General features: G+C 47.8%; 1 pseudogene; it reads left to right on the top strand.

The window, feature by feature from the left end:
• Nucleotides 1–59506: 59506 nt before the first annotated feature.
• LOC134897887 (5S ribosomal RNA) lies at nt 59507–59625 on the top strand (annotated as a pseudogene).
• Nucleotides 59626–72089: the final 12464 nt, after the last annotated feature.

Raw genomic sequence — 72089 nt, 5'->3', positions numbered from 1 at the left:
TGGTGGCTTCTTACGAAGCAATTCCCTTCGGCAGGTTCCATGCCAGAATCTTTCAGTGGGACCTGTTGGACCAGTGGTCCGGATCGCATCTTCAGATGCATCGCTTGATAACCCTGTCTCCAATAACCAGGGTGTCGCTACTGTGGTGGCTGCAGAGTGCCCATCTTCTAGAGGGCCGCAGGTTCGGCATACAGGACTGGGTCCTGGTGACCACGGATGCCAGCCTTCGAGGCTGGGGGGCAGTCACACGGAAGAAACTTCCAAGGACTATGGTCGAGTCAGGAGACTTCCCTTCACATAAATATTCTGGAACTAAGGGCCATCTACAATGCCCTAAGTCAAGCAAAATCCCTGCTCCTACACCAGCTGGGGCTGATCCAGTCAGACAACATCACGGCAGTCGCCCATGTAAATCGACAGGGCGACACAAGAAGCAGGATGGCGATGGCGGAAGCCACAAGAATTCTCCGATGGGCGGAGAATCATGTACTAGCACTGTCAGCAGTGTTCATTCCAGGAGTGGACCACTGGGAAGCAGACTTCCTCAGCAGACACGACCTCCACCCGGGAGAGTGGGGACTTCATTCAGAAGTCTTCCAGATGCTGGTAAACCGTTGGGAAAAACCACAGGTGGACATGATGGCGTCCCGCCTCAACAAAAAGTTAAAAAGATATTGCGCCAGGTCAAGGGACCCTCAGGGCGATAGCTGTGGACGCTCTAGTGACACCGTGGATGTACCAGTCGGTTTATGTGTTCCCTCCTCTTCCTCTCATACCAAAGGTATTGAGAATAATAAGAAAGCGAGGAGTAAACACCATTCTCGTGGTTCTGGATTGGCCAAGACGAGCGTGGTACCCGGAACTTCAAGAGATGCTCTCAGAGGACCCGTGGCCTCTACCGCTCAGACAGGACCTGCTACAACAGGGGCCCTGTCTGTTCCAAGACTTACCGCGGCTGCGTTTGACGGCATGGCGGTTGAACACCGGATCCTAAAGGAAAAGGGTATTCCGGAAGAAGTCATTCCTACGCTTATTAAGGCCAGGAAAGATGTTACGGCAAAGCATTATCACCGCATATGGCGGAAATATGTTGCATGGTGCGAGGCCAAAAAGGCCCCAACAGAGGAATTTCAACTAGGTCGATTTCTGCATTTCCTGCAAGCAGGAGTGAATATGGGCCTAAAACTAGGCTCCATTAAAGTACAGATCTCGGCTCTGTCGATTTTCTTTCAAAAAGAACTAGCTTCAGTACCTGAAGTTCAGACATTTGTGAAAGGAGTGCTGCATATTCAGCCCCCATTTGTGCCTCCTGTGGCACCTTGGGATCTCAACGTGATGTTGAGTTTCTTAAAATCACATTGGTTTGAGCCACTAAAAACCGTGGATCTGAAATATCTCACGTGGAAAGTGGTCATGTTATTGGCCTTGGCTTCAGCCAGGCGAGTGTCAGAATTGGCGGCTTTATCATGTAAAAGCCCTTATCTGATTTTCCATATGGATAGGGCAGAATTGAGGACTCGTCCCCAGTTTCTCCCTAAGGTGGTGTCAGCGTTTCACCTGAACCAGCCTATTGTGGTGCCTGCGGCTACTAAGGATTTGGAGGACTCCAAGTTGCTAGACGTTGTCAGGGCCCTGAAAATATCAGGACGGCTGGAGTCAGAAAATCTGACTCGCTGTTTATCCTGTATGCACCCAACAAGCTGGGTGCTCCTGCTTCTAAGCAGTCTATTGCTCGCTGGATTTGTAGTACAATTCAGCTTGCACATTCTGTGGCAGGCATGCCACAGCCAAAATCTGTAAATGCCCATTCCACAAGGAAGGTGGGCTCATCTTGGGCGGCTGCCCGAGGCGTCTCGGTTTTACAACTTTGCCGAGCAGCTACTTGGTCAGGGGCAAACACATTTGCAAAATTCTACAAATTTGATACCCTGGCTGAGGAGGACCTGGAGTTCTCTCATTCGGTGCTACAGAGTCATCCGCACTCTCCCGCCCGTTTGGGAGCTTTGGTATAATCCCCATGGTCCTTACGGAGTTCCCAGCATCCACTAGGACGTTAGAGAAAATAAGAATTTACTCACCGGTAATTCTATTTCTCGTAGTCCGTAGTGGATGCGGATTGTCTGCAATACTTGTAAATAGTTATTGTTAACTAAAGGGTTATTGTTGAGCCATCTGTTGAGAGGCTCAGTTGTTTTTCATACTGTCAAACTGGATATAGTATCACGAGTTGTACGGTGTGATTGGTGTGGCTGGTAAGAGTCTTACCCGGGATTCTAAATCCTTCCTTATTATGTCTGCTCGTCCGGGCACGGTGTCCTAACTGAGGCTTGGAGGAGGGTCATAGTGGGAGGAGCCAGTGCACACTAGGTAGTCCTAAATCTTTCTAGAGTGCCCAGCCTCCTTCGGAGCCCGCTATTCCCCATGGTCCTTACGGAGTTCCCAGCATCCACTACGGACTACGAGAAATAGAATTACCGGTGAGTAAATTCTTATTTTCTCGTAGTCCGTAGAGGATACTGGGCGCCCGCCCAGTGATTCGTGTTTCCTGCACAGTTACTTGGTTAAATATTGGTTCAGCTGTTGCTGTTCATGTTTCTTGTTTGGTTAGCTTGGCTTTCCTTTGGTTATGTATGTGCTGGTTCGAATCTCACCACTGTCTGTGTATATCCTTCTCTCGAAGTATGTCTCCTCGGGCACAGTTTCTAGACTGAGTCTGGTAGGAGGGGCATAGAGGGAGGAGCCAGCCCACACTATTAAACTCTTAAAGTGCCCATGGCTCCTAGTGGACCTGTCTATACCCATAGTACTAAATGGAACCCCAGTATCCTCTACAGACTACGAGAAAAGGATTTACTGGTAGGTAATTAAAATCCTATTTTACCGATTATTGGGAAACGGTTATGAGGGAGTTACCAGGTATTAGAAACATTGCCTCTAATTCAGGCCTGGCCAAACTGGCTCTCCAGCTGATGTGAAGCTACATGTCTCGGCATGCCCTGCCACAGTTTTGCTATTAGGGAATGCTAAAATTGTGGCAGTGCATGCTGGGATGTGTTTAGTAACAGCTGGGGCACCAGAGTGAGGGAAGCCACAGTATTTGTCTATAGGCTTCCCAATTTATTAGCTAGTATATTGGACCTGCCATATACTGGGTCACCTCAATCTCTTCCCCATTCCGCCCTCAACTGTCTGGTCTGAACCCCTCTTTGTTCTGATGAACCCCTGCACTTACAGCCCTGTCTTGACTAGAGATGAGCGGATTCGGTTTTACTCGGTTCTCAAAACCGAATCTTATTGGCTATCCAAAACACGTGACATCCGTGAGCCAATAAGATTCGGTTTTGAGAACCGAGTAAAACCGAATCCGCTCATCTCTAGTCTTGACCTCTCCCCCGGCTCCTGTACTTACCCTGTTTGCTGGTGCTGCTGTATGTCTATCCTGACAGGCCTTGCACAATTATTACATAGATTGTCTGGAAAGTAAGATGACCATCAAGAAAATAGCAGTAAGGGACGATCAATTGCTGCAGCCTGATTCAGACAAACTGCTTTTCTGTGGCAATTGGTTTTAATGTAGTATTATGCACCTAGGCCAGAGGTTCCCAAACTGAGTGCCGTGGCTCCCTGGGGTGCCTCGGGACCCTTGCAGGGGTGCCCTGGGTTGGTGGTCCAGGATCAATTCAAATTATTCATGGTCAACATAATAGGCAAACCCAGTGCTGGTGGCTGCCAGTCATAAAATATGTGGCCAAACAGAAGCAAATCTTGTCCCTCACCACACAACTGACTCTAAGGATGACATATAAACGCGATCTACTTAATGTAATATTTATTTCTAAATTTCTCATTAAGAAATTTTTGGCCTAGGGGTGCCGTGAAAAAAATTCTGATATTCTAGGGCGCCGTGATTCAAGAAAGTTTGGAAACCACTGACCTAGGCCATGGTAATAACTGCTGTTTATAAGTCTATGAATGATTGGTGATAGTGGAATAGCTTTAGGCTTGCATATGATACAAACAGTACTGCCATGTACTGTAAGTCACTTCTTAAATACTGGCTTACAGTTTGAGTGCTGCATTGGTGAACTCAAAGGTACAGAAATCAGTATGCTGGTAAATAATTGGATTGAAGTGTTAAATTGAAAAGTACATTTTTTTGTTTGTTTTTTTCAAAATCAGCACCTTAGCACTGCTCTATTTAATATGCATACACCTTTTGTCAGTGCAAACATTTAAATGTTCAGATCAAAGACTCTTGAGATGTCAGTGTGTCCATTCTGTTGGCAGGTTATTTCCCCAATTGCATTTCATGGTTAAGTGTCCCATACACTAGAACAATCTCATGCCACTACGGGACGATCTTCTACAACAGGGTCCTTTTCTTTATCCAGACTTACGCAGGCTACGTTTGACGGCGTGGCGGTTGAGAAGGCCATCTTGAAAAAGAAGGGGATTCCTCGTACGGTTATACCCACTATGCTTCGGGCTAGAAAGTCAGTCACATCGTCTCACTACTACCGTATTTGGAAGGCATATGTAGCCTGGTGTGAACGTCGAGAGTTTTCTCCTTCAGTTTTTCACTTAGCCCGCCTTCTCAGTTTTTTTGAAGGCTGGTTTCTCGGCAGGCTTAAGACTGGGTTCACTAAAGGTGCAGGTCTCTGCTCTTTCGGTTTTCTTCCAGAAGAAGTTAGCCTTGCCGGAAGTTCAGACTTTCTTTCAGGGGGTTCTACGAATACAGCCTCCCTTTCGCCCTCCGACAGCGCCATGGGACCTCAATCTGATCCTCTCTTTTGTGCAATCTTCGTTGTTTGAGCCTCTGGAGTCAGTGGAGATGAAATATCTCACCTGGAAGGTGGTTCTTCTCCTGGCTCTCGCTTCGGCCAGACGGGTGTCAGAACTTGGGTCTCTCTCTTGTCGACCTCCTTACCTGGTATTTCTCTAACGTCCTAGTGGATGCTGGGGACTCCGTCAGGACCATGGGGAATAGCGGCTCCGCAGGAGACAGGGCACAAAAGCAAGCTTTTAGGATCACATGGTGTGTACTGGCTCCTCCCCCTATGACCCTCCTCCAAGCCTCAGTTAGGTTTTTGTGCCCGTCCGAGAGGGTGCAATCTAGGTGGCTCTCCTAAAGAGCTGTTTAGAAAAGTTTTTTTTTTTTTTTAGGTTTCAATCTCAGTGATTCCTGCTGGCAACAGGATCACTGCATCGAGGGACTTAGGGGAGAGATTTCCAACTCACCTGCGTGCAGGATGGATTGGAGTCTTAGGCTACTGGACACTTAGCTCCAGAGGGAGTCGGAACACAGGTCAGCCTGGGGTTCGTCCCGGAGCCGCGCCGCCGATCCCCCTTACAGACGCTGAAGAGACGGCAGAACGGAGGTCCGGAAAACAGGCGGCAGAAGACTCCACAGTCTTCATGAAGGTAGCGCACAGCACTGCAGCTGTGCGCCATTGTTGTCACACGGCTCACTGACTCAGTCACGGAGGGTGCAGGGCGCTGCTGGGGGCGCCCTGGGCAGCAATATAATTACCTTTAGTGGCAAAATAAATACATCACATATAGCCATTAAGGCTATATGTATGTATTTTAACCCAGGCCAGTTTATTAAAAACCGGGAGAAAAAGCCCACCGGAAAAGGGGCGGAGCTTATTCTCCTCAGCACTCAGCGCCATTTTCCTGCTCAGCTCCGCTGGTGAGGAAGGCTCCCAGGACTCTCCCCTGCACTGCACTACAGAAACAGGGTAACAAAGAGAAGGGGGGCATAAATTGGCGATATTTATATATTAAGAGCGCATATATAGTAAACAACACCTTCTAGGGTTGTTTATATACATTTATAGCGCTTTTGGTGTGTGCTGGAAAACTCTCCCTCTGTCTCCCCAAAGGGCTAGTGGGTCCTGTCCTCTATCAGAGCATTCCCTATGTGTGTGCTGTATGTCGGTACGTGTGTGTCGACATGTATGAGGAAAATATTGGTGAGGAGGCGGAGCAAATTGCCTGTAATGGTGATGTCACTCTCTAGGGAGTCGACACCGGAATGGATGGCTTATTTATGGAAATTACGTGACAATGTCAACACGCTGCAAGCCGGTTGACGACATGAGAGGGCCGGCGAACAAATTAGTATCTGTCCAGGCGTCTCAAACACCGTCAGGGGCTGTAAAATGCCCATTTACCTCAGTCGGTCGACACAGACCCAGACACGGACACTGATTTCAGTGTCGACGGTGAAGAAACAAACGTATTTTCTTTTAGGGCCACACGTTAAGGGCAATGAAGGAGGTGTTACATATTTCTGATACTCCAAGTACCACAAAAAAGGGTATTATGTGTGAGGTGAAAAAACTACCTGTAGTTTTTCCTGAATCAGATCAATTAAATGAAGTGTGTGATGATGCGTGGGTTTCCCCCGATAGAAAATTATTGTCGGTATACCCTTTCCCGCCAGAAGTTAAGGCGCGGTGGGAAACACCCCTCAGGGTGGATAAGGCGCTCACACGCTTATCAGAACAAGTGGCGGTACCATCTACGGATAGGGCCGTACTTAAGGAGCCAGCTGATAGGAGGCTGAAAAATATCCTAAAAAGTATACACACACATGCTGGTGTTATACTGCGACCAGCGATCGCCTCAGCCTGGATGTGCAGAGCTGAGGTGGCTTGGTCGGATTCCCTGACTAAAAATATTGATACCTTTGACAGGGACAGTATTTTATTGACTATAGAGCATTTAAAGGATGCATTTCTATATATGCGAGATGCGCAGAGGGATATTTGCACTCTGGCATCAAGAGTAAATGCGATGTCCATATCTGCAAGAAGATGTTTATGGACACGACAGTGGTCAGGTGATGCAGATTCCAAACGGCACAAAGATGTATTGCCGTATAAAGGGGAGGAGTTATTTGGGGTCGGTCCATGGGACCTGGTGGCCAGGGCAACTGCTGGAAAATCCACCGTTTTTTACCCTAAGTCACATCTCTGCAGAAAAAGACACCGTCTTTTCAGCCTCAGTCCTTTCGTCCCTATAAGAGTCATATCTGCCCAGGGATAGAGGAAAGGGAAGAAGACTGCAGCAGGCAGCCCATTCCCAGGAACAGAAGCCCTCCACCGCTTCTACCAAGTTCTCAGCATGACGCTGGGACCGTACAGGACCCCTGGATCCTACAAGTAGTATCCAAGGGGTACAGATTGGAATGTCGAGAGGTTTCCCCCCTCGCAGGTTCCTGTAGTCTGCTGTACCAATGTCTCCCTCCGACAGGGAGGCAGTATTGAAAACAATTCACAAGCTGTATTCCCAGCAGGTGATAATAAAATTACCCCTCCGACAACAAGGAAAGGGGTATTACTCCACACTATATGGTGGTACTGAAGGCTAGGTGAGACCTATTCTAAATCTGAAAAATTTGAACACTTACAAGGGTTCAAATCCAGATAGAGTCACTCAGAGCAGTGATAGCAAAGAACAAGGGGACTATATGGTGTCCCGGGACATCAGGGATGCTTACCTCCATGTCCCAAAATTTGCCTTTTCTCACCAAGGGTACCTCAAGTTCGTGGTACAGAACTGTCACTATCAGTTTCAAGACGATGCCGTTGGATTGTCCAAGGCACCCCGGGGTCCTTACCAAGGTAATGACCGAAAGGAGGATTCGTCTTCAAAGAAAATGGACGACCTCCTGATAAGAACAAGGTCCAGAGAACAGTTGGAGGTCGGAGTAGCACTATCTCAAGTAGTTCTACGACAGCACGGGTGGATTCTAAATATTCCAAAACCGCAGTTGTTCCGACGACACGTCTGCTGGTCCTAGGGATGATTTTGGACACAGTCCAGGAAAAGGTGTTTCTCCCAGAGGAGAAAGCCAGGGAGTTATCCGAGCTAATCGGGATCCTCCTAAAACCAGGAAAAGTGTCAGTGCATCATTGCACAAGAGTCCTGGTAAAAAATGGTGGCTTATTACGAAGCGCTTCCATTCGGCAGATTTCACGCAAGAACTCTTCAGTGGGATCTGCTGGACAAATGGTCCGGATCGCATCTTCAGATGCATCAGCGGATAACCCTATATCCAAGGACAAGGGTGTCTCTCCTGTGGTGATTACAGAGTGCTCATCTTCTAGAGGGCCGCAGATTCGGCATTCAGGATTGGATGCTCGTGACCACGGAGGCCAGCCTGAGAGGCTGGGGAGCAGTCACACAAGGAGTGTGATCAAGTCTGGAGAATTCTCTCCACATAAATATACTGGAGCTAAGAGCAAATTTATAATGCTCTAAGCTTAGCAAGACCTCTGCTTCAAGGTCAGCCGGTATTGATCCAGTGGGATAACATCACGGCAGTCGCCCACGTAAACAGAAAGGGCGGCACAAGAAGCAGGAGGGCAGTGGCAAAACTGCAAGGATTTTTCGCTAGGCGGAAAATCATGTGATAGCACTGTCAGCAGTGTTCATTCCGGGAGTGGACGACTGGGAAGCAGACTTCCTCAGCAGGCACGACCTCCACCCGGGAGAGTGGGAACTTCATCGGGAAGTTTTCCGCATGATTGGGAACCGTTGGGAAAGACCAAAGGTGGACATGATGGCGTCCCGCCCGAACAAAAAATGGGACAGGTATTGCGCCAGGTCACGAGACCTTCAGGCGATAGCTGTGGACGTCCTGGTAACACCGTGGGTGTAACAGTCGGTGTATGTGTTCCCTCCTCTGCTTCTCATAACCAAGGTATTGAGAATTAAAAGACATAGAGGAGTAAGAACTATACTCGTGGCTCCGGATTGGCCAAGAGGGACTTGGTAACCGGAACTTCAAGAGATGCTCACAGAGGACTAATGGCCTCGGGAGCTAAGAAGGGATTTGCTTTCAGCAAGTACCATGTCTGTTCCAAGAGGAACCGTGGCATCGGCCTTTAAGAAAGGACCTGCTCCAGCAGGGACCTTGTCTGTTCCAAGACTTACCGCGACTGCGTTTGACGGCATGGCGGTTTGAACGCCGGATCCTAAGGGAAAAGGCATTCCGGAAGAGGTCATACCTACCCTGGTCAAAGCCAGGAAGGAGGTGACCGCACAACGTTATCACCACATGTGGTAAAAATATGTTGCGTGGGTGAGGCCAGGAAGGCCCCACGAAAAAATTTCAACTAGGTCGATTTCTGCACTTCCTGCAAACAGGAGTGTCTATGAGCCTCAAATTGGGGTCCATTAAGGTTCAAGTTTCGGCCCTATAGATTTTCTTCCAAAAAGAATTGGCTTCAGTTCCTGAAGTCCAGACGTTTGTCAAGGGAGTATTGCATATACAGCCCTTGTGTGCCTCCAGTGGCACCGTGGGATCTCAACGTAGTGTTGGGATTCCTCAAATCATATTGGTTTGAACCACTCAAATCTGTGGATTTGAAATATCTCACATGGAAAGTGACCATGCTGTTGGCCCTGGCCTCGGCCAGGCGATTGTCAAAATTGGCGGCTTTGTCTTACAAAAGCCCATATTTGATTTTCCATTCGGACAGGGCAGAACTGCGGACTCGTCCCCAGTTTCTTCCTAAGGTGGTGTCAGCGTTTCACCTGAAACAACCTATTGTGGTGCCTGCGGCTACTAGGGACTTGGAGGACTCCAAGTTGCTAGACGTTGTCAGGGCCCTGAAAATATATATATATATATATATATATATATATATATATATATATATATATATATATATATATATATATATATATATATATATATATATATAATTCCAGGACGGCTGGAGTCAGAAAGTCTGACTTGCTGTTTATATTGTAGGCACCCAAAAAGCTGGGTGCTCCTGCTTCTAAGCAGACTATTGCTCGTTGGATTTGTAGTACAATTCAGCTTGCACATTCTGTGGCAGGCCTGCCACAGCCAAAATATGTAAATGCCCATTCCACAAGGAAGGTGGGCTCATCTTGGGCGGCTGCCCGAGGGGTCTCGGCTTTACAACTTTGCCGAGCAGCTACTTGGTCAGGGGCAAACACGTTTGCTAAATTCTACAAATTTGATACCCTGGCTGAGGAGGACCTGGAGTTCTCTCATTCGGTGCTGCAGAGTCATCCGCACTCTCCCGCCCGTTTGGGAGCTTTGGTATAATCCCCATGGTCCTGACGGAGTCCCCAGCATCCACTAGGACGTTAGAGAAAATAAGATTTTACTTACCGATAAATCTATTTCTCATAGTCCGTAGTGGATGCTGGGCGCCCATCCCAAGTGCGGATTGTCTGCATTACTTGTACATAGTTATTGTTACAAAAAAATCGGGTTATTATTGTTGTGAGCCATCTTTTTTAGAGGCTACTTCATTGTTATCATACTGTTAACTGGGTTCAAATCACAAGTTGTACGGTGTGATTGGTGTGGCTGGTATGAGTCTTACCCGGGATTCAAGATCCTTCCTTATTGTGTACGCTCGTCCGGGCACAGTACCTAACTGAGGCTTGGAGGAGGGTCATAGGGGGAGGAGCCAGTACACACCATGTGATCCTAAAAGCTTGCTTTTGTGCCCTGTCTCCTGCGGAGCCGCTATTCCCCATGGTCCTGACGGAGTCCCCAGCATCCACTACGGACTATGAGAAATAGATTTATCGGTAAGTAAAATCTTATTTTCATGCTGATAGGGCCGAGCTCCGTACTCGCATGTCTTTTTTGCCTAAGATGGTGTCCGATTTTCACATCAATCAGCCACTTGTGGTTCCGGCCCTCTCGGTGGACTCTCCGGATTCGAGATCATTGGACGTGGATAGGACTTTGGCTATTCGGAAGTTCGACTCCTTATTTGTTCTATACGATGCTGCATGCCGTGGTTGGCTGGCTTCTAAGCAGACTTTGTCTCTATGGATTCAGCTGACCATCAGACAAGCTTATTTGGCAGCTTCTCGGGAACCTCCGTCTTCAATTTTAGCGCACTCTACGCGTTCTGTGGGACCTTCGTGGGCGGCTGCCCGTAGGGTATCCATGACTACTTTGTCGGGCAGCTACTTGGTCGGGCCGACATACGTTTGTCAAATTCTACAGATTTGACACTTTTGCGGCCTCTGCATCACAGTTTGGCCGAGTGGTTTTACAGGACTCTCAGCGTTCTCCCGCCCATCTTGGGAGCTCTGTGACGTCCCCATTGTAACTGCGCTCCAGTGTCCTCTAGTGGATGAAGGACAAATCAGGATTTTGGTACTTACCGATAAATCCCTTTCTCCGATTCCACAGGGGACACTGGATGCCCACCCAGTGCAGTTTCCTCCTTTTTCGCTTAACTGTTCGCAGATCACTATGTGACTGCTTGTTTGGTTCAGGTTAACCTTTTGTTAGGTTAGGTTCCAAGTTGGTTTTGTGTTCTCCTGGTTTTACATGGCGGCGTTAACCTCCTCTACTTTAACGTTAGTTTATTCCAGCTCTCCTCAGGCACAGTTTTACGTAGACTGGCTTGGAGGGGGATATAGTAGGGGAGGAGCTAGCCACAGTGTTTGAGTTTTAAAGTGCCAGCTCCCAGTTACTGCCTACTATCTCCCCATTGTAACTGCGCTCCAGTGTCCCCTGTGGAATCTGAGAAAGGGATTTATCGGTAAGTACCAAAATCCTGATATCTGCATTGTCATAGTGACTGTGTGCGCCTGCATCTGCTGTATGTAATTCACTTTTAGTGTATCGCAGCTATAGTTATCACCTGTATTCTGTACCCTTGGGGGCTAGGTGTGTCAAGGTCAAACATATAATGCGGCGCTGTATATACTGTTAAGTTATTTTACTGCGCTCTTCAGTCACCTCATACTGCATTTATTTGTTCTGTATTTACTGTTGCATAAATAAGGGAGTGTTTTGCAGGTATTGTATTTGCCTGGCTATATTGTACGGTTACGCTCTACAGCTACATTTCCTATGTCAGCCACAAAGGGTGGGAAATCGGATGGCACTCCTGCATCATGCAATGCTTATGCCAAGGATCTACCTGAGGGGGAAGTTTTAACTGATGGTCTGTGTACTGGGTGTCGTACATCTCTCAGTCAGCCTGTAGCCAATCAGGAGCCACCTTGGGCAGTGTTCTCAAGTATGCTGAATACGCTTGTGACACGTCTTACGCCCCCTCTGAGACCTCCTGTGCCTTTGCAGCCACATATTGTCCCTGTAATTAATCCGCCCTGGGCGGACACTCTGTCTACCCAGATACAACAATTTATATAAATATTTGGTGAGATAAAAGTCTACCCCACGTCCCTATGGGGTCATCTAAGCGGGCCGCTTCCTCACAATCCACTAATATTTCAGATAATTCTGATGAGGATGGGGAATATACTGATCTATCAGACACTGATATAGTTGCTTCTGACAAGGAACCTACAACTCTGGTTGATGTCCCTGACCTAGTGGAGGCTATTAAGCTGATTCTGAAAATTTATGTTGTGGTAGATCCCACTACGACGTCTAAGAAACCTGATAAGTTCAAACGTCAGAAGGTTGCTAAAGTAGTCTTACCACATTCTGACCATTTAATCGACATACGTCAGGAATCCTGGGCTTTTCCAGGAAAGAAATTCTCCCTGTCTAAGAAGATGCTAGCTTGTTATCTTATCCCTGCAGAGTTGAGTAACAAGTGGGAAAATCCACCGCCGGTGGACTCTCATGTCGCCCGTCTTGTGTCATCTACTCTGCCTGTCACCACTGTCACCTCACTGAAGGAACCGACGGATAAGCGTGTGGTGGGATGCCTGAAGTCTATTTACTCCCTTACCGGTGCTGTACATAGACCCACTATAGCAGCCTCCTGGGCTGCAAAAGGAATTTAAAGTATTTGGTTTAGGCATTAGAGAAAGAGCTACCTCTTAAGATATTTTTGACACTGTCAGACAATATCTGTCTCTTAATACCACCGTCTCCCACTATATTCAGCAGGAGTCCTCTGAGGCAGGTGTAACGGCGGCCAAGGCGTCTACTACGTCTATACCGGCTCGCCGAATTCTGTGGTTGAGGTCCTGGAAGGTGAACCTGGACTCCAAAAAGACCTTGGAGGTGCTCCTTTTAAGGGAGACATCCTATTTGGGGGAAGATCTGAACAGGATTGTGGCTGACTTGGCGACTGCTAAGACTACGTTTCTCCCAAGTACTAATCCTTCTGCACCGAAGGCTAAGAGTACCACTTTTCATTCCTTTCGACCTCCAGGAAAAGCAAAGGGTCAGGCGTACCCAAGACAGGCTCGTGCTTCCAAAACCACTAAGCCCAAACCTAAACAATCCTGGGCTGCCCGTCAGCCTGCTTCCAAACAAGACAAGCCTGCTGCATGACGGGCCGGGCCTTCCTCTAGGGCAGTGGTTCTCAAACTCTGTCCTCAGGACCCCACACATTGCATGTTTTGCAGGTTACCCAGCAAGTGCACAGGTGTATTAATTACTCACTGACACATTTTAAAAGGTCCACAGGTGGAGCTAATTATTTCACTTGCGATTCTGTGAGGAGACCTGCAAAACATGCACCGTGTGGGGTCCTGAGGACCGAGTTTGTGAACCTGTGCTCTAGGGGATCCCGGGGTGGGAGGCCGGCTTCTGCAATTCGCCCAGGTCTGGTTAAGGACCACTTCAGACGCCTGGGTGCGGGAAGTTGTCGCTCACGGGTACACTGTCTCTTTCAAGAGATGTCCCCCTCGCCAGTTCTGCACGACTGTTATTCCTTCGGATTCATTGAAAGCGCAAGCTCTACATCTGGTTGTGCGATCCCTCCTGGGCACAGGAGTGGTAGTGCCGGTACCTCTGTCCCAGAGAGGCAGGGGATACTATTCGACCGTGTTTCTAGTCCCAAAACCCAATGGGTCCTTCCGACCTATACTCAACCTCAAATCATTGAACAAATTTGTGAGTGTGTCCAAATTCCGTATGGAAACTCTGCGCTCTATTGTACTAGCCATGGAACCCGAAGACTATATGGTATACCTGGACATACAGGATGCTTACATGCATATACGTATTGCCATATCGCATCGGCAATATCTGCGGTTTGCTATTGTCAACCTACATTATCAATTCCAGGCCCTGCCATTTGGACTGGCCACGGCCCCTCGGATCTTCACCAAGGTAGGTCATGGCCGTGCTGACTGCCCTTCTCCGCCGTCAGGAAATCAGGATCCTGCCATATCTGAACGACTTGCTGATCCTGGCGAACTCCCAAGATGTTCTCCTCAGTCATCTGGAACTGACGGTCCAATTCCTACTAGCCCACGGGTGACTTATCAACTGGAAAAAGTCCTCGCTGGTCCCTGCTCGGAGCATGGTGCACCTGGGGGCACTGGTGGACACAGACAGCCAAAGACTGTTTCTGTCTCCGGAGAAAGTCCTGAAACTTCAGAACAGTATCAGATACTTCCTTTCTCGCCCAAAAGTGTCGATACACTCGGCGATGCAAGTTCTAGGCCTCATGGTGTCTGCTTTCGACATGGTAAGGTACGCTCAATTTCATTCCCACCCTCTGCAAAGGTTAATCCTTTCCAAGTGGGACTGCCTGCCTCATTGGGTCAGGTCTCACATGATCTCCTTGACTCCGGAGGTTGGTCTGTCACTGAGCTGGTGGCTACAGGGCCAACAGTTGAGCAGGGGCCATCCCTTCTGGATCCCCAACTGGGTCCTACTGACTACGGACGATAGTCTGCGGGGTTGTGGTTCGGTGCTGGAGGAATCTCTCCTCCTGATAAACACTCTAGAAATGCGGGCAGTGTTCAATGCTTTGACGCTTGCCCTACCTCTGATACAGAAGAGGCCTGTTCAAGTACAATCAGACAATGCCACCACAGTGGCATACATAAATTATCAAGGCTGCATGGCAATGATGGAAGTTCACGCCGGAGAGTGGGATCTTCATCCGGAAGTCTTTCAACTCCTAGTGGACAAGTGGGGCCTACCAGATGTAGACCTGATGGCGTCTCGACACAATCACAAGGTTCCGGCCTTCGGATCAAGGACAAGGGATCCTCAAGCAGCGTTCGTGGACGCACTGGAAATTCCATGGAACTTTCAGCTGCCCTACGTGTTCCCTCCAGTGTCACTCCTGCCCAGGGTACTATGGAAGTTCAAGCAAGAAAGCGGAACACTACTTCTAGTCGCTCCAGCGTGGCGCAGAAGGCATTGGTTCTCAGACCTGCAGGGTCTATCGATCGAGCGCCCTCTTCTACTTAAACGACTGGACCGCCTTGTTCAGGTCCCATGTGTCGACCTGGCCAGACTGGCTTTGACTGCGTGGCTCTTGAAGCTTCACTCCTGATGGCCAAAGGATTCTCTAAGCCGGTTATCCAAACCATGCTAAAGGCCCGTAAACCGGCTTCTGCACGGATTTATTACAGGGTCTGGAATTCTTACTTCAGCTGGTGTGCTGCTGAGAATTATGATGCATACAAATTCAGAACTTCCAGACTTTTGGCTTTTTTGCCACAAGGCCTAGACTTAGGACTTTGGCTTCCCTCAAGGTTCATATTTCTGCCTTGTTGGTGTGGTTTCAGAGAGATTGCGTCTATTCCTGACGTTCATACTTTCACTCAGGGCGTTTTACGGATTCCGCCTCCCTATGTCCCTCCTGTGCCTCCATGGGATCTGTCTGTTTTCTTGAATGCCCTACAAGAGTCTCCAATTGAACCCCCTTGAGCCTGTGGACCTTAAATGTATTACACTTAAGGTTGTGTTTCTGCTGGCTATTACCTCTGCTATGTGGGTGCCGGACGTAGGCGCTTTTGTCCTGTCGTCCGCCCTTTTCTGATTTTTCACTGCGATCGGGCAGTTCTTAGAACTCATCCCAGTTCTCTCCCTAAGGTGGTGTCAACTTTCCATCTTAACCAAGAGATTGTGGTTCCGGTTTGTCCTCCATAGAGCGGTCTTTGGATGTGGTACGGGCTTTCCGTATTTACGTGGAGAGGACTGCCTCTATCAGGAGGTCAGATACCCTTTTTGTACTTTTTGGTTTTCACAAACGTGGCTGGCCTCCGAATAAGCAAACCTTGGCCAGATGGATTCAAATGGTGATTGCACAAGCATATGCACAGCCTGGTCTTCCAGCTCCTGCTGCTATCAAATCTACTCAACGACAGGAGAAGGGACCAGCGGCTAATGCCATACAAACCCAAAGAAGCTAAGTGTGGCAGGGTGGTCCTGTGGAACCCAGGTACCTCTCCGAAAGAGATTTAATTATGGTAAGTCTACCATAAATCTCCTTTTCTGCAACAGAGTACACTGTGTTCCACAGGGAATACATCAGGAATGTCCTAAAGCAAATCCTCATGAGAGGGGATGCACCACAGCCCATTCTACTTGTTCTGTTGAACCTTCTTGGGCGGCCCGCCGAGGCACGTCCGCTGAACAATTGTGCAAGGCGGCTACGTGGTCCTCAGTGAACACGTTCATTAGGTTCTATGCCTTTGATACTTCCGCCTCCCAGGATGCTTCCTTTGGCTGCCGGGTTCTTGTGCCCGCTATGGTGCATCCCCTCCCATGAGGATTTGCTTTAGGACATTCCTGATGTATTCCCTGTGGAACACGGTGTACTCTGTTGCAGAAAAGGAGATTTATGGTAGACTTACCATAGTTAAATCTCTTTCGGAGAGGTACCTGGGTTCCACAGGACCACCCTGCCACACTTAGCTTCTTTGGGTTTGTATGGCATTAGCCGCTGGTCCCTTCTCCTGTCGTGAGAATGTGGTTCTATATGATTAAGATCTGCCTTCACTTTTACCTGCATCTGCATTGGACTGGATAACGAAACTGAGCTTCAGTGTCCAGAGGCGGGGTTATAGAGGCCATGCAATGCATCCTGGGAACAGTCAAAGCTTTAGCCTGTTGGAGCCTCTGGATCAAGATCCAACTCTACACCCTGATGTATTCCCTGTGGAACCCAGTGTACCTCGCAGAAAGATTTAACTATGGTAAGTCTACCATAAATCTTTTTTTTTTTTTTTTCATCCAGTAGAGGGAGCTCTTGTACCCAGCTACTGTGGAGACCAGACATCTGTGGCGTTCCAAAAGTCAATAGTACAGTTAAATTGAGCAAACTGCAGTTTCAGCAAGCAGTAGTTGCTTCAGTTTTACGCCATAGTATAATTAAAGTAAGAGGTAAAATATAATAAAGCAAAATGCCAGATCCCCCTCCAAAAGAAAACCATGTGAAGTAAATGGCTGTTGTCAAACACCAGTTATTGTCTTTGTGTCTGTTTTAATAACCGTTCCTAACTAATTCTTTGTTTGGAAGATGGTAATGACAAGCATGATCATTTATGGCAAGAAGTGTGTAGTTGCAGCTATGTAATAGGTTTAGAATAGTCCTTTTTCAGGCTGCTCAGATACTGAAAGGAGAAATGTATGAATATTTCAAGTGAAAATTGGGTCAGTAAGTATAGGAGCTTCTAGCAGATACTGTAGTTCTGATACCTGAACTTTATGGTTTATTGTAGCCAACAAAAAAATCTACTAATTTTGCCATATAAGACGTACAGTATTTTTATGTATCATGGTTATTTATATGCAACTGTTGTCTGCATATACATTTTTAAGGTGTATGCCAATTTCCCAGTCCTTGGAATTGCCCTGTGTCTGGCTTTGCCTGTTCACCAATCTACATGAAAAACAACGTAGTTGAAAGTGTCACTTGAAAGCACAGCCTCCTAACCATTTGGGGTTGCCCTTGTATTACAAATGTACTAAAATACTGCTTCATTTGGTCTCCGTTGCATCAAGATCGAAAATGTGTGTTGCATTGACTGGTGTGACCTTTATGATGTCCGAAAAGCACCTTTTGGCCTGCAGTTTTGAGACCTTTGGTGTCCTTCCAATTGGATATTGCCAGGGGTGTAATAGCCATAGCAGCTGGCTTGTATAAATACATATACAGCTCTGAATATAGCAACTAGTATAAGTTCTAATTTCTTGCCCTAAAAACACTGATGAGTGAAGAATTTCTATTTGTATGTAGGAGCTAATGGTCACTGCTATGTGCAGAAACGCCTAAAGAGCACAGTTGCCTAAGCCAATAAGAATAACTGCACAAACTGTACACATGCTGAAGGAGTATTGTGAGGGTTAGAGAAGAGGGGTTAAGGCCTTTATACTTGTGTACCTAAACATTGCCATAGTAGTGAAGCAGGCCATGGAATATTATTGGTTTAGAGAGTGTCAAATATAAACACTGTTTCAATTTCCTATCATGTTATCAGAACATACCACCAACTAGCTCTAAACTGGCCAGATTTGGGGGTTTATTCATGAAGCAGTGAAGAGTGAGTCAGTGGAGAAGTTGTCCATGGCAACCAATCAGCTGCTCTGTATAATTTTATAGTATGCAAATTATAAATGTTACTTCAATGCTGATTGGTTGCAATGGGCAACTTTTCCACTGGCTCACTTCTCCCCACTTTTCACTGCTTTACGAATGGACCTCTGGATGGTCCGTGTCAATTCTGGGAAAGCTGGGGTTGTATGCCACTACTGGGTGCACCTTCAAAGCCATGTGTATATCGGCAGGTGTCAGCAACTTTAAAGGAGTGTTTATCATCCATAAGAGATACTGAGGACCTTAGTACAATGGGGTATAGAAGGGGTCCAAAGGAGCCGGTGCACTTTAAATTTCTTCCACAGGGTGTGCTGGTATCTCCCCTCTATACCCTCCCCTAAAGCTCAGTTTAGAAAAATGTGCCCTCAGGAGAAGATGCACACTCTGCTCCAAAGAGTTTTTCTTCAGTTTAGTTTCCATTTGTTATTTTCAGGTTAGCTGTTTGGGCAACAGCTTGCCTGCACCGAGGGACACTGGCGGGGGACAGACACCGGCCTTGTTTAGAGGTGCTGAGTGTGATCCACGCCCAGTACAGAGCCTGAAGTTCGGCAGAGTAGTGAGTGACAACCGGGGACCCAGCTAGGGGTGGGGGGACGGGACCGGTTCCTATGTGCGGCATGAACACGGGGCGGGCATACGGACGACCCTGGTGGTGATCCCATAGCCACACACACACCCCTGCGTAGACTGGCAGCGATAGTGAAAATAGGTGGTTGTACCTTATTTTCTCTTATGTCCTAGAGGATGCTGGAGTTCCATTTAGTATCATGGGGTATAGACTGGTCCCTTGGGAGCCATGGGCACTTTAAGAGTTTAATAGTGTGGGCTGGCTCCTCCTATGCCCCTCCTACCAGACTCTTTAGAAAATGTGCCCGGTGGAGCCGGTCACAGCTAGGGGAGCTCCTAGGAGTTTCTCTGACGTCCTAAGTGGATGCTGGGACTCTGTAAGGACCATGGGGAATAGCGGCTCCGCAGGAGACTGGGCACAACTAAAGAAAGCTTTAGGACTACCTGGTGTGCACTGGCTCCTCCCTCTATGACCCTCCTCCAGACCTCAGTTAGAATTTTGTGCCCGGCTGAGCTGGATGCACACTAGGGGCTCTCCTGAGCTCCTAGAAAAAGAAAGTTTATTTTAGGTTTTTTATTTTCAGTGAGATCTGCTGGCAACAGACTCACTGCTATGAGGGACTAAGGGGAGAGAAGCGAACCTACCTGCTTGCAGCTAGCTTGGGCTTCTAAGGCTACTGGACACCATTAGCTCCAGAGGGACCGAACACAGGGCCCGACCATGATCGTCCGTTCCCGGAGCCGCGCCGCCGCCCCCCTTACAGAGCCAGAAGCAAGAAGAGTCCTGGAAATCGCGCCCCAGAAGACTTCGGTCTTCAAACAAGGTAGCGCACAGCACTGCAGCTGTGCGCCATTGCTTCCCATGCACACCTCACACTCCGGTCACTGATGGGTGCAGGGCGCTGGGGGGGCGCCCTGGGCTGCAATATTAAGTACCTTGGCTGGCAAATAAACACATAATATAGTCATAGAGACTATATATGTGTAAAATACCCCTGCCAGATATACATAGAAAAAAGCGGGAGAAGTCAGCCGAAAAAGGGGCGGGGCTATCTCCCTCAGTTCACTGGCGCCATTTTCCCTCACAGCTCCGCTGGAAGGATCGCTCCCAGGCTCTCCCCTGCAGTTTCCAGACTACATAGGGTAAAAAAGAGAGGGGGGGGGGCACTACATTTAGGCGCAATATTGTGTATACAAGCAGCTATTGGGAAAAATCACTCAGTTATAGTGTTAATCCCTGTGTTATATAGCGCTGTTGGTGCGTGCTGGCATACTCTCTCTCTGTCTCCCCAAAGGGCTTTGTGGGGTCCTGTCCTCAGTCAGAGCATTCCCTGTGTGTGTGCGCGGTGTGTCGGTACGGCTGTGTCGACATGTTTGATGAGGAGGCTTATGTGGAGGCGGAGCAAGTGCCGATAAATGTGATGTCACCCCCTGCGGGGCCGACCCCTGAGTGGATGGACTTGTGGAAGGAATTACGTGAAAGTGTCAACTCCTTACATAAAAGGTTTGACGACATATCAGATGTGGGACAGCCGGCTTCTCAGCTTGTGCCTGCCCAGCTGTCTCAAAAGCCATCAGGGGCTCTAAAACGCCCGCTACCTCAGATGGCAGACACAGATGTCGACACGGATACTGAATCCAGTGTCGACGACGATGATACAAATGTACATTCCAATAGGGCCACACGTTACATAAATGATGAAAAATGTGTTGCACATTTCTGATATTACCCCAGGAACCACAAAAAGGGTATTATGTTTGGGGAGAAAAAACTACCAGTGGTTTTTCCCCCATCTGAGGAATTAAATGAGGTGTGTGTAGAAGCGTGGGCTTCCCCCGATAAGAAACTGGTAATTTCTAAAAGGTTACTAATGGCGTACCCTTTCCCGCCAGAGGATAGGTCACGTTGGGAAACATCCCCTAGGGTGGATAAAGCGCTCACACGTCTGTCAAAAAAGGTGGCACTACCGTCTCCGGACACGGCCGCCCTAAAGGAGCCTGCTGATAGGAAGCAGGAGGCTATCCTGAAGTCTGTATATACACACTCAGGTATTATACGGAGACCAGCTATTGCTTCAGCATGGATGTGCAGTGCTGCAGCTGCGTGGTCAGATTCCCTGTCAGAAAATATTGGTACCCTAGACGGGGACACTGTATTGCTATCCATAGAGCATATAAAAGACGCAGTCTTATACATGAGAGATGCACAGAGGGATATTTGCCGGCTGGCATCTAAAATAAGTGCAATGTCCATTTCTGCCAGGAGAGGATTATGGACTCGGCAGTGGACGGGTGATGCAGATTCTAAAAGGCACATGGAAGTTTTGCCTTATAAGGGTGAGGAGTTGTTCGGGGATGGTCTCTCGGACCTCGTTTCCACAGCAACAGCTGGGAAGTCAGCATTTTTACCCCATGTTCCCTCACAGCCAAAGAAAGCACCATATTAGCAGGTACAGTCCTTTCGGCCCCATAAAGGCAAGCGGGTTAAAGGCGCGTCCTTTCTGCCCAGAGGCAGAGGTAGAGGGAAAAAGCTGCAGCATACAGCCAGTTCCCAGGAGCAAAAGTCCTCCCCCGCTTCCTCCAAGTCCACCGCATGACGCTGGGGCTCCACAGGCGGAGCCAGGTACGGTGGGGGCCCGTCTCAAAAACTTCAGCAATCAGTGGGCTCGCTCACGGGTGGATCCTTGGATCCTTCAAGTAGTATCTCAGGGGTACAAGCTGGAATTTGAGACGTCTCCCCCCCCCCGCCGTTTCCTCAAATCTGCCTTGCCAACAACTCACTGCAGGGAGGCAGTGCTAGAGGCAATTCACAAGCTGTATTCCCAGCAGGTGATAGTCAAGGTGCCCCTCCTTCAACAAGGACGGGGTTACTATTCCACAATGTTTGTGGTACCGAAACCGGACGGTTCGGTGAGACCCATTTTAAATTTGAAATCCTTGAACACATATATAAAAAAATTCAAGTTCAAGATGGAATCGCTCAGGGCGGTTATTTCAAGCCTGGACGAGGGGGATTACATGGTATCACTGGACATCAAGGATGCTTACCTGCATGTCCCCATTTACCATCACCAGGAGTACCTCAGATTTGTGGTACAGGATTGTCATTACCAATTCCAGACGTTGCCGTTTGGTCTGTCCACGGCACCGAGGGTATTTACCAAGGTAATGGCCGAAATGATGATACTCCTTCGAAAAAAGGGAGTTTTAATTATCCCGTACTTGGACGATCTCCTGATAAAGGCGAGGTCCAGGGAGCAGTTGTTGGTCGGGGTAGCACTATCTCGGGAGGTGCTACAACAGCACGGTTGGATTCTAAATATTCCAAACTCACAGCTGGTCCCTACGACACGTCTACTGTTCCTGGGGATGGTTCTGGACACAGAACAGAAAAAAGTGTTTCTCCCGGAGGAGAAAGCCAAGGAGCTGTCATCTCTAGTCAGAGGCCTCCTGAAACCAAAACAGGTGTCGGTGCATCACTGCACGCGAGTCCTGGGAAAAATGGTAGCTTCCTACGAAGCAATTCCATTCGGCAGGTTCCATGCAAGGATTTTTCAGTGGGACCTGTTGGACAAGTGGTCCGGATCGTATCTTCAGATGCATCGGCTGATAACCCTGTCTCCAAGGACCAGGGTGTCTCTGCTGTGGTGGCTGCAAAGTGCTCATCTTCAAGAGGGCCGCAGATTCGGCAAACAGGACTGGGTCCTGGTGACCACGGATGCCAGCCTTCGAGGCTGGGGGGCAGTCACACAGGGAAGAAACTTCCAAGGACTATGGTCAAGTCAGGAGACTTCCCTACACATAAATATTCTGGAACTGAGGGCCATTTACAATGCCCTAAGTCAGGCAAAACCCCTGCTTTAAAACCAGCCGGTACTGATCCAGTCAGACAACATCACGGCAGTCGCCCATGTAAACAGACAGGGCGGCACAAGAAGCAGGACGGCGATGGCAGAAGCCACAAGGATTCTCCGATGGGCGGAAAATCACGTGTTAGCACTGTCAGCAGTGTTCATTCCGGGAGTGGACAACTGGGAAGCAGACTTCCTCAGCAGGCACGACCTCCACCCGGGAGAGTGGGGACTTCATCCAGAAGTCTTCCAACTGATTGTAAACCGTTGGGAAAGGCCACAGGTGGACATGATGGCGTCCTGCCTAAACAAAAAGCTAGAAAGATATTGCGCCAGGTCAAGAGACCCTCAGGCGATAGCTGTGGACGCTCTAGTGACACCGTGGGTGTACCGGTCGGTTTATGTGTTCCCTCCTCTTCCTCTCATACCCAAGGTACTGAGGTTAATAAGGAGTAGAGGAGTAAGAACTATACTCATTGTTCCGGATTGGCCAAGAAGAGCTTGGTACCCGGAACTTCAAGAAATGATCTCAGAGGACCCATGGCCTCTGCCGCTCAGACAGGACCTGCTGCAGCAGGGGCCCTGTCTGTTCCAAGACGTACCGCGGCTGCGTTTGACGGCATGGCGGTTGAACACCGGATCCTGAAGGAAAAGGGCATTCCGGAGGAAGTCATTCCTACGCTGATTAAAGCTAGGAAAGAAGTGACCGCAAACCATTATCACCGCATTTGGCGAAAATATGTTGCGTGGTGTGAGGCCAGGAAGGCCCCAACGGAGGAATTTCAGCTGGGTTGTTTTCTGCACTTCCTACAGTCAGGGGTGACTATGGGCCTAAAATTGGGTTCCAGTAAGGTCCAGATTTCGGCTCTATCGATTTTCTTCCAGAGAGAACTGGCTTCACTACCTGAAGTTCAGACTTTTGTTAAGGGAGTGCTGCATATTCAGCCCCCTTTTGTGCCTCCAGTGGCACCTTGGGATCTCAACATGGTGTTGGATTTCCTAAAGTCACATTGGTTTGAGCCACTTAAAACCGTGGAATTAAAATATCTCACGTGGAAAGTGGTCATTCTGTTGGCCTTGGCTTCGGCCAGGCATGTGTCAGAATTGGCGGCTTTGTCATGTAAAAGCCCTTATCTGATTTTCCATATGGATAGGGCAGAATTGAGGACTCGTCCCCAGTTTCTCCCTAAGGTGGTATCAGCCTTTCATTTGAACCAACCTATCGTGGTGCCTGCGGCTACTAAAGACTTGGAGGCTTCCAAGTTGTTGGACGTAGTCAGGGCCCTGAGAATTTATGTTTCCAGTACAGCTAGTGTCAGGAAAACTGAGTCGTTTATCCTGTATGCACCCAACAAGCTGGGTGCTCCTGCTTCAAAGCAGACTATTGCTCGCTGGATCTGTAGTACGATTCAGCTTGCACATTCTGCGGCTGGATTGCCGCATCCTAAATCAGTGAAAGCCCATTCCACGAGGAAGGTGGGCTCTTCTTGGGCGGCTGCCCGAGGGGTCTCGGCTCTACAACTTTGCCGAGCAGCTACTTGGTCGGGGTCAAACACATTTGCTAAATTCTACAAGTTTGACACCCTGGCTGAGGAGGACCTAGAGTTTGCCCATTCGGTGCTGCAGAGTCATCCGCACTCTCCCGCCCGTTTGGGAGCTTTGGTATAATCCCCATGGTCCTTACGGAGTCCCAGCATCCACTTAGGACGTCAGAGAAAATAAGATTTTACTCACCGGTAAATCAATTTCTCGTAGTCCGTAGTGGATGCTGGGCGCCCATCCCAAGTGCGGATTGTCTGCAATACTTGTATATAGTTATTGTTTAACTAAAGGGTTATTGTTGAGCCATCTGTTGAGAGGCTCAGTTATTGTTCATACTGTTAACTGGGTATAGTATCACGAGTTATACGGTGTGATTGGTGTGGCTGGTATGAGTCTTACCCGGGATTCAAAATCCTTCCTTATTGTGTCAGCTCTTCCGGGCACAGTATCCTAACTGAGGTCTGGAGGAGGGTCATAGAGGGAGGAGCCAGTGCACACCAGGTAGTCCTAAAGCTTTCTTTAGTTGTGCCCAGTCTCCTGCGGAGCCGCTATTCCTCATGGTCCTTACGGAGTCCCAGCATCCACTACGAACTACGAGAAATGGATTTACCGGTGAGTAAAATCGTATTTTTTCTAGTTTTATTGTTTTTTAAAAGTTAGGGGGGGGGGGGGGGGTAGTATCCAACCCTAGAGGTTTATGGCTCCTATCTCCGCTGACAGGACACTGAGCTCCTGAGGGTGATGATTGCAAGCCCACGAGGCAACCGCTTACTCCCGCAGCACGGCCGCCACCCCCTAACAGCCAGACGATGGAGTGGTGAGTATGACGCCGGCGCCCCGGTAAGAGGGTCACCGGCAGGAATGGCGGCACAAGGGTGGGAGCGCAGCTCTGACAGGCTGCGCTCCGGAGGGCTCAGAGGTACACTGTATGGCGCTGTGAGGGGCGTCCTGAGCCAGCGCAAGCACCCTGCACTGGTTCCAGAAGGCTACCAGGGACTTATCCAACTGTTAGCTTCAAATTAAAGATTCCCTATTACAGGGGGCGGGGCTTCTCCTCAGAGCAGGATCCAGCAATCACAAGTGCCATTTTCTCTAACAGGGAGCACTGTCATATAGATATAAATATAAATATATATATATATATATATATATATATATAATGGAGGGTGCAGGTGTGAGTAAAATGTTACAATTCCATTTATTATAAAACAAAGCTCACATCTCCGCTTCAGAAGACAAGCGTAATTTACCATGCGGCAGCATGGTCCATTGACGAAACGCGTTGGGCGTGGTTTGTGGAGCGATAGACGCGCTGACGTCACCTGGTCTGGTCCCTGTGCAATTGACGGGCTGTGCTGGCGGCTTTCGCGGCTTGCTGTTTGAGACAGTGCGGGACGGAGTTATCCTGAGGCTTGGCTGCCGCATGGTGAATTACGCTTGTCTTCTGAAGCTGAGATGTATGTGAGCTTTGTTTTATAATAAATGGAATTGTAACATTTTACTCACCATTCTTTCATTTACATGTATATTGGATCCAGTGGCTCTGGTCCTAAAGCGGAGGAGGCGGCAGCATACATCCAACAACAGGACACAGACTGCTATTTGTGAACTAATATATGAGTTTAAAGTGGGTTGTAATGTGCAGCTTTTTTATTTGTATGTGTGTGTGTATGTATATATATATATATATATATATATATATATATATATATATATTTCTCTGACGTCCTAGTGGATGCTGGGAACTCCGTAAGGACCATGGGGAATAGCGGCTCCGCAGGAGACTGGGCACAATTAAAGAAAGCTTTAGGACTACCTGGTGTGCACTGGCTCCTCCCCCTATGACCCTCCTCCAAGCCTCAGTTAGATTTTTGTGCCCGGCCGAGATGGGTGCAATCTAGGGGGCTCTCCTGAGCTTCTTAGAAAAAAGTTAGTTTTTGTTTTTTTATTTTCAGTGAGACCTGCTGGCAACAGGCTCACTGCATCGAGGGACTAAGGGGAGAAGAAGCGAACCTGCCTGCTTGCAGCCAGCTTGGGCTTCTTAGGCTACTGGACACCATTAGCTCCAGAGGGACCGAACACAGGCCCAGCCTCGGAGTCCGGTCCCAGAGCCGCACCGCCGGCCCCCTTACAGAGCCAGAAGCAAGAAGAGGTCCGGAAAATCGGCAGCAGAAGACTTCAGTCTTCACCAAGGTAGCGCACAGCACTGCAGCTGTGCGCCATTGCTCCTCATGCACACCTCACACTGCGGTCACTGACGGGTGCAGGGCGCTGGGGGGGGGGGCGCCCTGAGCAGCAATATTAACACCTTGGCTGGCAAAAATACATCACATATAACCCCCAGGGCTATATGGATGTACATTAACCCCTGCCAGAATCCATAAAAATGCGGGAGAAAAGTCAGCGAAAAAGGGGCGGAGCTATCTCCCTCTGCACACTGGCGCCATTTTTCCCTCACAGCTCCGTTGGAGGGAAGCTCCCTGGCTCTCCCCTGCAGTAACTACACTACAGAAAGGGTTAAAAAAGAGAGGGGGGGGCACAAATTAGGCGCAGTATACAATATATGCAGCTATAAGGGAAAACACTTTTTTATAGGTGCTATCCCTGTGATATATAGCGCCCTGGTGTGTGCTGGCATACTCTCCCTCTGTCTCCCCAAAGGGCTTTGTGGGGTCCTGTCCTCTATCAGAGCATTCCCTGTGTGTCGGTACGGCTGTGTCGACATGTATGTGGAGGATAATGGAGGCGGAGCGAATGCCTGTAAATATGTTGTCACCCCCTGCGGGGTCGACACCGGTGTGGTTGAATTTATGGAAGGATTACGTGAAAGTGTCAACTCCTTACATAAAAGGTCGACGACACAGAACAGCCGGCTACTCAGCTTGTGCCTGTTCCAGCGTCTCAAATGTCATGGGGGGCTCTAAAAACGCCCGCTACCTCAGATAGCAGACACAGATGTCGACATGGATGCCGACTCCAGTGTCGACGACGATGAGACTATTGTACCCTCCAAATAGGTCCACCCGTTACATGATTGAGGCAACGAAAAATGTATTACACATTTATGATTATACCCCAGATACCACATGAAAAGGGTATTGTGTTTGGTGAGAGAAAACTATTAGTAGTTTTTCCTGCATCTGAGAAATTAAATGAGGTGTGTGAGGAAGCGTGGTCTTCTCCCGATAAGAAATTGATAATTTCACAACGGTTATTGGCAGCGTACCCTTTCCCGCCAGAGGATAGGTCACGCGGTGAAACACCCCATAGGGTAGATACAGCGTTTACACGCTTATCAGAAAAGGTGGCACTACCGTCTCCGGATACGGCCGTCCTGAAGGAACCTGCTGATAGAAAGCAGGAGGTTACCCTATAAGATATAGTCACACACTAGGGCATTATATTGCGACCAGCCGTTGCTTCGGCATGGATGTGCAGTGCTCCCGCTGCATGGTCAGATTCCCTGTCGGAAAATAACTATGGATAGGGACAATATTTTGCTGACAATAGAGCATATAAAAGACGTGGTCTTATACATGCGTGATGCACAGAGGGATAATTGCCGACTGGCATCAAAAATAAGCGCTAGGTCCATTGCCGCCAGACGGGGGTTATGGACTCGGCAATGGTCAGGCGATGCCGACTCGAATCGACACATGGAAGTTTGCCCTATAAGGGGGTAAAACTGTTTGGGGATGGTCCGTCAGACTTCGTTTCCACAGCTACTGCTGGGAAATCGACTTTCTTGCCACAGGTTACCCCACAACAATAGAAAGCACCGTATCATCAAGTACAGTCCTTTCGGCCCCAGAAAAGCAAGAGGGCTAGAGGCTCATCCTTTCTGCCGAGAGGCAAAGGTAGAGGAAAAAGCAACAGCTAGTTCCCAAGAGCAGAAGTCCTCCCCTGCGTTCCGGTAAGCCCACAGCATAACGCTGGGGCTGCTTAGGCGGACCCGGGTACGGTGGGGGCCCGTCTCAGAAATTTCAGCGCCCAGTGGGCTCTCTCACATGGATCCCTGGGTCCTTCAGGTAATTTCTCAGGGGTACAGGCTGGAGTTCGAGATGTTCGCCCCCCCGCCGTTTCATAAAATCTGCCTTACCGGCACCTCCCTCTGCCAGGGAGGCGGTGTTGGTGACTATTCAAAAATATAATCACAACAAGTGATTGTCAAGGTGCCCCCCCTTCAGCAAGGAAGGGGTTACTATACCACAATGGTCGTGGTACCGAAACAGAACGGTTCGGTGAGACCCATCTTAAAATTAAAATGCTTGAATTTTTTATATCAGAAGATTCATGTTCAAGATGGAATCGCTCAGGGCGGTTATTACGAGCCTGGACGAGGGGGATTACAAGGTCTCCCTGGACATCAAGGATGCGTACCTGCATGTCCCCATTTACCCTCCTCACCAGGAGTACCTCAGATGTGTGGTACAGGACTGTCACTATCAGTTTCAGATGCTGCCGTTGGAGTTGCCCACGGCTCCGAAGGTCTTTACCAAGGTAATGATCGAAATGATACTCCTTCGCAAGAAGGAAGTTTTTATTATCCCGTATTTGGACGATCTCCTGATAAAGGCGAGGTCCAAAGAACAGTTGGTAATAGGGGTAGCACTCTCTCGGGAAGTGCTACAACAGCACGGCTGGATTCTCAATTTTCCAAAGTCACAGCTGGTCCCGACGACACGTCTTCTGTTCCTGGGAATGATTCTGGACATAGACCAGAAAAGAGTGTTTCTTCCAGTGGAAAAAGCCGAGGAGTTGTCATCTCTAGTCAGAGACATCCTGAAACCAGGACAAGTGTCGGCACATCAATGCACACGAGTCCTGGGAAAAATGGTAGCTTCGTACGAAGCATAATTCCATTCGGAAGGTTCCACACAAGGACGTTCCAGTGGGGCCTGTGGGACAAATGGTCCGGGTCCCATCTACAGATACAACAGCGGATAACCCTGTCAGCAAGAAACAGGGTGTCGCTGCTGTGGTGGCTGCAGAGGGCTCATCTACTAGAGGGCCGCAGATTCGGAATACAGGACGGGGTCCTGGTGACCACGGATGCCAGCCTTCGGGGCTGGGGTGCAGTCACACAGGGAAGAAATTTCCAAGGAAATTTCGCCTCACATTAATATCCGGGAGCTGAGGGCTTTTTACAATGCCCTAAGTCAAGCAAGGCCCCTGCTTCAGAACCAGCCGGTACTGATCCAATCAGACAACATCACGGCGGTCGCCCATGTAAACAAACAGGGCGGCACAGGAAGCTGGATGGCGATGGCAGAAGCCACAAGGATTCTCCGATGGGCGACCTACACCCGGGAGAATGGGGACTTCATCCAGAAGTTTTCCAAATGCGGAAAAACCGTTGGGTATGACCACGGGTGGACATGATGGCGTCCCGCCTCAACAAAAGTTGAAAAGATATTGCGTCAGGTCAAGGGACCCTCAGGCGATCGCTGGGGACGCTCTAGTGACACCGTGGGTGTACCAGTCGGTTTATGTGTTTCCTCCTCTGCCTCTCATTCCCAAGGTACTGAGAATCATATGAAAGCGAGGAGTGGAAACTATACTCGTGGTTCCGGATTGGCCACGAAGACCTGGGTACCCGGAACTTTAAGAGATGCTTGCAGAGGACCCTTGGCCTCTGCCGCTCGGACAAGACCTGCTGCAGCAGGGATCCTGTCTGTTCCAAGACTTACCGCGGCTACGTTGGACGGCATGGCGGTTGAACACCGGATCCTAATGGGCATTCCGGAGGAAGTCATCCCTACCCTGCTCAAAGCCAGGAAGGATGTCACCGCAAAACGTTATCACCGCATTGGGCGAAAATATGTTGCGTGGTGTGAGGCCAAGAAGGTCCCGACGAAGGAATGTCAGCTGGGTCGATTCCTACAATTCCTGCAAGCAGGAGTGACGTTGGGCCTCAAATTGGGGTCCATCAAGGTCCAGATTTCGGCTCTGTCGATTTTCTTCCAGAAAGAACGGGCTTCACTGCCTGTAGTTCAGACTTTTTATCAAAGGAGTTCTGCATATTCAGCCTCCTTTTGTGCCCAGTGGCACCTTGGGATCTCAATGTGGTTTTGGAATTCCTGAAATCACATTGGTTCGAACCACTTAAGACTGTGGATTTAAAATATCTCACGTGGAAAGTGGTCATGCTGTTGGCCCTGGCTTCGGCCAGGTGAGTTTCAGAATTGGCGGCTTTGTCTTGTAAAAGCCCTTCTCTGATTTTCCATATGGATAGGGCAGAATTGAGGACTCGTCCTCAGTTTCTTCCGAAGGTGGTCTCAGTTTTTCACTTGAACCAACCTATTGTGGTGCCTGCGGCTACTAGGGACTTGGAGGATTCCAAGTTGCTGGACGTAGTCAGGGCCCTGAAAATTTACGTTTCCAGGACGGCTGGAGTCGGAAAGTCTGACTCGCTGTTTATCCTGTATGCACCCAACAAGCTGGGTGCTCCAGCTTCTAAGCAGTCTATTGCGCGCTGGATGTGTAGCACTATTCAGCTGGCGCATTCTGCGGTGGGATTACCGCAGCTTAAATCTGTTAAAGCCCATCCCACAAGGAAGGTGGGCTCATCTTGGGCGGCTGCCCGAGGGGTCTCGGCTTTACAACTTTGCCGAGCTGTTACTTGGTCAGGGGCAAACACGTTTGCAAAATTCTACAAATTTGATACCCTGGCTGAGGAGGACCTGGAGTTCTCTCATTCGGTGCTGCAGAGTCATCCGCACTCTCCCGCCCGTTTGGGAGCTTTGGTATAATCCCCATGGTCCTTACGGAGTTCCCAGCATCCACTAGGACGTCAGAGAATTTACTTACCGATAATTCTATTTCTCGTAGTCCGAAGTGGATGCTGGGCGCCCATCCCAAGTGCGGATTGTCTGCAATACTTGTACATAGTTATTGTTAACTAAAACGGGTTATTGTTGTGAGCCATCTATTCAGAGGCTCCTCTATTATCATGCTGTTAACTGGGTTTCATATCACAAGTTGTACGGTGTGGCTGGTATGAGTCTTACCCGGGATTCAAAATCCTTCCTTATTGTGTACGCTCGTCCGGGCTCAGTATCCTAACTGAGGCTTGGAGGAGGGTCATAGGGGGAGGAGCCAGTGCACACCAGGTAGTCCTAAAGCTTTCTTTAATTGTGCCCAGTCTCCTGCGGAGCCGCTATTCCCTATGGTCCTTACGGAGTTCCCAGCATCCACTACGGACTACGAGAAATAGAATTATCGGTAAGTAAATTCTTATTATATATATATATATATATATATATATATATGTGTGTGTGTGTGTATATATATATATATATATATATATATATATATATATATATATATATATATATATATATATATATACATACACACACACACACTGCTCAAAAAAATAAAGGGAACACTAAAATAACACATCCTAGATCTGAATGAATGAAATATTCTTAAGTACTTTGTTCTTTACATAGTTGAATGTGCTGACAACAAAATCGCACAAAAATTATCAATGGAAATCAAATTTATTAACCCATGGAGGTCTGGATTTGGAGTTGCACTCAAAATGAAAGTGGAAAGACACACTACAGGCTGATCCAACTTTGATATAATGTCCTTAAAACAAGTCAAAATGAGGCTCAATAGTGTGTGTGGCCTCCACGTGCCTATATGACCTCCCTACAACGCCTGGGCATGCTCCTGATGAGGTGGCAGATGGTCTCCCGAGGGATCTCTTCCCAGACCTGGACTAAAGCATCCGCTAAGTCCTGGATAGTCTGTGGTGCAATGTGGCGTTGGTGGATGGAGCGAGACATGATGTTCCAGATGTGCTCAATTGGATTCAGGTCTGGGAAACGGGCGGGCCAGTCCATAGCATCAATGCCTTCGTCTTGCAGGAACTGCTGACACACTCCAGCCACATGAGGTCTAGCATTGTCTTGCATTAGGAGGAACCCAGGGCCAACCGCACCAGCATATGGTCTCACAAGGGGTCTGAGGATCTCATCTCTGTACCTAATGGCAGTCAGGCTACCTCTGGTGAGCACATGGAGGGCTGTGCAGCCCCCCAAAGAAATGCCACCCTACACCATTACTGACCCACTGCCAAACCGGTCATGCTGGAGGATGTTGCAGGCAGCAGAACGTTCTCCTTGGTGTCACGTCTGTCACATGTGCTCAATGAGACCCTGCTTTCATCTGTGAAGAGCACAGGGCGCCTGTGGCGAATTTGCTAATCTTGGTGTTCTCTGGCAAATGCCAAACGTCCTGTACGGTGTTGGGCTGTAAACACAACCCCCACCTGTGGACGTCGGGCCCTCATACCACCCTCATGGAGTCTGTTTCTGATTGTTTAAGTAGACACATGCACATTTGTGGCTTGCTGGAGGTCATTTTGCAGGGCTCTGGCAGTGCTCCTCCTGTTCCTCCTTGCACAAAGGTGGAGGTAGCGGTCCTGCTGGGTTGTTACCCTCCTATGGCCTCCTCCACGTCTCCTGATGTACTGGCCTGCCTCCATGCTCTGGACTCTACGCTAACAGACACAGCAAACCATCTTGCCACAGCTCGCATTGATGTGCCATCCTGGATGAGCTGCATTACCTGAGCCACTTGTGTGGGTTGTAGACTCCGTCTCATGCTACCACTAGAGTGAAAACACCACCAGCTTTCAAAAGTGACCAAAACATCAGCCAGAGAGCATAGGAGCTGAGAAGTGGTCTGTGGTCACCACCTGCAGAACCACTCCTTTATTGGGGGTGTCTTGCTAATTGCCTATAATTTCCACCTGTTGTCTATTCCATTTGCACAACAGTATGTGAAATTGATTGTCAATCAGTGTTGCTTCCTAAGTGGACAGTTTGATTTCACAGAAGTGTGATTGACTTGGAGCTATATTGTGTTGTTTAAGTGTTCCCTTTATTTTTTTGAGCAGTGTGTGTGTGTGTGTGTGTGTGTGTGTGTGTGTGTGTGTGTGTGTGTGTGTATATATATTATTATTATTAAGTGTAAACAGCGGCACTCACCGCTTGTAGAAACGGGTAAATAAACAGCCACAATCCGTATAGCAAATCAACGTTTCAATCAAAGATTGTCGTCAGGATTACAAGTTTATACAATAAAGTTCTCACCTTATATCCCCCACCGCTAGTGAATGATTCGTCCACCCGCCAGGACGCCAAACGGGACGCCAACACGTGACGCCATCACGTCCAAACAACACCCATCACCATAGCAACCAATGGGCGCGGACTCATGCCGCTGCGGCCGCTCGCCCCCATGTCATAGCCGCACCCATCACCATAGTGACAACAATAAACAGAATGGACAATACGCTTGATACAAGATCATCTATACAGCAAAACATTTTTGTTTTTAGTGATCAGATCAACTGTGAGTCATATTTACCAATAATACATGCATATACTAGACTCCTACCAGATAGTAATAATCAACATAAGCAGCATAAACAAGAAAATTATCATAAGCAGCATATACAAGACAATTATCAGTAATCACAAAGATTCATCAGCCTAGAAAACATATAGATTAATTTATGAATCTAAAGCTAAAATAAGCCATACTATATGCTCCCGAGTGGGCAAATCAATAAACCTTAGTAGATTAATCATATATTAAAAGTTAACATTAGAAACCAGACAGGGGAAGCATCTCATTCAGTCCACGAGGGGCCAGGACATCTAACCTGTGAATCCACCTAGCCTCACATCTCAGAAGCGCTGCGCCTCTATCACCTCCTCTAAGTGATAGAGGAATGTGGTCTATCATGCGGTATTTAATACTGGCTATACCTGTATTATGTTTCAATTCAACCCAATGCTGGCGACTGGTTGATCACTCATCCCAGTGGCCGAAGCTTGTCTAATGGCCGAGCGGTGTGCCGTCATCCTTTCTTTAAATTTTCTAATGGTTTTCTCAATATAAACAAGCCGACATGGGCATATGATCTGATATATTATATAGGTACTCTCACAGGTGAGACGATGTCGAATTTTGATCTTAGTACCTAAGTGAGGATGGCAAAATGTGTCACCACTGATTAAATATTTACATGTGGTGCAAGGACACTTATAACAACCAACTCTACCTTGTGCCAGAAAAATTTTTGACGGTGGTTTCCCCTTACCTGACATCTGATTTAACCAGAATATCCCTAAGAATACTTGGTCTTGTATAACAAGGCATCAAATCCACATTATTTAATCTCATGTTCTACAGAAAACATAAAGATATTAACATATTATGCTAATATCTTTGTTTTCTGTAGAACATGAGATTTTCTTTAAGGACCCCGAAATTGCGTCAGATATCTTGTTTTATACAAGGTTCATTGATGATTTGTTATTTTTCTCTAACGTCCTAGTGGATGCTGGGGACTCCGTCAGGACCATGGGGATTAGCGGCTCCGCAGGAGACAGGGCACAAAAATAAAGCTTTAGGATCAGGTGGTGTGCACTGGCTCCTCCCCCTATGACCCTCCTCCAAGCCTCAGTTAGGTTTTTGTGCCCGTCCGAGCAGGGTGCAATCTAGGTGGCTCTCCTAAAGAGCTGCTTAGAAAAAGTTTTTAGGTTTTTTTATTTTCAGTGAGTCCTGCTGGCAACAGGCTCACTGCATCGAGGGACTTAGGGGAGAGAAGTCAACTCACCTGCGTGCAGGATGGATTGGCTTCTTAGGCTACTGGACACCATTAGCTCCAGAGGGATCGAACACAGGCCCAGCCATGGAGTCCGGTCCCGGAGCCGCGCCGCCGACCCCCCTTGCAGATGCCGAAGATGGAAGAGGTCCAGAAGCAGGCGGCAGAAGACTTTTCAGTCTTCCTGAGGTAGCGCACAGCACTGCAGCTGTGCGCCATTGTTGTCAGCACACTTCACACAGCGGTCACGGAGGGTGCAGGGCGCTGGGGGGGCGCCCTGGGCAGCAATGTATAATACCTTTTTATGGCTAAAAAATACATCACATATAGCCCTTGAGGCTATATGGATGTATTTAACCCCTGCCAGATCTCACAAACTCCGGAGAAGAGCCCGCCGAAATAGGGGGCGGGGCTTATTCTCCTCAGCACACAGCGCCATTTTCCTGCTCAGCTCCGCTGTGAGGAAGGCTCCCAGGACTCTCCCCTGCACTGCACTACAGAAACAGGGTAAAACAGAGAGGGGGGGCACTTTTTTTGGCGATATTACTATATTTAAGCTGCTATAAGGATACAACACTTATATAGGGTTGTTCCCATATATATTATAGCGCTTGGGTGTGTGCTGGCAAACTCTCCCTCTGTCTCCCCAAAGGGCTAGTGGGGTCCTGTCTTCAATAGAGCATTCCCTGTGTGTCTGCTGTGTGTCGGTACGTGTGTGTCGACATGTATGAGGACGATGTTGGTGTGGAGGCAGAGCAATTGCCGGTAATGGTGATGTCACCCCCCAGGGAGTCGACACCGGAATGGATGGCTTTGTTTATGGAATTACGTGATAATGTCAGCACATTACAAAAATCAGTTGACGACATGAGACGGCCGGAAAACCAGTTAGTACCTGCCCAGGCGTCTCAGACACCGTCAGGGGCTGTAAAACGCCCTTTACCTCAGTCGGTCGACACAGACCCAGACACGGACACTGAATCTAGTGTCGACGGTGAAGAAACAAACGTATTTTCCAGTAGGGCCACACGTTATATGATCACGGCAATGAAGGAGGCTTTGCATATCTCTGATACTACAAGTACCACAAAAAGGGGTATTATGTGGGGGGTGAAAAAACTACCTGTAGTTTTTCCTGAATCAGAGGAATTGAATGATGTATGTGATGAAGCGTGGGTTAACCCAGATAGAAAAGTGCTAATTTCAAAAAAGTTATTGGCATTATACCCTTTCCCGCCAGAGGTTAGGGCGCGCTGGGAAACACCCCCTAAGGTGGATAAGGCGCTCACGCTTATCAAAACAAGTGGCGTTACCGTCTCCTGATACGGCCGCCCTCAAGGATCCAGCTGATAGGAGGCTGGAAACTACCCTAAAAAGTATATACACACATACTGGTGTTATACTGCGACCAGCCATCGCCTCAGCCTGGATGTGCAGTGCTGGGGTGGTCTGGTCGGATTCCCTGACTGAAAATATTGATACCCTGGATAGGGACAGTATTTTACAGACTTTAGAGCAATTAAAGGATGCTTTTCTTTATATGCGAGATGCTCAGAGGGATATTTGCACTCTGGCATCGAGAGTAAGTGCGATGTCCATATCTGCCAGAAGAAGTTTATGGACACGACAGTGGTCAGGTGATGCGGATTCCAAACGGCATATGGAAGTATTGCCGTATAAAGGGGAGGAATTATTTGGCGTCGGTCTATCGGATTTGGTGGCCACGGCAACTGCCGGGAAATCCACCTTTTTACCTCAGACCCCCTCCCAACAGAAAAAGACACCGTCTTTTCAGCCGTAGTCCTTTCGGTCCTATAAGAAGCGGGCAAAAGGACAGTCATATCTGCCCCGAGGCAGAGGAAAGGGTAAGAGAGGGCAGCAAGCAGCTCCTTCCCAGGAACAGAAGCCCTCCGCGGGTTCTGCAAAGCCCTCAGCATGACGCTGGGGCTTTACAAGCGGACTCGGGAACGGTGGGGGGTCGACTCAAGAATTTCAGCGCGCAGTGGGCTTGCTCACAGGTGGACCCCTGGATCCTGCAGGTAGTATCTCAGGGTTACAGGTTGGAATTCGAGAAGTCTCCCCCTCGCCGGTTCCTAAAGTCTGCTTTGCCAACGTCTCCCTCAGACAGGGCGACGGTATTGGAAGCCATTCACAAGCTGTTTTCTCAGCAGGTGATAGTCAAGGTACCCCTCCTACAACAGGAAAAGGGGTATTACTCCACGCTATTTGTGGTACCGAAGCCGGACGGCTCGGTAAGACCTATTCTAAATCTGAAATCTTTGAACCTGTACATACAAAAATTCAAGTTCAAGATGGAATCACTCAGAGCAGTGATAGCGAATCTGGAAGAAGGGGACTTTATGGTGTCCCTGGACATAAAAGATGCTTACCTGCATGTCCCAATTTGCCCTTCACATCAAGGGTACCTCAGGTTCGTGGTGCAAAACTGTCATTATCAGTTTCAGACGCTGCCGTTTGGATTGTCCACGGCACCTCGGGTCTTTACCAAGGTAATGGCCGAAATGATGATTCTTCTGCGAAGAAGAGGCGTATTAATTATCCCTTACTTGGACGATCTCCTGATAAGGGCAAGGTCCAGAGAACAGCTGGAGGACGGAGTAGCACTAACCCAAGTAGTGCTGCAACAACACGGGTGGATTCTGAATTTTCCAAAATCTCAGTTGACCCCGACAACACGTCTGCTGTTCCTGGGAATGATTCTGGACACGGTTCAGAAAAAGGTGTTTCTTCCGGAGGAGAAAGCCAAGGAGTTATCCGAACTTGTCAGGAACCTCCTAAAACCAGGAAAAGTGTCTGTGCATCAATGCACAAGAGTCCTGGGAAAGATGGTGGCTTCTTACGAAGCAATCCCATTCGGCAGATTCCACGCACGAACTTTTCAGTGGGATCTGCTGGACAAATGGTCCGGATCGCATCTGCAGATGCATCAGCGGATAACCTTATCGCCACGGACAAGGGTGTCTCTTCTGTGGTGGTTGCAGAGTGCTCATCTGTTAGAAGGCCGCAGATTCGGCATACAGGACTGGGTCCTGGTGACCACGGATGCCAGTCTGAGAGGCTGGGGAGCGGTCACACAGGGAAGAAACTTCCAGGGAGTATGGTCAAGCCTGGAGATGTCTCTTCACATAAATATACTGGAGCTAAGAGCGATTTACAATGCTCTAAGCCTGGCAAAACCCCTGCTTCAGGGTCAGCCGGTGTTGATCCAGTCGGACAACATCACGGCAGTCGCCCACGTAAACAGACAGGGCGGCACAAGAAGCAGGAGAGCAATGGCAGAAGCTGCAAGGATTCTTCGCTGGGCGGAAGATCATGTGATAGCACTGTCAGCAGTGTTCATTCCGGGAGTGGACAACTGGGAAGCAGACTTCCTCAGCAGACACGATCTACACCCGGGAGAGTGGGGACTTCATCCAGAAGTCTTCCACATGATTGTGAACCGTTGGGAAAAACCAAAGGTGGATATGATGGCGTCTCGCCTCAACAAAAAACTGGACAGGTATTGCGCCAGGTCAAGAGACCCTCAGGCAATAGCTGTGGACGCTCTGGTAACACCGTGGGTGTTCCAGTCAGTGTATGTGTTTCCTCCTCTGCCTCTCATACCCAAAGTACTGAGAATTATACGGCAAAGGGGAGTAAGAACGATACTCGTGGCTCCGGATTGGCCAAGAAGAACTTGGTACCCGGAACTTCAGAAGATGCTCACGGAAAATCCGTGGCCTCTACCTCTAAGACGGGACCTGATTCAGCAGGGACCGTGTCTATTCCAAGACTTACCGCGGCTGCGTTTGACGGCGTGGCGGTTGAACGCCGAATTCTAAGGGAAAAAGGCATTCCAGAAGAGGTCATTCCTACACTGGTTAAAGCCAGGAAGGAGGTGACTGCACAACATTATCACCGCATTTGGAGAAAATATGTTGCGTGGTGTGAGGCCAGGAAGGCCCCCACGGAGGAATTTCAATTGGGTCGATTCCTACATTTCCTGCAAACAGGATTGTCTATGGGCCTCAAGTTGGGGTCCATTAAGGTTCAAATTTCGGCCCTGTCGATTTTCTTCCAGAAAGAATTGGCTTCAGTTCCTGAAGTCCAGACTTTTGTAAAAGGAGTACTACATATACAGCCCCCGGTTGTGCCCCCAGTGGCTCCGTGGGACCTTAATGTAGTTTTGGATTTTCTCAAATCCCATTGGTTTGAGCCACTCAAATCGGCGGATTTGAAATATCTTACATGGAAAGTAACCATGCTACTGGCCCTGGCTTCAGCCAGGAGAGTGTCAGAATTGGCGGCTTTATCGTATAAAAGCCCATATCTGATTTTCCATTCGGACAGGGCAGAACTGCGGACGCGTCCTCATTTTCTGCCTAAGGTGGTGTCAGCGTTTCACCTGAACCAGCCTATTGTGGTGCCTGCGGCTACTAGCGATTTGGAGGATTCCAAGTTGCTGGACGTTGTCAGGGCATTGAAAATATATATTTCAAGGACGGCTGGAGTCAGAAAATCTGACTCGCTGTTTATACTGTATGCACCCAACAAGCTGGGTGCTCCTGCTTCTAAGCAGACGATTGCTCGTTGGATTTGTAGCACAATTCAACTTGCACATTCTGTGGCAGGCCTGCCACAGCCTAAATCTGTCAAGGCCCATTCCACAAGGAAGGTGGGCTCATCCTGGGCGGCTGCCCGAGGGGTCTCAGCATTACAACTCTGCCGAGCAGCTACGTGGTCGGGGGAGAACACGTTTGTAAAATTCTACAAATTTGATACCCTGGCTAAAGAGGACCTGGAGTTCTCTCATTCGGTGCTGCAGAGTCATCCGCACTCTCCCGCCCGTTTGGGAGCTTTGGTATAATCCCCATGGTCCTGACGGAGTCCCCAGCATCCACTAGGACGTTAGAGAAAATAAGATTTTACTTACCGATAAATCTATTTCTCGTAGTCCGTAGTGGATGCTGGGCGCCCATCCCAAGTGCGGATTGTCTGCAATACTTGTACATAGTTATTGTTACAAAAAAATCGGGTTGTTCTTGTTGTGAGCCGTCTGTTCAGAGGCTCCTACGTTGTCATACTGTTAACTGGGTTCAGATCACAAGTTGTACGGTGTGATTGGTGTGGCTGGTATGAGTCTTACCCGGGATTCAAAATCCTTCCTTATTGTGTACGCTCGTCCGGGCACAGTATCCTAACTGAGGCTTGGAGGAGGGTCATAGGGGGAGGAGCCAGTGCACACCACCTGATCCTAAAGCTTTATTTTTGTGCCCTGTCTCCTGCGGAGCCGCTAATCCCCATGGTCCTGACGGAGTCCCCAGCATCCACTACGGACTACGAGAAATAGATTTATCGGTAAGTAAAATCTTATTTTTTGGAGGGGTACTGAGGAGAAATTTAAATCAATCATGGAAGCACATAATAGCTCAAGTAGTCCCGTTAAATTTACTTATAAAATGGATAGAAAAACTATGGATTTTTTGGATGTTAGAATTTCTATTTCTAATGGTGAGATTAGTACTACTGTGTTTACCAAACCTACTGATCGCAACACATTCCTTCATTGGAATAGTTGTTATTCGAAGAGTCTGAGGTATGGCTTGCCATACTCTCAGATGATTAGAATCATGAGAATTAATAATGACATTTCGACGGCTTCGACCCAGATTGATGAGCTGATTGTTAAATTTGTAGCCAGGGGCTACAAATTACAAAATCTACTCCGTGATAAAGAGAAGGTACTATCTATGGATAGAAAGGAACTATTAACAAAAAAAGCAAGAATGGTACAGAACACTAAATTACCTTGGGTCAATCAGTATCACTCACAATCGGAGACGGTTAGTAAAATTACAAAAAACCATTGGCACCTTATTAAATCAGATGAACATCTGAAACTAAATAATGTGGATTTGATGCCTTGTTATACAAGACCAAGTAATCTTAGGGATATTCTGGTTAAATCAGATATCTCAGGTAAGGGGAAACCACCGTCAAAAATTTTTCTGGCACAAGGTAGAGTTGGTTGTTATAAGTGTCCTTGCACCACATGTAAATATTTAATCAGTGGTGACACATTTTGCCATCCTCACTTAGGTACTAAGATCAAAATTCGACATTGTCTCACCTGTGAGAGTACCTATATAATATATCAGATCATATGCCCATGTCAGCTTGTTTATATTGGGAAAACCATTCGAAAATTTAAAGAAAGGATGACGGCACACCGCTCGGCCATTAGACAAGCTTTGGCCACTGGGACGAGTGATCAACCAGTCGCCAGACATTGGGTTGAATTGAAACATAATATAGCCAGCATTAAATACCGCATGATAGACCACATTCCTCTATCACTTAGAGGAGGTGATAGAGGCGCAGCGCTTCTGAGATGTGAGGCTAGGTGGATTCACAGGTTAGATGTCCTGGCCCCTCGTGGACTGAATGAGATGCTTCCCCTGTCTGGTTTCTAATGTTAACTTTTAATATATGATTAATCTACTAAGGTTTATTGATTTGCCCACTCGGGAGCATATAGTATGGCTTATTTTAGCTTTAAATTCATAAATTAATCTATATGTTTTCTAGGCTGATGAATCTTTGTGATTACAGATAATTGTCTTGTATATGCTGCTTATGATAATTTTCTTGTTTATGCTGCTTATGTTGATTATTACTACCTGGTAGGAGTCTAGTATATGCATGTATTATTGGTAAATATGACTCACAGTTGATCTGATCACTAAAAACAAAAATGTTTTGCTGTATAGATGATCTTGTATCAAGCGTATTGTTCATTCTGTTTATTGTTGTCACTATGGTGATGGGTGCGGCTATGACGTGGCGGCGAGCGGCCGCAGCGGCATGAGTCAGCGCCCATTGGTTGCTATGGTGATGGGTGTTGTTTGGACGTGACGGCGGAGAGCCGCTGCGTCACGTGTTGGCGTCCCGTTTGGCGCCCTGGCGAGCGGACTAATCATTCACTAGTGGTGGGGGATATAAGGTGAGAACTTTATTGTATAACTTGTAATCCTGACGACAATCTTTGATTGAAACGTTGATTTGCTATACGGATTGTGGCTGTTTATTTACCCGTTTCTACAAGCTGTGAGTGCCGCTGTTTACACTTCATATTTATTCATTTGTGGCTATGAGGGCACCGGGCGCAGTTATTTAAAATTGTTGGAGTGCCGGACATATTTCTATCTATCTATCTATCTATCTATCTATCTATCTATCTATCTATCTATCTATCTATCTATCTATAATATATATATATATATAATTTCTCTGACGTCCTAGTGGATGCTGGGTACTCCGTAAGGACCATAGGGGAACAGACGGGCTCCGCAGGAGACTGGGCACCCTTAAAAGAAAGATTAGGTACTATATCTGGTGTGCACTGGCTCCTCCCTACTTGCCCCTCCTCCAGACCCCAGTTAGAATCTGTGCCCGGCCAGAGCTGGATGCACCTAGTGGGCTCTCCTGAGCTTACTAGAAAAGAAAGTATTTGTTAGGTTTTTTATTTTCAGTGAGATCTGCTGGCAACAGACAAACTGCTACGAGGGACTGAGGGGAGAGAAGCAAACCTACCTGCTTGCAGCTAGCTCGTGCTTCTGAGGCTACTGGACACCATTAGCTCCAGAGGGATCGAACACAGGGCCCGACCTCGATCGTCCGTTCCCGGAGCCGCGCCGCCGTCCCCCTTGCAGAGCCAGAAGACGGAAGAACTAGGAGAAAATCGGCGGCTGAAGACTCCGGTCTTCAATAAGGTAGCGCACAGCACTGCAGCTGTGCGCCATTGCTCCCACAGCACACCACGCGCTCCGGTCACTGGTGGGTGCAGGGCGCTGGGGAGGGGGCGCCCTGGGCTGCAATATGTATACCTTTTTGGCAAAATGCACATAATACAGTTATAAACTGTATATGTGCCTAATCCCCCGCCATAAATATTATTAAAAAAGCTGGAGAAGCCCGCCGCTGAAGGGGCGGGGCTATCTTCCTCAGCACAGCCAGCGCCATTTTCTCTTCACAGCTCCGCTGGAAGGACGCTCCCCAGGCTCTCCCCTGCAGTATACACTACGAGAAGGGTAAAAAAGAGAAGGGGGGCAAATAAATTTAGGCGCAAAAAGGTGATATAAGCAGCTATTGAGGGAAAATTCACTTTGTGTTAGTGTAAATCCCTCTGTTATATAGCGCTCTGGTGTGTGCTGGCATACTCTCTCTCTGTCTCCCCAAAGGACTTTGTGGGGTCCTGTCCTCAGTCAGAGCATTCCCTGTGTGTGTGTGTGTGTGTGTGTGTGTGCGGTGTGTCGGTACGGCTGTCGACATGTTTGATGAGGACGATTACGTGGAGGCGGAGCAGGAGCCGATAAGTGTGATGTCGCCCCCTGCGGGGCCGACACCAGAGTGGATGGATATGTGGAAGGTATTAACCGACAGTGTCAACTCCTTGCATAAAAGGTTCGATGACGTAACAGCTTTGGGACAGCCGGCTTCTCAGCCCGCGCCTGCCCAGGCGTCTCAGAGGCCATCAGGGGCTCAAAAACGCCCGCTACCTCAGATGGCAGACACAGATGTCGACACGGAGTCTGACTCCAGTGTAGACGAGGATGAGACAAATGTACAATCCACAAGGGCCATCCGATGCATGATTACGGCAATGAAAAATGTGTTGCACATTTCTGACATTAACCCGGTTACCACTAAAAAGGGTATTATGTTTGGGGAGAAAAAGCAGCCAGTGACTTTTCCCCCATCTGATGAGTTAAATGAATTGTGTGAAGAAGCGTGGTGTTCCCCAGATAAGAAATTAGTGATTTCTAAGAGGTTACTAATGGCGTACCCTTTCCCGCCAACGGACAGGTTGCGTTGGGAAACATCCCCTAGGGTGGACAAGGCGCTGACACGCTTCTCAAAAAAGGTGGCACTGCCGTCTCAGGATACGGCCGCCTTAAAGGAGCCTGCAGATAGAAAGCAGGAGGCTATCCTGAAGTCTGTGTATACACACTCAGGTACTATACTGAGACCTAGAAAAATGGGTGTACACTGACAAGAATTGCACAATAAAAACAGACTGAGCAGCCTTGTTACTGCACCGGGAGGGACAAACACATAAATCCCTGTAAAATTTGGAAAATAACAACAATGTGCAGCATACAATGGCGCTGAGACCGTAAGATGTGTCCCTTGTAATGATGTAGGGAAACCAAAGTGGTTTAAAATACAGTGCATTTATTACAATGAAAACATATTGACATGCAGAATTCTCCAGTTTTGTTTAAAGATGGTGAGAGATTGATTACCAACTCATTGCACGAGCACTTTGACAAAGTCACTGTCTCCCAGTCCAAGCTGCACTCATCATGTACTTTATTTGTCCACATGTTTTTAAATAATTTTTTTAACCCATATATTGTTCATGCATGTCAATATGTTTTCATTGTAATAAATGCACTGTATTTTAAACCGCTTTGGTTTCACTCAGTATATCCCTACATCATTACAAGGGACACATCTTACGGTCTCAGCGCCATTGTATGCTGCACATTGTTGTTATTTTCCAAACTATACTGAGACCTGCTATTGCTTCAGCATGGATGTGTAGTGCTGCAGCAGCATGGTCTGATACCCTGTCAGATAACATTGATTCCCTTGACAGGGATACTATTTTGCTAACCATAGAGCATATTAAAGACGTAGTCTTATATATGAGGGATGCACAGAGGGACATTTGCCGGCTGGCATCTAGAATTAATGCAATGTCCATTTCTGCCAGGAGAGTATTATGGACTCGGCAGTGGACAGGTGATGCTGATTCTAATAGGCACATGGAAGTTTTGCCTTATAAAGGTGAGGAGTTGTTTGGGGGCGGTCTCTCGGACCTCGTATCCACAGCAACAGCTGGGAAGTCGACTTTTTTACCTCCGGTTCCCTCACAGCCTAAGAAAGCACCGTATTATCAAGTACAGTCCTATCGGCCTCAGAAAGGCAAGCGGGTCAGAGGCGCGTCCTTTCTGCCCAGAGGCAGGGGTAGAGGGAAAAAGCTGCACCAGACAGCCAGTTCCCAGGAACAAAAATCCTCCCCTGCTTCCACTAAGTCCACCGCATGACGCTGGGGCTCCACAGGTGGAGCCAGGTGCGGTGGGGGCCCGTCTCCGGAACTTCAGCGACCAGTGGGTTCGCTCACAGGTGGATCTCTGGGTTCTATAAGTGGTATCTCAGGGATACAAGCTGGAGTTCGAGGCGTCTCCCCCTAGCCGTTACCTCAAATCAGCCTTGCCAGCTACTCCCAAGGAAAGGGAGGTAGTACTGGCGGCAATTCACAAGCTACCTTCAGCAGGTGATAATCAAAGTTCCCCTCCTTCAACAGGGACGGGGTTACTATTCCACAATCTTTGTGGTACCGAAACCAGATGGTTCGGTGAGACCCATTCTAAATTTGAAATCCTTGAACACTAATATAAGGAAGTTCAAGTTCAAAATGGAATCGCTCAGGGCGGTTATTGCAAGCCTGGAAGAGGGGGATTTTATGGTGTCACTGGACATCAAGGATGCTTACCTACATGTCCCCATTTACCCACCTCACCAGGAGTACCTCAGGTTTGTGGTACAGGACTGCCATTACCAATTCCAGACGTTGCCGTTTGGTCTGTCCACGGCACCGAGGGTATTTACCAAGGTAATGGCCGAAATGATGATACTTCTTCGAAAGAAGGGAGTTATAATTATCCCGTACTTGGACGATCTCCTTATAAAGGCAAGGTCCAAGGAGCAGTTGTTAGTCGGAGTAGCACTATCTCGGGAAGTGCTACAACAGCACGGCTGGATTCTGAATATCCCAAAGTCGCAGCTGGTTCCTACGACGCGTCTGCTGTTCTTGGGCATGATTCTGGATACAGAACAGAAGAAGGTGTTTCTCCCGGAGGAGAAGGCCAAGTAGTTGTCATCTCTGGTCAGAGACCTCCTGAAACCAAAACAGGTGTCTGTGCATCACTGCACGCGAGTCCTGGGAAAGATGGTAGCTTCTTACGAAGCAATTCCCTTCGGCAGGTTCCATGCAAGGATCTTTCAGTGGGATCTGTTAGACAAGTGGTCCGGATCGCATCTTCAGATGCATCGGCCGATCACCCTGTCCCCGAGGGCCAGGGTGTCTCTGCTGTGGTGGCTGCAGAGTGCTCATCTTCTCGAGGGCCGCAGATTCAGCATTCAGGACTGGGTCCTGGTGACCACGGATGCAAGCCTCCGAGGTTGGGGGGCAGTCACTCAGGGAAGAAACTTCCAAGGACAATGGTCGAGTCAGGAGACTTCCCTACACATAAATATTCTGGAACTAAGGGCCATTTACAATGCCCTAAGTCAAGCAGAACCCCTGCTTCAAAACCAGCCGGTGCTGATTCAGTCAGACAACATCACGGCGGTCGCCCATGTAAACCGACAGGGCGGCAAAAGAAGCAGGATGGCGATGGCAGAAGCCACAAGGATTCTCAGATGGGCGGAGAATCACGTGCTAGCACTGTCAGCGGTGTTCATTCCGGGAGTGGACAACTGGGAAGCAGACTTCCTCAGCAGGCACGACCTCCACCTGGGAGAGTGGGGACTTCATCCAGAAGTCTTCCAGCTGATTGTAAATCGTTGGGAAAGGCCACAGGTGGACATGATGGCGTCCCGCCTCAACGAAAAGCTAAAAAGATATTGCGCCAGGTCAAGGGACCCTCAGGCGATAGCTGTGGACGCTCTAGTGACACCGTGGGTGTACCAGTCGGTTTATGTGTTCCCTCCTCTTCCTCTCATACCAAAGGTACTGAGGATAATAAGAAAGAGAGGAGTAAGAACTATACTCATCGTTCCGGATTGGCCAAGAAGAACTTGGTACCCGGAACTACAAGAAATGATCTCAGAGGACCCTTGGCCTCTGCCGCTCCGACAGGACCTGCTACAGCAGGGGCCCTGTCTGTTCCAAGACGTACCGCGGCTGCGTTTGACGGCATGGCGGTTGAACGCCGGATCCTAATGGAAAAGGGCATTCCAGATGAAGTCATTCCTACGCTGATAAAAGCTAGGAAGGATGTGACAGCAAAACATTATCACCGCATATGGCGAAAATATGTTGCTTGGTGTGAGGCCATGAAGGCCCCAACAGAGGTATTTCAGCTGGGTCGATTTCTGCACTTCCTGCAGTCAGGAGTGACTATGGGCCTAAAATTGGGATCCATTAAAGTCCAGATTTCGGCCTTGTCTATTTTCTATCAAAAAGAACTGGCTTCACTGCCTGAAGTTCAGACGTTTGTTAAGGGAGTGCTGCATATTCAGCCCCCTTTTGTGCCTCCAGTGGCACCTTGGGATCTCAACGTAGTGTTGGATTTCCTAAAATCACATTGGTTTGAACCACTTCAGACCGTGGAGTTTAAGTATCTCACGTGGAAGGTAGTCATGCTGTTGGCCTTGGCCTCAGCTAGGCGTGTGTCAGAATTGGCGGCTTTGTCCTGTAAATGCCCTTATCTGATTTTCCATATGGACAGGGCAGAATTGAGGACTCGTCCCCAATTTCTCCCAAAGGTGGTATCAGCGTTTCATTTGAACCAACCTATTGTGGTGCCTGCGGCTACTCGGGACTTGGAGGATTCCAAGTTGCTGGACGTAGTCCGGGCCCTGAAAATCTATGTTTCCAGGACGGCTAGAGTCAGAAAAACTGACTCGCTGTTTATCCTGCATGCACCCAACAAGCTGGGTGCTCCTGCTTCAAAGCAGACTATTGCTCGCTGGATCTGTAGCACGATTCAACTTGCACATTCTGCGGCTGGACTGCCGCATCCTAAATCAGTAAAAGCCCATTCTACGAGGAAGGTGGGCTCTTCTTGGGCGGCTGCCCAAGGGGTCTCGGCTTTACAACTTTGCCGAGCTGCTACTTGGTCGGGATCAAACACTTTTGCAAAATTCTACAAGTTTGATACCCTGGCTGAGGAGGACCTTGAGTTTGCTCATTCGGTGCTGCAGAGTCACCCGCACTCTCCCGTCCGTTTGGGAGCTTTGGTATAATCCCCATGGTCCTTACGGAGTACCCAGCATCCACTAGGACGTCAGAGAAAATAAGAATTTACTCTCCGGTAATTCTATTTCTCGTAGTCCGTAGTGGATGCTGGGAACCTGTCCCAAGTGCGGACTTTCTGCAATACTTGTATATAGTTATTGCTTAACTATAGGGTTATTGTTCTGAGCCATCTGTTGAATGAGGCTCAGTTGTTCATACTGTTAACTGGGTATAGTTATCACAAGTTGTACGGTGTGATTGGTGTGGCTGGTATGAGTCTTACCCTGGATTCCAAATCCTTTCCTAGTAATGTCAGCTCTTCCGGGCACAGTTTCCCTGGCTGGGGTCTGGAGGAGGGGCATGGAGGGAGGAGCCAGTGCACACCAGATATAGTACCTAATCTTTCTTTTAAGGGTGCCCAGTCTCCTGCGGAGCCAGTCTGTTCCCCATGGTCCTTACGGAGTACCCAGCATCCACTACGGACTACGAGAAATAGAATTACCGGTGAGTAAATTCTTATTATACATACTGCTAAAAAAAAATAAAGGGAACACTTAAACAACACAACCTAGATCCGAATGAATAAAATATTCTTATTAAATACTTTGTTCTTTACATAGTTGAATGTGCTGACAACACACAAAAATTATCAATGGAAATCAAATGTATTAACCCATGGAGGTCTGGATTTGGAGTCACCCTCAAAATTAAAGTGGAAAAACACACTACAGGCTGATCCAACTTTGATGTAATGTCCTTAAAACAAGTCAAAATGAGGCTCAGTAGTGTCTGTGGCCTCCTCGTCCCTGTATGACCTCCCTACAATGCCTGGGCATGCTCCTGATGAGGTGGCGGATGGTCTCCTGAGGGATCTCCTCCCAGACCTGGACTAAAGCATCCCCCAACTCCTGGACAGTCTGTGGTGCAACGTGGCATTGGTGGATGGAGCGAGACATGATGTCCCAGATGTGCTCAATTGGATTCAGGTCTGGGGAACGGGCGGGCCAGTCCATAGCATCAATGCCTTCGTCTTGCAAGAACTGCTGACACACTCCAGCCACATGAGGTCTAGCATTGTCTTGCATTAGGAGGAACACAGGGCCAACCGCACCAGCATATGGTCTCACAAGGGGTCTGAGGATCTCATCTCGGTACCTAATGGCAGTCAGGCTACCTCTGGCGAGCACATGGAGGGCTGTGCGGCCCCCCAAAGAAATGCCACCCCACACCATTACTGACCCACTGCCAAACCGGTCATGCTGGAGGATGTTGCAGGCAGCAGAACGTTCTCCTTGGCGTCTCCAGACTCTGTCACGTCTGTCACATGTGCTCAATGAGAACCTGCTTTCATCTGTGAAGAGCACAGGGCACCAGTGGCGAATTTGCTAATCTTGGTGTTCTCTGGCAAATGCCAAACGTCCTGTACGGTGTTGGGCTGTAAGCACAACCCCCACCTGTGGGCGTCGGGCCCTCATACCACCCTCATGGAGTCTGTTTCTGATCATTTGAGTAGACACATGCACATTTGTGGCTTGCTGGAGGTCATTTTGCAGGGCTCTGGCAGTGCTCCTCCTGTTCCTCCTTGCACAAAGGCGGAGGTAGCGGTCCTGCTGCTGGGTTGTTGCCCTCCTACGGCCTCCTCCACGTCTCCTGATGTACTGGCCTGTCTCCTGGTAGCGCCTCCATGCTCTGGACACTACGCTGACAGACACGGCAAACCTTCTTGCCACAGCTCGCATTGATGTGCCATCCTGGATGAGCTGCACTACCTGAGCCACTTGTGTGGGTTGTAGGGAGGTCATACAGGCACGTGGAGGCCACACACACTACTGAGCTTCATTTTGACTTGTTTTAAGGACATTACATCAAAGTTGGATCAGCCTGTAGTGTGTTTTTCCACTTTAATTTTGAGGGTGACTCCAAATCCAGACCTCCATGGGTTAATAAATCTGATTTCCATTGATAATTTTTGTGTGATTTTGTTGTCGGCACATTCAACTATGTAAAGAACAAAGTATTTAACAAGAATATTTCATTCATTCAGATCTAGGATGTGTTATTTTAGTGTTCCCTTCATTTTTTTTTTTTTTTTGAGCTATGTATGTATGTATATATATATGTGTGTGTGTGTGTGTGTGTGTGTGTGTGTATGTATATATATATATATATATATATATATATATATATATATATATATATATATATATATATATATATATATATAAAATGTTATAAATATAAATTGCAGTAATATCTGTAGATTGTAATGATCCATGGTGAAAAAATGTTGTTATGATGAGATTGTGAAAAGATAAAAATTATTTTTATGGTAAAATATAGTGGATTAGATGTGCTATAAATGCTCCAGGGATACTCTGCTTGGCCACACCCCCTGACGAAGTCAACCGTGACGAAACCGGTCGGGACGCTTTTGCCTAGTGCTGGACAAACAGCCGCATACAACGAGCAGCCGAATGAGAGCCGCGGTGGTCTAAACAGCCGAATAAAGAGCCGCTGTGGACTCCCTGTCTGAAAGCACTGCTAGGTGCTATCCGGAAGCATTGCTGTGGGGGCTTGGAGATGGGAGCCGGTATTATTTTACCTTGATGTACGTGAGCTTGTACTCTTTTATTAGTAAAGAATTTCAATTTTTACTCACTATTGCGCCTTCCTCCTTTTGTCTTTTTCATATATATATATATATATATATATATATATATATATGTTTGTCTATCAAGGTGTTCTAAACAAGGGGGGATAGTGAAGTATGTACTAGCTATCCTGTTAAGGTTAAGCTAGTCAGTGTGTTTTTTTTTTTATATCATAAAAGCCTATAAGGGCGCGCTGTGGCTGGCTTCTTGTACTCTGTGAACCTTGAGGCACAACAAAAAGGGAGTACCCTTGATAGTGTTTTGCACCAATTTGGTCCATCATTCCATTTTCGACGTTGAAGTTTAATAGGATATATTAAAAGGAAGCAGACTGACCCACTTTTAACCCACTTTAGTTACACCCAAAGTTTGGAGGTTAATTAGATGTACATATAAGGAGCACATTGTCAGCAATTCCCTGCACTGTTCATATTGATATTTATTGGTGAAGCCAATTAGATATTTTATCCGATTTTGAATATTGTCCATCCCTGTGGTTCTGTCAGGATGGGATATTGAATTTTGCTAATATTGTTATTGGATATTAACCCCTGATGAAGTCCTAACGGACGAAACGCGTTGGGTTTCCACAAATTTGTGAATTGATCATACAGGCGATCTCTAATTGAAGACTTAATACTTCACCTAACAACTGTGAACATCAAATGACTACATAATACAGTATTACAAATGAATGTACTATCCAATGCGCATGTATGTTGCTTTGATTCATGGTATGGTGATTTGCATGACAATATCATAATATGTTGTCCGAATAAATGATATTTTTGTCATATGTATTAGACATTTGTGGTGGTTCAGCTCCCTAGAGAATCCATTTCTTTTTCTATTTTATGTCCAGTACCTCTTCTGACAGGAGGTATTTATCAATGGTTTGAGCTTATTGGTCTTAGCGCAAATAAGGGGTCTTAATGCTCTCTTTCTATATATATATATATATATATATATATATATATATATATATATATATATATATATATATATATATATATATACACTGCTCAAAAAAATAAAGGAACACTAAAATAACACATCTTAGATCTGAATGAATGAAACATTCTTATTAAATACTTTGTTCTTTACATAGTTGAATGTGCTGACAACAAAATCACACACAAATTATCAATGGAAATCAAATTTATTAACCCATGGAGGTCTGGATTTGGAGTCACCCTCAATATTAAAGTGGAAAAACACACTACAGGCTGATCCAACTTTGATGTAATGTCCTTAAAACAAGTCAAAATGAGGCTCAGTAGTGTCTGTGACCTCCACGTGCCTGTATGACCTCCCAACAACCCACACAAGTGGCTCAGGTAGTGCAGCTCATCCATGATGGCACATCAATGCGAGCTGTGGCAAGAAGGTTTGCTGTGTCTGTCAGCGTAGTGTCCAGAGCATGGAGGCGCTACCAGGAGACAGGCCAGTACATCAGGAGATGTGGAGGAGGCCGTAGGAGGGCAACAACCCAGCAGCAGGACCGCTACCTCCGCCTTTGTGCAAGGAGGAACACTGCCAGAGCCCTGCAAAATGACCTCCAGCAAGCCACAAATATGCATGTGTCTACTCAAACGATCAGAAACAGACTCCATGAGGGTGGTATGAGGGCCCGACGTCCACAGGTGGGGGTTGTGCTTACAGCTCAATAACCGTGCAGGACTTTTGGCATTTGCTAGAGAACACCAAGATTGGCAAATTCGCCACTGGCACACTGTGCTCTTCACAGATGAAAGCATGTTCTCACTGAGCACATGTGACAGACGTGACAGAGTCTGGAGACGCCAAGGAGAACGTTCTGCTGCCTGCAACATCCTCCAGCATGACCGGTTTGGCAGTGGGTCAGTAATGGTGTGGGGTGGCATTTCTTTGGGGGGCCGCACAGCCCTCCATGTGCTCGCTAGAGGTAGCCTTACTGCCATTAGGTACCGAGATGAGATCCTCAGACCCCTTGTGAGACCATATGCTGGTGCGGTTGGCCCTGTGTTCCTCCTAATGCAAGACAATGCTAGACCTCATGTGGCTGGAGTGTGTCAGCAGTTCCTGCAAGACGAAGGCATTGATGCTATGGACAGGCCCTCCCGTTCCCCAGACCTGAATCCAATTGAGCACATCTGGGACATCATCCACCAATGCCACGTTGCACCACAGACTGTCCAGGAGTTGGGGGATGCTTTAGTCCAGGTCTGGGAGGAGATCCCTCAGGAGACCATCCGCCACCTCATCAGTAGCATGCCCAGGCATTGTAGGGAGGTCATACAGGCACATGGAGGCCACACACACTACTGAGCCTCATTTTGACTTGTTTTAAGGACATTACATCAAAGTTGGATCAGCCTGTAGTGTGTTTTTCCACTTTAATTTTGAGGGTGACTCCAAATCCAGACCTCCATGGGTTAATAAATTTGATTTCCATTGATAATTTGTGTGTGATTTTGTTGTCAGCACATTCAACTATGTAAAGAACAAAGTATTTAATAAGAATATTTCATTCATTCAGATCTAGGATGTGTTATTTTAGTGTTCCCTTTATTTTGTTGAGCTGTGTGTGTGTGTGTGTGTGTGTGTGTATATATATATATATATATATATATATATATATATATATATATATATATATGTATGTATGTATGTATGTATATATATATATATAATTATTTATTTTTTCTCTATCTAATAAATGCCTTCCCACTGTTTAGGACGTTAAACTCCTCATTCAGGAACACCTGAGTACACCCAGAGATTTTATCAACATCCCTAACGAGTGTCTAAATTGTCAAAAAAGGGGTACAACCTCCATAAAGCCTGATCGCAGATTGAGACTAATCTCTAATATTGTACACTTCTGCAGGTGTGACTCTGAGATCCACTATTGCGTAGATCTCTGGGGATATTGTAACGTTGTCAGAATCCTTACTTGATGAATTGGATTCTATGTGTAGAAGTGATATGTACTTGTTTCTATGTCATATACAGGATTCTACAGGCTTCACGGCTGGACGCCAAGAAGGAGATTGGCCTGCTTAATGCAGGGACCACTGCTCTGGCAGTTTTAACACGCAGGGGACGGGGGCTACACCAATGGACTGCAGATACAGAATCCAAGTAAGGTATGGTGAATCAGCCCTTCAACGGGTGAGGCCCTGTTGGGATGCTCGGGATACGGGAATATCCGAGCCAACTGCGGGTAAGTGGACAAATCTTCCTTCCGCAGCTGCGCAGTCCAGGGAATTAGATCCTACACCTATACTGCAATCCCTTCAAAACCACAATGTTTACACACAAACCCAAGGGTTCCTCCACTTCCTTTAGAGGACAGTGGGGGAATTCCAGAAAAATTGCACCGCCAGGTTCCTAGGAACGGTTTCGGGTCCGGTATTCTCAAAACCTTCGTTTTGACAATGGACCTCACTGCCTGGGGATCAAGCAGGTGGGAGAGAGGCTAAAAAGATTTCAGTAAAACATCTAGGCGATATCCTGCCTAGTCCCCTGGGAAACGCTAGGCTGCCCAGGGGACTAGGCTTACTGGCTTCTCAGGCTGTAAGTACAATACTGCTGGAAGCTATTCTAACATTTGTCAAACACGTCATTATTCCGGTTCCACCTCATATATGTAACCGGGGTTACTATTCAAACATAAAGTCATTGGACCCCTACTGGTGGGTGTTCAATTCAGGAGCGAGTCTGAGAGCGGTGATCTCTGGTTGAGATATAGGAGAATTCCTGCTATCCCGGGATATCAGGGGTGTGTACCTTCACATTCCAATCTGGCCGCCTCTCTAGACCTATCTAATGTTGCACTACAATTATATCACTTCTAGTGCCAAACACTGCACTAGGCTTCTACGCAACCCTGGGGGTGTTCATCAAGGTTATGGCGGCAATTGTGCTCTTACTCCACAGACCAGGAGTGGACATAATTCCATATATGGATGACCTTAACTTCCTCCGGGGAGATGTTGTTACAGAGTATTGCTCTCTAACATCAACTGTCCCGGGAACTTAGGTGGATCCTGAAGCTTTCAATTTCACATTTGGATCCGACAAGGAGGCGTTCCTTCCTGGAGATGATTCTCGACATGGAAGTGCAGAGGGTGTTTCTACCGCTGGAGAAAGCGTTGGTGATCCAATCAATGTTCCGGGATGTCCTGAAGCCAGAGAAGATGGTTGCCTACTATGAGGCTCGACAGTACGGAAGGTTCCTTGCATGTTCCTTTCAACTGGATCTCCTAGTCAATTGATAGGGATCTCTTCACATGCACCAGCAAATACGCCTGTTGCCGAAAGCCAGAATTTCATTCCTCTGGTGGCAGCAAACTTCTCACCTTCTCGACAGGTTGGGGAGCTGTCACCCAAGATGAACACTTCTACGGAAAGTGGTAAATTTTGGAATCCATTCTTCCGATGAACATTCTGGAGCTAAGGGCCGGGTTCAACAGCCTTCTACTAGCGGCACATCTTCAAGATCAGGTCATTCAGGTTCAGTCGGACAACATAACGGCAGTGTCCTACATAAACCGACAGGGTGGAACGAAGAGCAGAGCTGTAATGTCAGAGGTGACAGGAATCCTCCTCTGGGCAGAAAATCATGCGGTGGTGCTGTCAGCAATCTTCATTCCGAGAGTGGATGAATGGGAAGCGGACTTCCTCAGCAGACTTGATCTCTTTCCAGGAGAATGGGGCCTCCATCCGGAGGTATTCGTAGAGGTCACAAGCTGACGGGGTGTACCTCAGATAGGCATATTGGCCTCTCGCCTCAAAAAGAAGCTTCGGAGGTACTGTTCCAGGTCGAGAGACCCACATGTAGTGGGTGTTCCAGTCAGTGTATGTGTTCCCTCCACTTCCACTCATCCCAAGGACTGGCCCAGAAGGGCTTGGTACGCGGATCTTCTGGCCTTACTGCTGGAGGATCCGAGGCCTCTTCCTCTTCGCGAGGACCTTGTGCAACAGGGGTCGTTCACCTATCAAGACTGTCCGCGGCTATGTTTGACGGCATGGAGGTTGAACACCTGATTTCTCTGGCAGGATCCACAGGATAACAATGGGATATGATGGAGCGACAGCGGATTGGCACCAAACGATCACAAGCTTTCAGGCCTCCCAGGATGCAATGGGCCCGTCCATATATCCCCGCCCACTAGCTCAGGCAAATCAGTTTTTTGTTTGGTGCGGCAGGAGTCGGACCATGGTCAGAGGGCTGCTGTTCTATGGCAGCCCTAAAGCCCTAAGCTTTCTTATTTTATTTTTATAGTCTTACTATGTTTTTGAGCAATCTTAACAGCATCTTATATGCATATTGGAAAGAGTCGCTCCAACAACTCTCCGCTGGGTCGCAATAACGCTTACCCATGTGTACAGTGCTGTCTCGGCAGGCGTCTGTGTCGGATATACTAGCAGGTCCAGCAGACGTTACCAGGCTGTGGCCGGAGCACGGGGAAAAGGTAAAGCATCGGTTCCCCGTAGTCGGGGAATTCGGACGCAGACGCACTGTATTGGAAGGAGACTACCAAACAGTAGCTGACACGCCGCCACCACGGGTGCTCCAGCGCTAGGCCTTAGGGATCATAAGGCACCAGGAATAGTATAAGGCTGCGATCCCTAGGGTTGATGTCAGCGGTGGGGAGTCGGATGTTCTCCTGATCGCCCATTCCCCCCAGTTCATGACCAGTTTCCGTGAGTCTCCCGCCATGAACTGTTGCCTCACTTCCGTCTCAGACGCTACCACAAGGGGTCTCGGTCGCAGCATAGGCCGCTGCATCTGTGTTCACTAAGCGCTACTGCGAGGAGACCTGGTCACAATACAGGCGTTTGTATGCACAGTGCGTCTGTGTTCACTAAAAGTTCCCGGAGCGGCGGTGTACACTAGTAACGTCTGGATCCACTCAGCGTTCGCTAACGTATTGATCGATCTTGGAAGTGAGGCGAGTCTCCCTGTATCCCACTCTACTGAGTACGGGTTATACGGCACTAAATTTCTATCTACTTTTGTCAGTATGAATAGTTAAATTTAAGTGCCTATTGCATATATGGGTCTGTGTACATTACTGTGGTTTTCTTCGCATTGCGTCTGAATACGTTAAGATCTGTATAAAACAGAATTCAGTAATATGTTCTCCTACATACTTTAAAATGTGTTTGTGGTTGATTATGTGCTCATATGACTAATATATAACATGTGACTGACTGCTAGTATGATTGCTGACTTTTATACTGTATATGTTTGTCAGTTGGTCTTCTGATCCTCAATGCGGGTGCCTGGGTGAGGGTCAGATTGATATCACTTTAGAATAGGGGTGGGCAACATGCGGCCCGCGGGCCGGATGCGGCCCGTGGACCGATCTTGCCTGGCCCGAAGTCCCCTACCAGTGAGCAATGACAAGCGGCCCGATTGGCTGAGCCGCTTGTCATTGTGCTACACAGCTCCCAGAAGCGGCGCCGCTGAGGAAATGCCGGTCACGTCACAGGGTCACCTGACCGGGATTTCCTCTGTGACGTCGTGCGCGGGGCGGCATGGGGGCGGAGCCACAGCAGGAGTGGACAGCGGGCAGCAGCAGTGACTCCGTGCAGCACAGCGGGCAGCGCGGATCATCTGGCAGCAGGAAACGGGGATCTGGCAGCGGGGATCTGGCAGCGGGCAGTAGATCTGCCACTGAAAAAAAGGTAAAGGGATCTGTGCATAACTTTAAAAGCTGTTATATGGGTCCAGGGGAGTGGGGTAGAGACTGCTCTATGGGTTTAGGGGAGGGGGTGGGAAGGGGAGTCGAGACTGCTATATGGGTCCAGGGGAGGGGAGGAGCTAGTAACTGTGCCCAGGGACAGAGACAGGAGCGGTGAATAACAGCATTACACAGGATGCTGTTTGTTTGTTTTCAGCATTGGTTTTTTTTTGTTTGTTTTTTTATTTATTTTTTTATTACTGGATTAATGTGGTTTTTTTTTTAGACATTTGTATTTTGGCTGTAAAAAAACTACATATGCAACGTACTGTATATTGTGGTGTGTGTTATTATAGTTATATATACAGGTTGAGTATCCCATATCCATATATTCCGAAATACGGAATATTCCGAAATACGGACTTTTTTGAGTGAGAGTGAGATAGTGAAACCTTTGTTTTTTGATGTCTCAATGTACACAAACTTTGTTTAATACACAAAGTTATTAAAAATATTGTATTAAATGACCTTCAGGCTGTGTGTATAAGGTGTATATGAAACATAAATTAATTGTGTGAATGTACACACACTTTGTTTAATGCACAAAGTTATAAAAAATATTGGCTAAAATGACCTTCAGGCTGTGTGTATAAGGTGTATATGTAACATAAATGCATTCTGTGCTTAGATTTAGGTCCCATCACCATGATATCTCACTATGGTATGCAATTATTCCAAAATATGGAAAAATCCCATATCCAAAGTAGCTCTGGTCCCAAGCATTTTGGATAAGGGAGACTCAACCTGTACTATGTTTTTATAGTTCTATACATAACTATGGGCCTAATTCAGACCTGATCGCTAGCAGGCGATTTTTGCACTGCTGCGATCAGTTCGTCACCACCTACAGGGGGAAGGGGAAATCGCTGTGCAGGTTTGTGATCACAAGTGCAGAGAGCTGCACAAACAGAAGTTTGTGCAGTCTCTGAACAGCCCAGGACTTAATCTTCCAGTGCGATGATCGGAGCCTGAGCTGACATCAGAAACCCTCCCTCCAAATGCCTGGTCCCTCCAGCATTTTTTCCGGACACTCCTCTAAAACGATCAGTTGCCACCCACAAACACCCTCTGCCTGTCAATCACCTTGCGATTGCCCGTGCGATCGCTTTGTTCGCACCATCCCGTTGCTGCCCGGCGCTGCGGACCGACGCACCTGTGCATTGCGGTGCATACGCATGCACAGTTCAGACCCGATCGGTATTGTATATACAAGATATTTTGTGTGCGGCCCTCGAATATTCACTGGAAGTGTTAAGCGGCCCCCCAGCTGAAATAATTGCCCACCCCTGCTTTAGAACGATAAAGTGGTTACAGTCACAAATTGTGTAGTACACTGTGAAAGTGCTGATTATTTATCATGTCTAAGAGCGGCAAAAGTGACGAGAGTACACTTATCATAACCCCAATGCTCATATCATGTTGTCTTGCAAAACCTGTGTTATTCTCTCTGATCTGGTACAGGATGGTTTATGTGTAAAATGGTTTGCTTTTCAGCATAATACAAGGCAGATCCCTGATCTACGTCAAGTACAGATAGATTCTCCTTGGGTGGTGATTGCACAGACCTTGTCCAGTATAGCTGAAAGGTTAATTCCTACAGCATCAATACCAGGAATAGGGTTCACTATTAACCCTTACATGCAGCTCTCTACCTACGGTATCCCCAACAGCTTCTCCAATAAAACAAGCTGATAAACCGAGTGTACATAAATCATGAACTGCACAGGCTACACATGATGATTAACAGCGTTTTATACGCATATTGGAAAGAGTCGCTCTACTCTACTTCGGCATACAAAGAACAGGTAGAGGGTATCAGCTCAGTGAATATAGCTGAAATAATGAGAGCAGTAAAGGCCTTTCTGTCCTCAGAGGATCAGCAGAGCCTGTGTTAAAAATAAGGTACCTAGGTTTAAACGTCCCCAAAAAATAGGGCCTCCTCATGGGGGACCCCAGCAGCTGATGGAAATCATGGAAAAGGTTTGGGCTATACCTGATAAGGAATATAGGTTCCAAGTAAATGGGATTCCAAATATCCTTTTCCAGCTGGGGTCTGTTTAAAAATAGGAAGTGCCTCCTAAAGTAAATGTGCATATCATTGATAGTGCGAAAATCTATATGGCCTTTGCCGTCAACATCAAAAGAGGGATGGTGTTCTGAAAACCATATTGTTTCTGTCTGGGGCAGTCATGAGGCCAGCCATGACTTCACCTTGCAATCTACAGCCACACCACACTGGATAGGCCCAATCTCACTAGATCTTGGAAGCTAAGCAGTGTTGGGTCTGGTTAGGTCTTGGATGGGAAACCACCTTGAAATACCAGGTGCTGTAGGTACACTGGGCTGAAGTACTGGAAGACTGGTTTTCAGCGCCTGCAAGGGAGCAAGAATCCCATATAGCTCATATGGACACTAATGTTCTAGGGCATCAGCATTAAAAATAGCTGCTAGTAGAGCAGTTTTATTTACATACATGGAAAGCTGATTCAGAATCAAAAGGTTCTGGAAACTTTGCCTTTTGGCTGGAAGTTTCTGTTTGGGAAGGAGTTAAAAGATATTCTGGAGTCAGGAACAGACTCAAAGAAGGTCACGTTTCCTTACACCTATAACCCCAAACCTAGGGGTCCGGTTCGGCCTTGTCGGTCATAAAGGAATGTAACAGCCCCAATACAATAAATTTGGTAAGGCAAAGAAGCAAAGGCAACCAGAGGGCCAGCTTCCAAACCAGAGGATAAGCCATCAGCATGATGGTGCGTACCTCCTTCTGGGGGACCCCAAGAGGATAGGGGGCCGACTTCAGTTTGCACAGATCTGGTAGCAGTCTGCATACAGATGCCTGGGTGCAAGAAGCAGTATCTCTAGGTTATGCTTTCCCTTCTAGAAGCATCCTCCTCGAAGGTTCTTCTGTTCCAGTCTATCTCGGGTAGAGGCGAAGGACAGGGGTTTGCAAGAAGCAGTTCAGAAATTGCTTTTGTCAAGAATAGTCATTCCAGTAACCCTTGCACAATAGGGACAGGGGTTTTTACTCCAACCGGGTTTGGGCTCGGAAGGATCCTTTCACCTCATTCTCAAAATCCCAAACAGATAAGTTTGGGCACCACTGTTCACATGGAGACGTTGCGCTCATTAGTTTTTTTTTCATGGAGCCATGAGATTACATGGTATCCCTGGATAGTCAGGATGCTTACCTACAGGTTCCTATAGCACTATTTCATCAGTGTTATCTTAAGGTTCACCATCCTCCAGCAACATTTTCAGTTACAGACCTTACCCTTTGGGTTAGTCACAGCCCCCAGAGTATGTACCAAAATTATGATGATTATGGCAGCTTATCTCCGCAAGAAGGGGATAAGAAAATTGCTAAACCTCGACCACCTTTTTTATCCTGGCACAATCACAGGAAAAGCTTCTTTGCCATCTCCAACAGACAGTGACTTGTCTGCAGAGGCACGGGTGGTTCATAAATTGGGCAAAGTCATCTCTGGTTCTGTCACAACGGATGACTCACTGTGGGGCTGTACTGAATTTAAGTCTGCAGAAAACTGATTATCTCAGAACAAGATATCCAAGGTACAGTCAAGTACTCAGGAGTTGTTACACGGTCAAAAAATATCAATCCACGTAGCTATGCGACTGATAGGTTTGATGGTGTCAACAATCAACATGGTGGAGTATGAACAATTCCACTCAAGACCTCGGCAGCGTCGGATTCTAGCCAGATGGAATGGAATACATCAGACAATAAAGAAATAGACAATGGTACTTTCACACAAGGTAAGAAAGTCATCAGCCTGGTGGCTACAAACATCCCATCTAGACAAAGGGAGAACCTTTTGGATATCAGATGGGGGATCCTGACAACAGATGCCAGTCTTCAGTGCTAGGGAGCAGTGCCCGGAAGATTATGGTTCCAGGGACAATACACCACAGTAGAAAGTTGCCTGCCAATAAATCCGTTAGAACTTCGAGCCATATACATGGCAATGGATCAGGCAAAGGACACTCTTCAAGGAAGACCAGTCCAGATCCGCTCGGACAATTTAACGGCAGGGGTGTACTTCAACCATCAGGGAGGAAATGCGCAGCCAAACAGCAATGAGGGAGGTAAGTCACATACAAAAGTGGGCAGAACTCCATCTTCCAGCATTGTCCGCAGTATTCGTTCCGGGAGTCCTAAACTGGGAAGCGGACTTTCTCAGTCGACACGCCATTCAAGCAAGCAAATGGGCTCTACACCCAGAAGTCTTTCAGACTCTGGTAGACAAGTGGGGTTTGCCAGAGATAGATCTCATGGTGTCCCGTCTGAACAACAAAGTGCCCGCATACGGGGCAAGAACAAAGGATCCCGGAGCAATCTTTGTGAACGCCTTGTCGGTGAATTGGTATTTTCATCTGACGTATCTATTTCCTCCGATCATCCTGCTACCAGGGTGGTAAGGAAAATAAAAGAAGCAAAGGGTGCCGTGATTCTAATAGCTCCGGCTTGGCCCAGAAGGCATTGGTACACAGATCTGCAGAGAATGTCGATGGATGCTCCACTTCTGCTCATTCAACATCCAGATCTACTAATGCAGGGTCCTTGTTATCACAGGCATCGGGATCGACTATCGTTGACTGCGTGGCTCCTGAAACCTCTATCCTGATGTCGAGGATTCTCGCTACAGGTAATTCAAACAATGCTCAAAGCAAGGAAACCCTCCTCCGCTCGCATTTATCAACGAATACAGTAGGCCTATATTCATTGGTGCAGTGAAAGAAATATTGACCAGAAATCTTTTCATGTTTCCAGGGTCTTAGAATTCCTTTTAGGCGGGAATGGATAGGGGTTTGAAGGCGGCTTCCTTGAGAGTACAAGTATCAGCATTGACTGTATGGTTCCAAAAGTAAATTTGCCAATTTACAGGATGTGAGTACTTTTTCCAGGGAATGCTGCGCATTCAACCTCCTTTTTTTTCCTCCTACAGTGCCTTGGGACTTAAGTCTAGTCCTCAAAACCCTTCAAGTTGCTCCGTTTGAACCACTTAATAAAGTGGATCTTAAATGGTTGACAGCTAAAATTCTCTTTCTACTGACTATGCATCAGCTAGAAGAGTGTCAGATTTAGAAGCGCTGTCATGTTCTTTTTCTGATTTTTTTTTATTTTTCTTTTCTCTGACGTCCTACTGGATGCTGGGAACTCCGTAAGGACCATGGGACTGGGCACAAAAGATTAGGTACTATCTGGTGTGCACTGGCTCCTCCCTCTATGCCCCTCCTCCAGACCTCAGTTAGAATCTGTGCTTGGCCAGAGCTGGGTGCTCCTAGTGGGCTCTCCTGAGCTTACTAGTAAAGAAAGTATTTATTAGGTTTTTTATTTTCAGTGAGCTTCTGCTGGCAACAGACTCACTGCTACGTGGGACTGAGGGGAGAGAAGCAAACCTACCTGCTTGCAGCTAGTTTGTGCTTCTTAGGCTACTGGACACCATTAGCTCCAGAGGGCTCGAACACAGGCACCTGTCCTCGATCGTCCGTTCCCGAAGCCGCGCCGCCGTCCCCCTTGCAGAGCCAGAAGAACAGAAGCTTGAAGAGATGAAATCGGCGGCTGAAGACTCCTGTCTTCATTAAGGTAGCGCACAGCACCGCAGCTGTGCGCCATTGCTCCCAGCACACTTACACACTCCGGTCACTGTAGGGTGCAGGGCGCTGGGGGGGGGGGGGGGGGGGGCGCCCTGGGCTGCAATTGAAGTACCTTTGGCATAAAACATACATATATACAGTCTAGCACTGTATATATGTAAAACCCCCCGCCATTTCTTTACATGAAAAGCGGGACAGAAGCCCGCCACTGAGGGGGCGGGGCCTTCTTCCTCAGCACACCAGCGCCATTGTCTCTTCACAGCTCCGCTGGAAGCAGCTCCCCAGGCTCTCCCCTGCAGTATCCAGGTACAAGACGGGTTAAAAAGAGAGGGGGGGGCCACATAAATTTAGGCGCAAAAACAATACAAAAAAAGCAGCTATTGGGTAAATCACTTATTAGCAGTGAAAATCCCTGTGTTATATAGCGCTGTGGTGTGTGCTGGCATACTCTCTCTCTGTCTCCCCAAAGGACTTTGTGGGGTCCTGTCCTCAGTCTGATCATTCCCTGTGTGTGTGCGGTGTGTCGGTATGGCTGTGTCGACATGTTTGATGAGGAAGGTTACGTGGAGGCGGAGCAAGGGCAGATAAGTGTGGTATCGCCCCCGTCGGGGCCGACACCTGATTGGATGGATATGTGGAAGGTCTTAAATGACAATGTAAACTCCTTACATAAAAGGTTTGATGACGCTGCAGCCTTGGGACAGCCGGGGTCTCAGCCCGCGCCTGCCCAGGCGACTCAGAAGCCGTCAGGCGCTCATAAACGCCCTCTATCTCAGATGGTTGACACAGATGCCGACACGGAGTCCGACTCCAGTGTCGACGATGATGAGGCACATTTACAGTCTAAAATGACCAAGGCCATCCGATACATGATTATTGCAATGAAAGATGTATTACACATTTCTGAGAGCAACCCGGTTAATACCAAGAGGGTTTATATGTTTGGGGAGAAAAAGCAGCCAGTGACTTTTCCCCCCATCTGATGAATTAAATGAATTGTGTGAAGAAGCGTGGAGTTCCCCTGATAAGAAATTAGTGATTTCTAAGAGGTTACTGATGGCGTACCCTTTCCCGCCAACGGACAGGTTACGTTGGGAAACATCCCCTAGGGTGGACAAGGCGCTGACACGCTTATCTAAAAAGGTGACCCTGCCGTCTCAGGACCTGGCCGCCCTAAAGGAGCCTGCGGATAGAAAGCAGGAAGCTATCCTGAAGTCAGTGTATACACACTCTGGTACTCTACTGAGACCTGCTATTGCTTCAGCCTGGATGTGTAGTGCTGTAGCAGCGTGGACAGATACTCTGTTAGACGACATAGATTCCCTCGACAGAGATACTGTTTTGCTAACCCTGGGCCATATCAAAGACGTCATCTTATATATGCGAGATGCTCAGAGGGACATTTGCCTGCTGGGCTGTAGAATTAATGCTATGTCCATTTCTGCCAGGAGGGTCTTATGGACTCTGCAATGGACAGGAGATGCTGATTCTAAAAAACACATGGAGGTTTTGCCTTATAAGGGTGAGGAATTGTTTGGGGACGGTCTGTCGGACCTCGTGTCTACAGCGACAGCTGGAAAGTCGACTTTCTTGCCTCAGGTTTCCTCACAGCCTAAGAAAGCACCGTATTATCAAATGCAGTCCTTTCGTTCCCAAAAAGGCAAGAGGGTCAGGGGTGCATCCTTTCTTGCCAGAGGCAGGGGTAGAGGTAAGAAGCTGCACCATGCAGCAAGTTCCCAGGAACAAAAGTCCTCCCCTGCTTCTACTAAGTCCACCGCATGACGTTGGGGCTCCACAGGCGGAGCCAGGTGCGGTGGGGGCGCGTCTCCGAAACTTCAGCAGCCAGTGGGTTCGCTCACAGGTGGATCTCTGGGCTATACAAATTGTATCTCAGGGATACAAGCTGGAATTCGAAGCGACTGTCCCCCCCCCCCCCCGCCGTTACCTCAAATCAGCCTTGCCAGCTTCCCCCATGGAAAGGGAGGTAGTGCTGGCGGCAATTCACAAGCTGTACCTCCAGCAAGTGATTCAGGGTCCCCCTCCTTCAACAGGGAAGGGGTAACTATTCCACAATGTTGGTGGTACCGAAACCGGACGGTTCGGTGAGACCCATTCTGAATTTAAAGTCCTTGAACACTTATATAAAGAAATTTAAGTTAAAAATGGAATCGCTCAGACCGGTTATTGCAAGCCTGGAAGAGGGGGATTTTATGGTGTCGCTGGACATCAAAGATGCTTACTTGCATGTCCCCATTTACCCACCTCACCAGGAGTACCTCAGATTTGTGGTACAGGACTGTCATTACCAATTCCAGACGTTGCCGTTTGGCCTGTCCACGGCACCGAGAATATTTACCAAGGTAATGGCCGAAATGATACTCCTTCGGCAGAAGGGAGTTATAATTATCCCGTACTTCGACGATCTCCTCATAAAGGCGAGGTCCAGGGAGCAGTTGTTGATCAGCGTAACACTCTCTCAGGAAGTGTTACTACAGCACGGCTGGATTCTGAATGTTCCAAAGTCGCAGCTGATTCCTACGACGCGTCTGCTTTTCCTGGGCATGATTCTGGACACAGAACAGAAGAAAGTGTTTCTCCCGGTGGAGAAGGCCCAGGAATTAGCATCTCTGGTCAGGGACCTCCTGAAACCAAAACAGGTATCGGTGCATCACTGCACGCGAGTCCTGGGAAAGATGGTAGCTTCATACGAAGCCATTCCCTTCGGCAGGTTCCATGCAAGGATCTTTCAGTGCGATCTGTTGGACAAGTGGTCCGGATCGCATCTTCAGATGCATCGGCTGATCACCCTGTCCCCAAGGGCCAGGGTGTCTCTTCTGTGGTGGCTGCAGAGTGCTCACCTTCTCGAGGGCCGCAGGTTCGGCATACAGGACTGGGTCCTGGTGACCACGGATGCAAGCCTCCGAGGGTGGGGGGCAGTCACTCAGGGAAGAAACTTCCAAGGGCTGTGGTCAAGTCTGGAGACTTCTCTACACATAAATATACTGGAACTAAGGGCCATTTACAACGCCCTGAGTCAAGCAGAGCCCCTGCTTCGAAACCGGCCAGTGCTGATTCAGTCAGACAACATCACGGCGGTCGCCCATGTAAACCGCCAGGGCGGCACAAGAAGTAGGATGGCAATGGCGGAAGCCACAAAGATTCTTCGATGGGCGGAGAATCACGTGCAAGCACTGTCAGCAGTGTTCATTCCGGGAGTGGACAACTGGGAAGCAGACTTCCTCAGCAGACAAGACCTCCACCCGGGAGAGTGGGGACTTCATCAAGAAGTCTTCCAACTGATTGCAAACCGATGGGAACTGCCACAGGTGGACATGATGGCGTCCCGGCTCAACAAAAAGCTAAAAAGATATTGCGCCAGGTCAAGGGACCCTCAGGCGATAGCTGTGGACGCCCTAGTGACACCGTGGGTGTACCAGTCGGTATATGTGTTTCCTCCTCTTCCTCTCATACCAAAAGTACTGAGAATAGTAAGAAAGAGAGGAATAAGAACAATACTCATTGTTCCGGACTGGCCAAGAAGGACTTGGTACCCGGAACTGCAAGAAATGCGCACAGAGGACCCATGGCCTCTGCCTCTCAGACAGGACCTGCTGCAACAAGGGCCCTGTCTGTTCCAAGACTTACCGCGGCTGCGTTTGACGGCATGGCGGTTGAACGCCGGATCCTAGCGGAAAAAGGCATTCCGGATGAAGTTATTCCTACGCTGATAAAGGCTAGGAAAGACGTGACAGCAAAACATTATCACCGTATATGGCGGAAGTATGTTGCTTGGTGTGAGGCCAGGAAGGCCCCTACAGAGGAATTCCACCTGGGTCGTTTCCTGCACTTTCTACAGTCAGGGGTGACTATGGGCCTAAAATTGGGGTCCATAAAGGTCCAGATTTCGGCCCTATCCATATTCTTTCAAAAAGAACTGGCTTCACTGCCTGAGGTTCAGACGTTTGTTAAGGGAGTGCTGCACATTCAGCCCCCTTTTGTGCCACCAGTGGCACCCTGGGATCTTAACGTTGTGTTGGATTTCCTGAAATCCCACTGGTTTGAGCCACTTAAGACCGTGGAACTAAAGTATCTCACGTGGAAAGTGGTCGTGCTGTTGGCCTTAGCATCGGCTAGGCGTGTGTCGGAATTGGCAGCTTTGTCATGTAAAAGCCCATATCTGATCTTCCATATGGACAGGGCAGAATTGAGGACTCGTCCCCAATTTCTCCCAAAGGTGGTGTCATCGTTTCATTTGAACCAACCTATTGTGGTGCCTGCGGCTACTCGGGACTTGGAGGACTCCAAGTTGCTGGAAGTAGTCAGGGCTTTGAAAATATATGTTTCCAGAACGGCTGGAGTCAGGAAGACTGACTCACTGTTTATCTTGCATGCACCCAACAAGCTGGGTGCTCCTGCTTCAAAGCAAACTATTGCTCGCTGGATCTGTAGCACGATTCAGCAGGCTCATTCTGCGGCTGGATTGCCGCATCCAAAATCGGTGAAGGCCCATTCCACAAGGAAGGTGGGCTCTTCTTGGGCGACTGCCCGAGGGGTCTCGGCTTTACAGCTTTGCCGAGCGGCTACTTGGTCGGGTTCAAACACATTTGCAAAGTTCTACAAGTTTGATACCCTGGCTGAGGAGGACCTTGTGTTTGCTCATTCGGTGCTGCAGAGTCATCCGCACTCTCCCGCCCGTTTGGGAGCTTTGGTATAATCCCCATGGTCCTTACGGAGTTCCCAGCATCCACTAGGACGTCAGAGAAAATAAGAATTTACTCACCGGTAATTCTATTTCTCGTAGTTCGTAGTGGATGCTGGGCGCCCGTCCCAAGTGCGGACTTTCTGCAATACATGTATATAGTTATTGCTGAACTAAGGGTTATTGTTATGAGCCATCCGTTGAGTGAGGCTCAGTTGTTGTTCATACTGTTAACTGGGTATAGTTATCACAAGTTGTACGGTGTGATTGGTGTGGCTGGTATGAGTCTTACCCTGGATTCAAATTTCCTTTCCTTGTAATGTCAGCTCTTCCGGGCACAGTTTCCCTAATTGAGGTCTGGAGGAGGGGCATAGAGGGAGGAGCCAGTGCACACCAGATAGTACCTAATCTTTTGTGCCCAGTCTCCTGCGGAGCCCGTCTATTCCCCATGGTCCTTACGGAGTGCCCAGCATCCACTACGGACTAGGAGAAATAGAATTACCGGTGAGTAAATCCTCTTTTTTTTTTTTTTAATCCAGATAAAGCAGTTCTCAGAACTAAGTCTGGGTATCTTCTTATGGTGGGGTCTAAATTCGACCTTAATGAAGAAATTGTAGTCCCGGTATTCTCGGGTATCGGGACTTTCTGCAGGAGATGCGTCGTGGGATGTAGTCCGAGCATTAAGGATCTATGTGGATCGCACCAGTGCCATCAGAAAGACAGATTCTCTCTTGATTTTCTACGGAATTCACGAGAGAGGATGGCCTGCTAATAGACGCTGGCTAGAGGGCTTCGAATTACTATTGCGGAAGCATATTCTCAAGCGGATCTCCCTGTTCCGGCTGATGTCTCTGTTCACTCTACTTGTAAGGTAGGTCATGTGTGTTCTTCTCGCCTGATTATGGCTCTACATGATGCTCCTGCCTAGATGCTTTGGAATCCAACTGATTTGCCTGAGCCAGTGGGCGGGGATATATGGACGGGCCCGTTGCATCCTGGGAGGCCTAAAAGCTTGTGATCGTTTGGTGCCAGTCCGCTGTCACTCCATCATATCCCATTGTTATCCTGTGGAACCTGTGGACTTAGGAGAAATACCGTGATCAACGGTAAGTTCTTACCATAACGTATATTTCTCTGGCTGGGTCCACAGGATAAGATTGGGATATGGTTGAGCGACAGCGGAAATGGCACCAACACGGTCACAAGCTTTCTGGCCTCCCAGGATGCATCGGGGCTTCACCATATAATCCCGCCCACTGACTCACTCAGATCAGTTTTTTGCTTGGTGCGGCAGGAAGCCGGACCATGGTCACAGGGCTGCTGTGAATAAAGCAGCCCGAAGCTTTTATTATGTTGTTTTTATAGACTTACTATGTTTTTTTTGAGCGACTTTTCCTAACAGCGTCTTAAACGCATACGGGAAAGAGTCGCTCCAACAACTCCCCACCGGGTCGCAACAACGCTTACCTTCGCGGTACAGTGCTATCTCGACGGGCGTCTGTGTCGGATGTTCTAGCAGGTCCAGCAGACGTAACCAGGCTGTGGCCGGAGCATGGGCGGAAGGTAAGTCTATGGATTTCCTCTTACTAGGGGGGTCCGGACACAGCTACACTGTATTGGTGGAGACTACAAACAGTGTGTTGATGCAAGAACATCTCGAGTGTGACAGTGTTACGCTCTTGGGATCATAGGCGCCAGGACTAGGTAGAGGCCGCGATCCTTAGAGTTTAAGTCAACGGGGGATTCAGACGCTCTCCTGGCCGTCCCTCCGAGTTCATGACCAATTTCCGTGCGTCTCCCGTCCATAAACTAAATTACCTCACTTTCGTCTCAGACGCTACCACAAGGGTACTCGGTCGCAGCTTAGACACTGCGGTTGTGTACACTAGAGATCCCACCTAGACCGAGACGCAGGCCTTAGCGTCTGCATACACGTGGAAGTCGCTGAGCGTCTGTGTCAGTCAGTGAGCGACTGTGTCCGTTATTAGGAGCGGTAGTGTACATCAGTAGCGTCTGAATCCACTCAGCGTCTTGCGAGCGCATTTGCTTGGATATGGAAGTGTGGTGAGTCTCCCTGTATCCCGCTCTATGGAGGAAGAGTATACAGTACTAAAAATTCTCTCTACTTATTAGTATGAATTGTTAATTTTTAGTACATATTGCATATGAGATGTGTATATTACTGTGGTTTCTGCATGTTATGTTTGAAAAAAATCAGTTAAAACAGAAGTACAATTTTCCTACTTGTAAGTTATGGGGGTTGTATTCTCATATGACAATGTCCAATGCCTTAACATGTGACTGCTAGTATGTGTGCTGACTTTTCTTTGTTGTCAGTCCTGTTCTGACCTTCAAATCAGGTGCACGGTTGTGGTCAGATTGATCTCACTTCTATATATCCATATATAGGTGATTTTCAGTCACAAATTGTGTAGTCATTAACAGATTATTACCATGTCTGTGAGCGTCAAAAGTGACGAGGAGAATTTATCAGGCACTCCTATATCCCTAACATGCTTATCTTGTAAGACAGGGTTAATTGGTATGAACCAGCTGGTCACTTATGAGGGGTTGTGTGCGAACTGTTTCGCTTTTCAGCAAAGTAAAAAACAGGATTTGGTTCAACAACCAACAGAGCCACCATGGAATATGTTTGCAAAGACTTTGTCTTCAATAACGGATAGGTTAACTCCGGCAGCACCACCTCAGGGGTTAGATTACACTATTAACCCATGCATGCAGCTCCCTTCCTACGGCTTGGTTCCAGTAGCCTCTACAAGTAACCAAGGGACAGGTAAGACTAAGACAGATACGTCTATGTGGCAGACTACACAAGATGATACAACAGATGATGATACAGTATATTCAAATACTCCGTATGATGATCAGTCGCAGAGTTTTAGTTCAGAGGATGTAGCTGAACTTATTGACGCTGTGAAGGCTGTCCTCTCCTTGGAAGAGCCAGCCAAGACAGGGTCAAAATCTGAAGCACCTGTGTTTAAACGAACAAAGACAGTAAAACTGAATTCCCAGCGTCAGATGAGCTGACGGAAATGATGGTTGAGTCTTGGGCGACGCCCAGTAAAAAGTATAAGATTCCGAAAAGATGGAATTCTTATTATCCATTTCCAGCTGTGGATTGTTAGGAAAGAGAAGTTCCTCCAAAAGTAGATGCACATGTACTGCGACTTGTGCATAAATCTGCTTTACCACTGTCATCTACCTCACTAAATGATGTCACAGACAGAAGGGTAGATAGTTTCTTGAAAAATTTATTTTCTCTAGTAGGAGCAGTGGTAAGACCTGCTATGGCTTCGGCTGGGTAGCAAAGGCAATGGGCGAATGGATAGAGGAACTAGAGAATGGCCTCTCTTCTCCTAATAGGGAGCAAGAGGATCTTTTAAGCCGTTTAAGACAATCTGCCCAATACTTGGAAGAAGCAGCAATTGATATGGGTACAGTTGCTTCTAAAACTTCAGCCTTGACAATAGCTGCTCGCAGAGCAGTTTGGCTACGTACCTGGAAAGCAGATGCAGAATCCAAGAAATAATTGGAAGCATTGGCTTTCATTGGTAATATATTGTTTGGGAATCCATTATCGGATATCCTAGAATCAGAGGCTGAATCAAAAAAGGTCAGATTTCCGTCTACTTATAACCCTAAGACTAGGGTTTCAAAGTTTCGCTCTTTTCGGTGGCAAAGCAAAGCGAAAGCTAAAGAGGAGTTTTCAGTTCCAAACCTTGCCCTTTGGGCTAGCAACAGCACCCAGGGTGTTTACCAAGATTATGGTGGTTATGGCATCTTATCTCCGCAAGCAGGGGATAAGAATATTCCCATACCTCGACGACCTGTTAATCCTAGCACATTCGCAGGAGTTACTTTTGAGCCATCTTCAACAGAACAGACAATAGTTTGTTTACAGAGACATGGGTGGCTCATAAATTGGGAAAAGTCGTCTCTGAATCCCTCACAGCGGATGGTCCATTTGGGGGCCATATTGGATTCAGATCTGCAGAGAGTTTTTCTACCAGAGAAAAAGATGGTCAAGGTGCAGGTCATGACTCAGGAAGCGTTGCACGTCCAGACAATGTCAGTCCATGCAGCAATGCGACTGTTGGGTCTGATGGTATCAACCTTCGACATGGTGGAATATGCGCAATTCCACTCCAGACCATTACAGCACCTTATTCTGACCAAATGGAACGGAAATCATCAGACAATAAAAAAGCAGATGATAAAGTTTCCAGTAAACGTAAAGAGGTCTCTAGCGTGGTGACTACAGACAGACCATTTAAACAAGGGGAGACCCTTTTGGATAAAAGAATGGCAAGTCCTGACAACAGATGCCAGCCTACAAGGCTGGGGTGCGGTACTCGGAAGCCTTTGGTTCCAGGGAAAATGGACCGTAAGGGAAAGTCGCCTGCCAATAATTCTGTTGGAAATAAGGGCCATTTATATGGCTCTAGTTCAGGCAAAGGACAGTCT

This window comes from Pseudophryne corroboree, chromosome 3 (assembly GCF_028390025.1).
Source record: "Pseudophryne corroboree isolate aPseCor3 chromosome 3, aPseCor3.hap2, whole genome shotgun sequence".
Classification (NCBI taxonomy): domain Eukaryota; kingdom Metazoa; phylum Chordata; class Amphibia; order Anura; family Myobatrachidae; genus Pseudophryne; species Pseudophryne corroboree.
The sequence above is the reverse complement of the archived record's forward strand: the minus strand, read 5'-3'. Positions and strand labels throughout refer to the sequence as shown.